Source organism: Saimiri boliviensis, chromosome 1 (genome assembly GCF_048565385.1).
Source record: "Saimiri boliviensis isolate mSaiBol1 chromosome 1, mSaiBol1.pri, whole genome shotgun sequence".
Taxonomy (NCBI): Eukaryota; Metazoa; Chordata; class Mammalia; order Primates; family Cebidae; genus Saimiri; species Saimiri boliviensis.
In genome coordinates this window covers 12151362-12220992 of record NC_133449.1, presented here as the reverse complement: position 1 = coordinate 12220992, position 69631 = coordinate 12151362, and the positions used below count along the sequence as shown (strand labels likewise).

Here is a 69631-nt window from a genome sequence, read left to right as displayed (position 1 = left end):
GAAAAACAGAGAGACTAACAAAACCCTGGCATATGAGAATTGATGGGCACTCAAGTAGGCATTTTTAAAAAAATATATAAAAACTTAATCTTCTCATGGTAGGGTCAAGCTTGACTCCACTGCAAAATGACTTTTGTCATTGTTAGATGCCATATGGCATTATATTAACAGCCTAACCTACATGAGAGATAGTATGACTCAGGGGCGCAGACATACCATCAACGATTATAGCTAGAACCAAGGTTTTTAACAGGTCAGGCTACTTTCAGGAAAGCTCTTTCCAAGTGTCATGTGTATAGTATGTTTGGAATTCTTATTTAATGAATTCCATTATTTAGAGGACCTACTTCTATTATGCAGGGGCTGAATAGTGCTTTGACTTAGCTATCTGCAAAATGCAACTTAAAATATGAAGGAGAGAGAGAAAGAGAGAGACTTTTGTCAGAGGTGTCCTCTGCAGTAACACCTTTGTATTTTACTTCCTAGAAGATCCCTGGAGCAGATCTTGATTGGAAGGATCCAGGGTCTTGACCCAGGCATGATCATGTGACAAAACAGAATATTAAAACAGTTGGGCATAATCACTGGAGAAAAATTCTGCTACTTTCTGCATGAGTTTGCTCCATCAAGTACAGCAGCTATATCCTATTCAGTTCTGAACATAAAAGTTTAAAAGTGAAATTGACAATTAAAATTTGTCTAGAAGAGAGCAACTAATATGCTAAGTGTCATAAAACCAGAAAACCACTTCAAATGAGGAGGTAACATTGAAAGAGAAGGAGACATTCAACTAAAGAAAGAAAACTGAATGGGAACCCTAATTCTGTTTTTAAGTGTAAGGAAGATAGATGCCAAGAGAAAGAAAAATCTGATGCCTTCTAGGTAGCTGCATTGGGTGGAATATTAAAAGAGGAAAATTTCAGTTGAATAATTATTTAACTGATCATTGAAATGACTTCTCTCATAAGTGATTTTTATTACTGGAAGTAATCAACAGTGATCCTTGATAATCCTGACAAGGAAGCTATAGATGACATTTACAATGGATGAGTGTGATCGGATTATTTCTATGGCTCTCTTTCTGCTCCAACCTTCTGCAATTTCATAAACCATCTGTTGTGGCTTTTTTTTATGGTCATTTGTTTGTTGTTAAGACAACCCTATTAAATTGATGTAAAAGAGCTGAGATTAAGAGACTGACCAGGTTTATGCTGAAAAAGACGTGTCAGTGGATTTGCTGACATGTAGATGTTATGTGATGTAAGCACACTAAGACTTTCTTCTTCTCATTAGTTCCTCATACTGATTGTGCCCAAGTTTCACTGAGTAGGTAGCCAAACCATCATGAGCCTGGGAGGTTTTCTCCTTCTCATGGATGTCTTATTAAAAGAAGATTGATTCACTAGCATCAAGCAGAAGAGTATCATTTTCCATATTTTATCACCTAAAGTGCCATATGACCCACACATTACATCACCCACTTGCACCTCACAAAAGACACTATCAGGTTGTTACCATTCCCTTTTTACAAGTGAGAAACTGAGTCTCAGTGAAGCTGGGGCTCATCTGCCAATAGATTTTTATGGAAGGTATTTTGGAATGGAGAGAAAAGTGAACTTTCTTGTGTTTCCAGGATGTTACTTCAACAAGTCCACTGGATACCTACTACGTGTCACCTGCTCAGTAGGTCTGGTGGAGAATTCCTTAATCTACTGGAAAAGCAACACTAAGCCGAGAACTCTGTGTGAGTATGACAAAAAAAGATTTATGTTTTTTTCTGAATAATTTTGCCTGTGTTATCTATACATTTAGGATATTATTTATCAGTAAATCATCTGTAATAAACCAACTGTGTAAAATTTTCTGTCACAATAATCTTGATGTATTAAAAATTAATATCTATATGGATTTACAAATTTAAAGACCTTTTCAGATGTAAAGTCTTATTTTTGAATTGTTTTAAATGCTCAAGAAATTTAAAACACTATTAAAATTATGAAATACTTGGGAATAAATCTGATGAGAAATGTATAAACCTTTAAAAATTGAGTAATTTTCAATACAATCATTGACAATTAGATTTTTTTCTTCTATGATTGCCTTTATTTATTCTTTGACTATATTTTTGACTATTTTTTATCATTTATAGAAATTCTTCCTTCTGTCTGATATAGCCATTTAATTTTTAATTTTTGGTATATGAATTTACATATTTCATGTTACTTTTTGCCATATGGCTTAATTTTAAATGTGGATGAACTGTTTTCTTTGTTTCTTCAGCATTCAGGCTTCAGGCCTTTATTACAATGTTCTTTCCACACTTAGATTACACTTACAGAGCTTTATTTTGTTGAGTTTCATAACGATTATTAATTTTTCTAGAATTTAATTCTTAAAAGGTAAGTTTTGAAATACCTTTTCAATGTGTTAAGTGTACAGTGTATTAAACAATCAATTTCAGTTTAATTAAAATTGTATCTGATATGAATTAGTTTATATTCTGGATTTTCTTTTCTTTTCACTGATTACTTACAGTCAAGTGCATAAATTGCAGTATTACAAATAACTTTTTAAAAGTTTGTATTATTTTAACACATCAAAAACACAAATCTTTTCACAGTAGTTTCTTTTATCACAGTTTTATTCACTCTTAGTTATTATCTCACTGGAATTTTAAGAACATTTCATAGAAATATTTTTCTCTTTCCTTCACCACTGAAAAAATAAAATTCTGATTGAAATCATATGCAAAATTTTATGTATGTTGTGTTAAAATGAATACTAAGATATCGAGATTTCTCATTCAAAAAGTATACATGTTTTCATTTGTTTATATCCTTCAAAAATGTTATATTTTTCTACATAGGTGTTATATCTTTCACATGAAATACATTCTTAAATATTTTATAGCTTCAGCAGATTTTTGTAAAAACAGTTTTTTGGCTGGATGCAGTGGGTCACACCTGTAATTCACGCCCCTGAGGCAGGCAGATCACTTTAGGTCAGGAGTTTGAGATCAGCCTGACTAACATGCTGAAACTTCATCTCTACTAAAAAATACAAAAATTAGCGGGGTCTAGGGGTTGGTGCCTGTAATCGCAGCTACTTGGGAAGCTGAAGCAGGAGAATTGCTTGAACCCAAGAGGTGGTGTTTGAAGTGAGCTGAGATTGCATCATCGCACTCCAGCCTGGGTGACAGAGAGATACTCTGTCTCAAAAAAAAAAAAAAAAAAAAAAAAAAAAGAAAGTTTTTAGTCTCTATTTATAGCTGGTTATTTCTAGAATTAGGGGAATCTATTGATATTTGAGTTCCTTTTTAATTCAGCCCCCACACCTAATTATTTTAATTAATTAACTTAATCTAACAGAAATTTAAAATTATTTTGCCAATCATTGGATTTTCAAGATACATAATGACATCGTTAGAAAAATGTTAATAAAAGGTATTTATGCTAATTATTTAATACTGTACAACAAATGTTGTACTTTACCAGAAATGTTGAATAATGTTAATGTAGACAATAGACATTCTAATTCTGGAATTTAATGGGAGCAGTTTTAGTACCTATTTTTAGAAATGTTTTTATTAGTGTCTCATAAGTAAACTTCGTTGTGTTAAATCATTTTCTTATATTTATATTTTAATAAGAGATCTTTTTATGGCTTTCCAATTTTATCTAGCATCCTTTTTAGGATCTATTAATATATTATAATATTATTTTATTCTTTAATTTGTTGAATTGTAGTATTTCTGATATTAAGCTATCCATGGTTTTTACAGTAAGCTATCCTGTAATAGTTTTGAAGCTCAACTTTCCAGGAGATAGTACCATTTAGGGGTTCTCAAAACCCAATATGATACTGTGTCTACTTCTCTGTAAGTTACATTTTTGTGGAACACTATATTTTTGAGGTTCCATTAAGTCCTTTAATTTTGCTATTGTACAGCAGTGCTTAAGTACCTAAAAGTTGATATGCCTATCCCCCTTTGGGTGAAAATATAAGGCATTGTTTTTCAAAATTGGATAAACATTGAAATGACCTACAAATATATATATTTCTGAAAGACAAAATCCCAGTTCCTAGACTTTATCACAGATCAATGACGTGAGAATATTGGAAGGAAGGACCCAACCACCAATATTTCTGCATCTTGTTTTATGTCCTTCCATATCCTCACCAATGTCTAGTGTTGCCGAGTTTGTTTTTTTTGTTTTTGTTTTTGACAATATGTTGGATATAAAGCTGCTTCTCATTGTGATTGTAATTTTTATTTACATGATTACCAGTAGGCTGAACATCTTTCCACATGTTCCTTGACCATCTGTTTATTCTCTTCTTTCAACTGCCTCTCATTTCCTTTGTGTATTTTTATTTTGAAGAGTTTTTCTCTTTCATAATAATTTGCAGAAATTTTATTTTGAAATACTCTGAATAATAAGCTTTTGTCATATATGTATGTTGATCACATATTTTCCAATTATTTTAGTTTTTGTTTTCCTTTTAGTAGTTTCTTTTTAACACCGAAATTTTAATATTCAACTAGATTAAAATTACCTCTCAGTTCTTTGTGGCTCTCATTTTGAATCTTATTTAAAGAACAAATTTCAAAATCTGAGCGTATAAATAAAGATGATCTCCAGTATTTAATCCTAAAGTTACACACTCTTTATTTTTTCATTTATGAATTAAGTAACTATGATGTAGAGTGGAGATTTCTGTGATTTTTTTCAATATGAATAACTTGTATTTCCCTGTTCATTTAATTTATATAAGATTTTCCATGTTTTAATGAAAACATGAACTTTTTTAGCAATCTCTATCGTGTTCAGATAAGCTACAGTAATATTTTGCTGTATGAATAAGTAATAATTTTTGTGTTTGGTAGATCAAATTCATTGACATTGTTATGTAGCTCAAAAATCGTTTTGTTTATTTTTGACTTTTTTATGTATATGTTTAAAACCAGCTTCTCCGCATTTGTGATATATTCTTAGGTTTTTTTTCCACTTGTTTTGAATTTATTGGTTATTTTAGAAATAATTACTGATTTTGTATTGAGGCTTCTTACAAAATTTTTTAAGTTCTCCATTTATTAAATTTTCTTTAATAAAAATAAAGTTTAAATTGAATTTGAAATAAAGTTACAATTTTTTCCAAAGGCTCACACACAACTGTTTATTTAAATTCGTTCCTTTTTAAAAAAAATAAACTGTTGTAAATGGAACTATTGTAAAAAATTGATTTTTTAAAAAATAAATTGCTATAAATGGGACTATTATAAAATTAAAGTTTTTCATTATATTATGGTGGTATAGAAAGGAAAATTATTTTGATTCCTAATCTACCAAAATTGCTGAACTTTCTTAAAATTTTAATAATTTATCTGAATTCTTTGAGTTTCTTTAGGCAGATAATCACATCAACTGCAAAAAATTGAGGTTTTGCTTTTTAATTTTCAATTCAGGTGTGTCCTATTTACTTGCTTTATTTCATTGTCTAAGAGTGTCTTGTCCAAAAGAAACATAAGTCACATTTAAATTTAAATTTTCTAGTAAGCATATAAATTAGCAAAAGAGAAACAAATAAAATTGAATTTAATAATATATTTTACTAGGCAATATACCTTAAATATTATAATGTTAATATGTAATCAATATGAAATTACAAATATGGTATTCTTATTTTTATTTTTTACTAATATTTGAAATCCAGAGTGCGTTTTACACTTAAAGTACAACTCCCTTGAGACTATCCTCATTTCAATTGTCAAAAGTCACATGTGACTGGAGCTACTGTATTACGCATTGTGATACAAAATTCTGCAACATTAGCTACAAGCAGTGATATTGGACATTTTCTCTCAGTTTCTGATTATAAGGAGACTGCTTGAAGAAGAACTGAGTTTCAAAGGCAATATATGTAGTGGACCTTTGGATCCGAATTTTTATCAAGTTAAAAGAAGTTGTTCCTATCCTCAGTTTCAGATTTTGGAAATCATGAATAAGTTTTACATTATACATAAATTATTTCTAAAACATATGCTAATCTCAATAGCTAACTATTGAGATTAGCATATGTTTTAGAAATAATTTATTAATATGATTGATTCCATTAATAAAATTCTCACATTAAAATATCCTTACTTTCTTAGGTTAAACCTAACTTGATTAGATATTTTTGTTGTTACATAACTGCACTTATTTTTATAATATTCATAAACTTTTACTTTAATTTTAGAGTGAGATTTGCCTTTAGTTTTTCTTTCTCATGTAATTCTTTTCTGTCTAGATTATAATGTATCATAAAATGTGTTGGGTATAATTCTTTATTTTTCAGTTTAATGGATCAATTTGCATAATAATGGAAATGATCTTTTGTGGAACTTATTTTTAAATGAGTCTGGACACTATGAAAACAGGTTCCAACAATTACATTTTGCTTTTAATTTGTATTTTGCTAAGCCAGTATTTGAATAAAACTATTTGAAATAATCTGTGGTTACTACATATTCTGAGGACTTTGATATTTAAAATCATCTTTATTTTGTTTTTATTTAGTCCATTTGTATTGAACAGATTACTAAAATTTTCCTTTCCTTTTTATGAGTAAGTTTTGCCTGGTCAATTGCTTTCTGAAAAACTGTTGGCAAAATTATTTGCAAAAACTATTCTTAGTATTTTACCATTTACTTTATTCACTATCATTTATTTTATTTCTGCAGCTATGTGCCTCTTTTCTCTCTCTTGCTCTTCTCTCTCTCTCTCTCTCTTTCTTCCTCCTTCCCTCTCTCATTAACAAGTTTGTTTGAGGCTGATTCATTCACCTGAACACATCGCCTTATCTGTATCTCACAGGTTTTGATAGGTAGCATTTTGTGTATTGACAGATAAATAGTTTTAAACTTCTAACTTAGTTTTTTATTTGATCTTCATATTTAAACCCATGTTCTCTCTAGCTTTTGTTTTTCAGTCAGATGAAGAGGTTTAAATTAAGTTTGTGCCCCCATTATCCCTGGGCAGCACAAGGGGTACATTGCCATCCTTCTTCCACTAGCAACAATTATTCTAATAGTTCGATTGGTCACCTTTTATTGATATGTGCCTTCCAAAACGCATATTGCTATTTCATGTTTGTACCTAAATGTATAGAAATGTTCATCTTCTTACATCTTCACATGCTTATCAGTGTTTAGCATTTTCTCTTCCATACATTGCCTATAACTGTTACACTACTGTCTTTGCCCCAGCACTCTGTCTTATATCAAGTATTTCTCTTTATTGAATGTAATTTTTATTTTGCTAGAGTCCAAATTTGAATAATACTATGAGAAATAGCCTGTAAGTTCTATGTATTCTGTAGCCTTGAATACTTAAAGCACTTTTATTTTGTTTTTACATGTATATGCTAGATGGATTTATTGGAAATAAAATTATAACTTTCTCATTACATTTCTCGGAATTTAAAAAATAAATCCTCATTATCTTCCAGCAACTTGGGTTGCCAGTGATGATCTTCCTATGAGAACCTTCATCATTGATTCGTAACTGAAATATTGTAATTCCTAGACTTGTTCTGAAATCACACCATGCTGGGACCAGTTGAATGATTGATGTTTTTTTATCCTGTTTGGCATTTCCTTGTTTTTTTTATATCTGAAGATTCTGGAAGATTTATTTCCTCTTACTTTGTTTCTCCTACTATGTTATATACATCTGGAATGCCTATTAGGAGGGTATTGTAGCTTCTGGATCTGGCCATGACGTCTCTAAAGTTTTCTATACTTTCATAGCTCTTGGTCCATTTGTACTGCACTCTAGAGAAATCCCGTGGTTCAAACTCCCAGTTTGTTAATACTCTCTTATGGCATCTCCTACCTGCTACTAAGCCCTGGTAGTTTTTGTTCAAGAATCACACTTTCTCACTCATAGGTGGGTGTTGAACAATGAGAACACATGGACACAGGGAGGGGAGCACTACACACTGGGGTCCGTTGGGGGGAAATGGGGGAGGGGCGGGGGGGTGGGGAGGTGGAAAGAGATAGCATGGGGAGAAATGACAGATACAGGTGAGGGGACGGAAGGCAGCAAACCACACTGCCAAGTGTGTACCTATGCAACAATCTTGCATGTTCATCACATGTACCCCAAAACCTAAAATGCAATAAAAAAAAAAAGAATCACACTTTCCATGTGTAAGATCTCAAATGACTCTTTTTCTTAACAGACTAGTTTTTTTTTTGCTTTTGTCTATCTGAAATAATTAATTACTGTAATTCTTTTTCTTCCTTTCCTTCATTATTTCTCATTTTTGAGTGTGATTTTTTGTTTGCATCTCAGTTTCATTTAGTTTATTTTCCTAAAATGTTTGTTTATTCTGACTTCTCTGTTCATCTTGTTTGTGAATTCCTGTCCAACTGTGAAAATTTGTATTTTAAGAAGTTTCTGTTTAGATTATGGCAATATTTCTTGACTTCCAGTATTGCTATGATTTATTTTTAGATGTTTCTTTTTTTTCTGCCATTCTCAGGGATTTAGGTCAAAAGGGCAAATGGTATGCGCACTTGGTCCAACATCTTGATTGAATCTCCTCTCCACTGTTTTATAATCGGGTACGTTTTAGTGTTTGTTATGCTATAATATGAGTTTCTGGCATTGTTTTTCTTCTTTGTTCTAGGACAGAGTTACTATTTAGAGGTAAGGGGTTGAGTCTGTCTGGTCCATCCATGTGAGAGTTACTAAAGTGAAAATCGTATCATGCAGGTTGAAGCAGTTCCAGAATGAGATTTGGGTGATTGGCCAGCTGGAGACTGGATGGTTAAGCCTCTTTAAAATGTCCCATTCATGACAACTTTACTAGTCCTCTTCTGGACTAATGGATGACCTTGCATCTCATAGCGTTTTACCAATATGATGAAAATCTCTAGAAGATTTATAGGGAAGACCAGCCATCTTTAACTGTTTAAAATTCTAATGTAATTCCAAAGCTTCTTACAGGTAAAAACAATGACAAGTTTGTAAATATGAAAGCTACATCAAATTATGGAAGAATTATTTTGAAAGAAGTTCATGTCATCAATATATATGCCACACAGTTATAAACAAAGACCCTCAAATAGAGATGTAATATCCTATTGGAAAGTTATCAAATTATGTACTAAGGTTTTATTTTGAGGCACGCATTTTCAGTGAAATGCCTGTTACATACTTGCTGTCAGTAGGGCAAAAAGAATAGTGTTCAAATTTTCTCTCTAAGAAAATTGATGTTTTATGCACTAACTTTCCTTGCAGCAAAAGCGTATCTTGATAAGTAAACATATTTTTCAAAAAACAACTTGCTTCTGCAAATGTGTCAAAATCAGATCAATAATCACTTTCAGATTCTACATCAAGTGCAAGGGGATATGATAATCATAAAATCTAGAAACCAAAGAATTGAATATTGAGTCAACGAAGTGTGAACTTCTTGTGGTTTTCTAAACTTATTTCCTGTTTACTTAAAAGCAGCCGAAAATGTTTCTGGTTTAAAACAAAATCAACATCTATTTTAATATGCAATGAAATTTAATTAACTACCAGCTAGTCAGCTAGACCTTGTATTTTTCTTGACATTATCTGTCACCCATGACTGACACTTGCCAGTGGTACCTAAGGATCTCCATGGTCTTTAAGCTTCTCTCTTCCAGCTTTTCTTCTGGTTTTGCTATGGCCCCAGAAATAGTATCTGAAGACACAGTAATATGTCAATTTCCTCTGACCCTTATTTCACATTGCACCATGACTTTTGGATAGCTATTTTCAAGTTTTCCTCCTTGTTAGTTCTTTAAAATCAAAAGAGATTTTTTTTTTTAATTCCACCAAAAGAAACTTAGTGACTGGTATTTGAATAAATATCTATCAATCTGGTTTTTTTGTTTGTTTGTTTATTCTGGGATAAACTTTTGCACCCATTACATACTGACACCAATAACATTTAGAAGCATCTTACAGTTGCCATATAGTTACATTTCTCCTGCTGGCAAGAAGTTGCTTAACATTCTAGTAGCATGATGAGAAAATGACAGGTCTTTGATGTTTCAGTCAACAACCAGTTAAGGACTACTTGAAGAATAAACATGAATTCTGGTTGCTGTCTCAATACTTTTTTTGACACCTTTTTGTAAGATCAAGAATCTGCCAGCATGAAATGTTGCAGAGTTGATATAATTGACTTGGAAACAAATCTTGAAGCAATTGTGGAAAGTCCTTGATGGCACAGAGGATAATAATTTGTGGGGAAAGAAATGGACATCAGTAACTAAGTCAAAAATTATCTCAGACAAGTGGTTTTGACTCTGAAATCGTTTGGGCATCACTAAACCAATGAACCTCAGTTATATTTTCTTTTTAATATTTGCTTAAGTGGTATGAGATTAAAAACAATGTCTCATATGTCTAAAAGAACTCTTTCCATAAATATAGAATAAAACTTCTCTGTTACGAAAAGCATTGTCTTAGAGTTCAATTGCTAGTAGATACAGTAGATCTAAAATTGCTTTTCCTTTTTAGACGTACATAAAAATGGTGTATTAGAGTCTTTGTATTGTAGTATTAATCTAAGAGCAGAGAATTTAATGATTTTTAAAATTTCAAAAGTATTTTTTAAACAAAATTTACTTAGCCCCTGTTATGTACATGTAAGTAACTATGTTAGGCCTGATGAAAGTGTGGGCAAATTGTCCACAAGTATGAACCTTATGATGTAATGGAGAAAGAACTGAGACTGTACATAAAGACTCTTAATAGCATAAAAATGATGAGTGCTTTTCAAAGAGCCATCTATGTGCTATGAAGACTCCAAAGACAAGAAAGATGATTTCCAACCTGAGCTGAGGAAAAAAGCCACCTTGCATGTCATTTGAGCTTGGTATGCCATATGGGCAGGATGTTGACAGCAATGATGGTGGAAGAGGTATCATGGGGGAGAAGATATCACCCTTGCAGGTGTATTGTTGAGTAATGAGTAGTTTGACCAACCTGCAACGTATGGTCCACAAGGGTAGGCAATGGGACAATGACAGAAGCAGAGCAAGCTTTCTCACAGGGTGTCTCCAACGCCAGGTCACCAGGACATGGCACTGGACTTCATTGCATAATCACTTCTAAACCACTGAATATACTTTACATAATAAAAAAAAAATCTGGCCATGATTTGATTATGTTCTAGGAATATACTTCTGGTATCACAGGTAGGGTGGATGTGTATTATGGCTGGGATAGGGCGATGCAGTGAGGTACACAATGGAAGAGTCTGGAAGGAGTAGGAGGGACCTTTGCCCATTTTACAATGATTTGTGGATAGTGCTGCAATAATACCTACAAGTGCTAATCAGTGGTAAAATCATATGCTATCTGATTGAAGTAAACATCAGGGCAATAAGTGCCAGTCATTGTTATAATTTACGTTTATTATTCAAGATAATTATCTCTTTTGAGATATGGACTAATTTCTGTAATTATACTGTGGGCACAGACCACTGCAATTGCTGATGAAATCAGGAAATTTTGGGAGTTGGGGAGTGAGGAGTTTATTCACAGATTTCTCTGCTGTGGCAGGCACCAGCGAAGACAGGAAACTGAATAAATCTCCACAGTCCCAGCTCTGAAACAGAATTATGATTCTCTAGTTTGGGAGAGAGAGAACTAGCAGGATGAAACACACACACACACACACACACACACACACACACACACACACACACAAACACACCCCTAATTATGCATATAAAAAACATGAGCATTAAGGTTTTTCTGTCTTTTAAGGTAAAGCAGTAGCTAGAAAAAGGTAGAAAGCACACAGATTTGTAACTTGCTGCAGTTCGGTTCCGTCCTGAACATGTGACCCTAGGCAAGTGATTTAACCAGGATCTCTGAGCCTCATTTTGTTTATAACTATATTGCAGGTCTGTCGTGCTCACTTATTTATTTATTTATTTATTTTTTTGGAGAGAGGAAAAGTTTCCTCACAGCAGACTTGAGATCGGTCCAGATGTCCTATCACGTGCCAGACACTCTACTGTATCCCTCACAGACCTTCCAGCAAACTCCTTCAAGCCAACACATCTAGGAGAGTGGGTCGGCCAAGGGTCACTGAGCACTGGGTGTTTTGGTGAAGCAAAAGGAAGAGGCTCCTGGTATGGGCAGATTCAGCCTGGACACTCGTAGGGTATGTTTGACCCGAGGCTACTCACTGGCTTTCTTTGATCTTCAGACAGCTCATGTGTAAATAATTACAGTAAAATTGTTATTGGGATTCAATCACACTGCGATTTCCACACATAGTAGGTTTTTAGCCCTGGTTGCCCTCTGCCCAGATACCCCAGCTGTGCTGAGAAGTTTCACTGTCAGCCTGTGGCATAAGCCAGCTCTAACACTTTCCCTCAGCTAGTCTGGTGTGTGCTAATGTTATCTCATTCAGCAGAGATAGCTGCTGGGAGCTGACCTTCATTTTTAACTGTCAGTTTCCTTTGAACAGTTATCCCTCAGAACACTGCAGTTTATTTAAAACCAAACAGAATAGACACCGCCCATCCAACTACACTCAGTGTGAGACCAGAGAACAAATGGAAAGTTCTGTCTCAGGATCACTTAAGCCTTTTAGGTGCTCTTGATAAATATTCTATTGCATGGTGCTTGAACACTTTCTAGCAAAATGATGGATTTAATTTAATCTCAAGCTAGGTTTCTTACCACCTCTTCATGCTGAGCAGCCCTAGAAAATTCAGCTTGGATGACAGATTCCCTCCATCATATGCCCTTGAGAAGAAACAGCACCTTCAGCCTGTCCACCTGCATGAATCTGGCTGAGATCAGAGTTCCTGTCTTATTTTTAGTTTTATTCTTTTAAGAAGCTGCATCTTCCCACCCTTATCTCTCTCCAGTGATTCCTTTCATGACACGGAGGATTAACAGTTCATCATCCATTTGAACTCAGCCTCTTCTTATTGGACTTAGTCTGTACAAAGTCAGATGCATTTTACAGAGATTTTTTTAATGGATTTGAACCCCATACATGCACTCCAGAATTCGTTACTGTGATGCCATATTACAGCGGTTTAAAAAAAGTTTCCACTCACTGAATTCTGGAAAATATAATAAGGGTTTAATGGGTATCAAGGTCTGTGCTAAGTGAATAGGTACAGTAGTGTATTGTTTAGGGTCCTCCCAAGAAATAGAATATATATACTTATATTTATATAAACCTATATATGTATGATATATATGATTATATATGACTATATGTAATTCTTTATAAATATACAGAGAATATATGTAGATACATATGGAATTATATGTAATTCTATATAAATTACCTATATACAGTTAGACTATATATACTTATATATAAACATAGGATATATATATAGTTATATTTATAAATATACAGGAGATATATAGAGACGAAGGGGAGAGAGGTTTACCATGACAAATTGACTCATGAGGTTATACAGGCTGATAAATCCCACTGCTTACAAACTTGAAACTCCCAAAACCTGGTGGTGTAATTCCAGGCCAAGTCTGAAGGCTGAGACGAGGGCGCAAACTCCAGTTCAAGAGCAGGAAGAGACCTACGTCCCAGCTCATGCAGGTAGGCAGGAAGCAAAAGGGGCAAAGTCTTTCTTCCTCTGCTTTTTTGTTCTCTTCGGGTTCACAGCAGATTTGATGAGCCCCACCCACACTGGAGAAAGCAATCTGGAAATGCAAATCAAGTTTCTAGCCTTATCATGAAGGAGAGCCTCAAACCAAGTTATGTTGTTTTGGACTGCATAGTATTTCTCCCGGCTGCACCAGGAAAAGTCCCAATTGTTAGACTCAGTGACCAAAGACAGATGAGCATGACATCTCTGTAGGAGTTTAACTATCTGCAGCAAATCATCTGCCCAGATATAATTGTCCCTGGGATTTTGTCTATGCGTGTGTAAGTCAACTTTGGTGTCTGTCCTCAGAACTATGGATCAGAATGATTATAGATCTAGTATAGAAAAACCAATATTGGGCCAGGCCTGGTGGCTCACACCTGTAATTCCAGCACTTTGGGAGGCCAAGGCGGGCAGATCACGAGGTCAGGAGTTCAAGATCATCCCCATCTCTACTAAAAATACAAAAGATCAGCCAGGCATGGTGGTGCATGCCTGTAGTCCCAGCTACTCAGGTGGCTGAGACAGGAGAATCGCTTGAACTAGGGAGGCAGAGGTTGCAATGAGCCAAGATTGCACCATGGCACTTTAGCCTGGGTGACAGAGCAAGACTCCATCTCAAAATATATACATATGTATATATGAACTGAACATATGGATTGATAAAAAGCCCCTGAAAACCTTGAAGTGCCTTCTAGGGAAGGGGTGAGCATTTCAGTATTCAAGACTTCAGGGAACTGAATTCCAGTTCTAATTCTGCTGCCTATCCACTATTCTAACTTCTTGGTTAAGATTCGCCCTCTTTAACTTATTTTCTTCTCTATAAACTGGAGTATTTGGCCAAATAGCATCAGAATACTTTTACCATTCTGAATGCCTATGTTTTAATTTTATAATTAACAAATGACACAAGAATAATAATTATTATGATGAATTTGACTGTGAAAGCTTTATTTGTATATTTACTTACACTGGAGGCTTTTGTTAATGTAAAGACACAAAACATTTAGCCAGAACATTCTCCAGAAAGCCAGTGGAATTATGACCAAAGAATACAGTCGATTAACCATAAAAACTCTAGAAGAAAACCTAGGCAATACTATTCAAGACATAGGCATGGGCAAAGACTTCATGACTAGAACACCAAAAGCAATTGCAACAAAAGCCAAAATTGACAAATGGGATCTAATTAAACTGAAGAGTTTCTGAACAGCAAAAGAAACTAACATCAGAGTGAACAGGCAAGCTACAGAATGGGAGAAAATTTTTGCAATCTAACCATCTGACAAAGGGCTAATATCCTGAATCTACGAGGAACTTAAACAATTTTACAAGAAAAAAAAAACAACCCTATTAAAAAGCAGGTGAAAAATATGAACAGATACTTTTCAAAAGAAGGCATTCATGAAGCCAACAAACATATGAAAAAAAAAGCTCATCATCACTGGTCATTAGAGAAATTCAAATCAAAACCACAATGAGATACTATTTCACACGTTAGAATGGCCATCATGAAAAAGTCAGGAAACAACAGATGTTCGAGAGGATGTGGAGAAATAATGCTTTTACACCGTTGGTGGGAGTATAAGCTAGTTCAACCATTGTGGTAGAAAGTGTGGCTCTTCCTCAAGTCTCTAGAACTAGAAATACCATTTGACCCAGCAATCCCATTACTGGGTTTATACCCAAAGGATTATAAATCATTCTACTATAAAGACACATGCACGTGTATGTTTATTGCAGCACTATTCACAATAGCAAAGACTTGGAACCAACCTAAATGCCCATCAATGTTAGACTAGATAAAGAAAATATGGCACATATGCACCATGGAATACCATGCAGCCATAAATAGGATGAGTTCATGTCCTTTGCAGGGATATGGATGAAGCTGGAAACCATCATTCTCAGCAAACTAACACAGGAACAGAAAACCAAACACCACATGTTCTCACTCATAAGTGGTAGTTGAACAATAAGAACACATGAGCACATGGAGGGGAACATCACACACCAGGGTGTGTTGGGATGGGGGGCAAAAGGAGGGATAGCATTAGGAGAAATACCTAGTGTAAATGATGGGTTGATGGGTGCAGCAAACCACTATGGCACATGTATACCTATGTAACAAACCTGCACATTATGCACATATATCATGTATCCCATGACTTAAAGTATAATAGCAATAATAAAAATATATAACCTATTTAGAAATTAATAATTAGAGGTTGTGGCTTCTGAGCTTAAGGACAAACATTAGGGGGAAGGAAAATTTCAAGAATAAAGTGGCTTATTATGATTTCTTGTTAATATAAGATGTAACTACGTATTCTGAACCAAAACTTGGAACAAAGTACTTAATAATGAAATAATTATTTTTTTATTTAGGCTATTCTCAAAAATCCAGAATATATCCCTACATTTTCAGAGTTGATAAAATTGTAATAAGAACCTACCCTAGGCCATGCAATATTCCAAATGCTGTAATAGTTTTCTTTAATCCATGAATCAAACATTATTTTCAGTATGTAGCCAAAGAAATGAAAATTCCTGGAGGTGTTGTGACTTGCCCAAGGTCACACAGCTATTTGTATCAGAACTGCTCTTTATAGCAGAATTTCCTTGAAATCAAAATCTCTCCTTATTCTGATTTAAGAATTTCCAGAATCTTAAAAGAATAATTTCATAAACAAAAACAAACAAAAAATAAATAAAGGGATGGGAAAGAAACTTTGCCTAATTGGGTAGTGATTTCAAAACAAACAGAGAATGAATTAAGAATGCTCTGATGTCAGAGAGCTACAGTGGAACCCAGAAAGGTCTATGGAGACACTCCAAAGAGCAATGTGGACAGGCTCTGGTTCCTTTGGTCCTGATGCAGCAGTTGTCTCAGTCTATTTCATGCTGTTTTGACACAATATCTGAGACTGAGTAATTTATAGAGAGCAGAGATTATTTCTTACAGTTTGGATGCTGGGAAGTTCAAGGTCAAGAGTCCCACATCTAGCAACAGCCTTCTTGCCATGTCATTCCATAGCAGTAGGCCAAAAAGCAAGAGAACATGCATGAGAGAGAGATTGGAAAGGAGGCTGAACTCATCTTCTTATAAGAAATTTACTCCTGAAACAACCAAACTTCTCCCTTGTAAACAGCATGAATTCATTTATGAGAGCAGAGCCCTCCCGATCAAATCACCTCTTAAAGGTCCCACCTCTCAATGCTGTTGTATTGAGTATTACATTTCCAACACATAAACTTTGGGGAACATTTCCAAACTATAGCAGCAATGTGGATATGGCCCAAGGAATAAAAAATCCTGGTGCAATTTACCAAGAGCAATGGTCTATGTGAGCAGTTCAAAGTAAAGAAATATCTCTCCTCAGCTACTTTCAGAAACTACAGTAATCTGAAAACAAATCTGTTACACTCTGTGTAACCTTGCCATCTTCATCTTCAAAAAGGGGATAATACACAATAATGATACATGAGGACAAATAAGCAATGCAACTTTGCTTAATGTAATGTATTATATGCATTCTAGTTGCTATTGCTTAGATTTAAATATTATTTCATTATCTAAGAAAGACTAATGGTCATTTTATAATGGAAAAATGCAATCGATTAAATTAAGAATCCTATGGATGAATTTGAAAAAAGATTAGACACAACAGAATACAAAATTAGTGAACCGAAGGACAAATCAACAGAAAAATTATTCAAACTGAAGAGTAGTGAGAAAAAAGAATGAAAATGACCAACCAGAGGAACAAACAAACAACAATGGATAAAGAACATGAGACACCATACATCAACAACCATCTGATCTTCGACAAACTTGACAAAAACAAGCAATAGAGAAAAGATTACTTATTTAACAAATGGTGCTGGGAGAACTAGCTAGTCATATGCAGAAAACTGAAATAAGACCCCTTCCTTACACCTTATACAAATATTAATTTTGGATGGATTAAATACTTAAATTTAAAACTCCAAACTGTAAAAACCCTAGAAGAAAATCTAGACAATACCGTTCAGGACATAGGAATGGACAAAAATTTTATGATGAAATCGCCAAAAGCAATTTCAAAAGAATCAAAAATTGACAAATCAGATTTTATTAAACTAAAGAGCTTCTGCACAGCAAAAGAAACTATCATCAGAGTGAACAGACAACCTACAGAATGGGAGAAAATTTTTGCAATCTATCCATCTGAAAAAAGGTCTAATATCCAGAATCCACAAGGAACTTAAGCAAATTTAAAAAAGAAAAGAAAAACTGAAAAGTAGGCAAAAAACGTGAACAGACACTTCTCAAAAGAAGACATACATGCAGCCAACAAATATGAAAATAAGCTCAACATACTGATCATTAGAGGACTGTAAATCAAAACCACAATGAGATACCATCTCATGCCAGCCAGAATGGTGATTATTAAAAAGTCAAGAAACAACAGATGTGAGGTTGCAGAGAAATAGGAATGCTTTTACACTGTTGGTGGAAATGTAAATTAGTTCAACCATTATGGAAGATAGTGTGGTGATTCCTCAAAGATTTAGAACCAGAAATACCATTTGACCCAACAACCCACTAATGGATATATACCCAAAGAAATACAAATTATTCTATTATAAAGATATGTACACATGTATGGTCATTGTAGAACTATTCACAATAGCAAAGACATGGAATCAACCCAAATACCCATTAATGATAGACTGGATAAAGAAAATGTGGTACATATATACCAGGAATACTGTGGAGCCATAGAAAGAAATAAGACCACGTCTTTTGCAAAGACATCATTGGTGCTGGAAGCCATCATCCTCAGGAAACTGATGCAGAAACAGAAAACCAATACCGCATGTTCTCAGTTATAAGTGGGAGCTGAACAATGAGAACACATGGAGGGGAACAACACATACTGGGGCCTGATAGGGAAGGGTGGGTGGGGGCAGGAGAGTGTCAGGAAAAATAGCTAATGCTTATGGGGCTTAATACCTAGGTAATGGTTGACAGGTGCAGCAAATCACCATGGCACACATTTACCTATGTCACAAACCTGCACATCCTGCACATGTACCCTGGAACTTAAAATAAATAAGAAAGAAAGAGAGAGAGAAAAAAAAAGAAAAAGAAAGAAAGAAAGAAAAAAGAAAGGGAAAGAAAGAAAAGAAAGGGAAGGAAAGAAAGAGGAAGAAACAGATTTTTTTTTAAAAAAAAGATAAAGACATGCAGGACATGCTCAAACATGTTTACATATGTGTAACTGGAGTCTTAGAAGGATGAGAGGAAATAGAACAGAGCAATATTCAAAGAGATGATGGCTAAGAATTTTCAAAATTTATAAAAGGTATCAATCAAAATATTCAGGAAGCTCATGACCTTTAATAAGCTGCATAATAGAAAGAAAAGTAATCATCATCTAGAATTTCATAGCCAATAAAAATATTCCTGAAACATACAGATAAAATAAAGATGCCTTTTGGTAAACAAAAGCTGGAAAAATATATCACCTTACAGAAGGAAAATAGTTATTGAGGGAAACATGAAAATGTATGAGGGAATGAAGAACATTGGAAAGGGTGACTATGGAGGTAGTGGAATTAATATTGGCTATAAAAAATGCAGTAACTGGAGTGTCCTGGGAAAAGGCCTAACTGTCATTATTATTCAAGGCAGGAGGGGGCAAAGGACATTAAAGTGCCCTAAGTTTCTAACAGGACTATGAAAGTGGTAAAAGTAATGATTTGTATTAGACAGCAATATCTCAAGATACATGGTATAATAGCTAGGTATCCACTAAAAGAATATCAAAATAATGTGTAATTAGCAAGTTAGCAAGAGTAATTTCCAAAAATTAAATGGACTAAAACTGTGGATAAATAAAAACTTTTATCAGAAATGAGATCAGGGAAATCCCATTCTGCTAAGTCAATGAGCACCCATGAAGAAAGGAGTTCACATTGTTTTATAAACCTGAACACACTAACAGAACCAACAAACACAGAAACTCAACTGGCCCCCGCTGATGCTCTGCTAAGCAAAGTAATTCTCCTTTCAATGATCCAGACTGACCTTATAATTCAAGGTGAAGATGCTATTACTCTCATGACAAGGATTTTTATTTCAGCGGTAATTAGAAGGATCAAGCCAGATAAAATCTGTGTTCTCTGAGGACAACTTGAAAAGTGAAAAAAGGAATATGGAGTGAATGAAAGATGCCCAAAATGAAAATTGAGGTTGAAAATTTGAGAGACTCTTCCCAGATCTGAAAACAGGTATTCTAACCCTTCTCCCTTTCCCCCAAAAGTCACATTTTGGGGAATGGTTGCCCAATATCTGTTCTCTGGAAATCCTTCAACTGGCTCATAAATTCATTGACGATTCAGTGAAGTTGAGCACAAGAAATCTCCTAAGGTCAGCCTCAGGGCTTCGTTTCAGGCTCATTAGCCTTTAATTGCAAAACCAATGCATCTGCTAACCACAAAGACATGGTTGGTGCATGTTGGAGACAGTAAAAGCTTAGTGCCATTGCTTCTGACAGGTGGCTATGCACCCGGGGCCACAGTTTATGTGGGAGGGTGCCAGATGATGAAGCATCACTTTTGTGACTTCTGAGCGTGTTGCTCCTGCAGAAAACATTGAGTCTTCCCACCAGGCCATTCTTCTGTATTTCTTTGGCCGGCAGTCAGGGTGAGGCTTTCCTGAAAGTAGTGCAACGTGTAGTTACCAGCTATTTAAAAGATACCGTAAAGACCCCGTGTCAAAAAGGGATACCTTCACTACCATACTGGAATGCCACAAATCCATTTCATTTGCCACTCCATTAACTCAGATCATTAAAAGGTTCTTGTATTAATGTAACCTGCACACTTGTTCTCTAGTGAGGCTGTGTAATCAGGACTTCAAAATAAGACCTTGCTACTGAGAAATTTAATGAAGCAAGACTCCTTAGAAGTTAAACCACACAAGCATAATCTCCTCATGTTCTCCCAGACCCAGGTCAGGGAGCAGTGTTCTCTCAGTAGCTATGAGTAATATTCTAGCAGCATACGCTGGGCTGCACTTGTCTATTTATTTGCCTTTCTTACTAGATTGTGAACTCCCTGAAGGTAGTGATTTTACACATCTCTGAATATGTAGGCTCAGGAACTGGCACTGAGTACTTTGAAAATAGCTAACAGCAGAAGACAGGGAGAAGGACTGGAGGAGAGAAAGAAAATTTGACTGGTTCAGTGTTTTAGTTATCTAACCAAAAAAAGCACTTTCACTTATTTTTTTTTTTTAGTAAAGAGGGCAGCAAGATCAGATGGGTGCAGTGACCAAAAAGCAAGTTTGGAAAACCAGTGTTTGAATTATTGCTCTGTTACTTCTCCTAAATGCTGCCAGGCAAGAATCTAAACTCCTTTCTATGATTTTTAAATTTGTTGTAGTCTGTGTCCAAACTCTGAATTCAAATGTATCTTTTACCCTTCCCCATCAACATACTCCTAAGCAACATCCAAGCTAAAATTGTCATTATTATCTGGTCCTTGTGATGGGTACAAAATTTTGCTTCTGTCTAAAATGTATTCTCATTGGGAATAATTATTTATCCTTCAAAATTTATCTGAAAAATTGTTTCTACTTTGAAGACATCCCCAGGTACAATTGCTTTGATTCTCCCTTTATTCCCATTACTCTGTGTGCTCACATTTATTACAACACTTGTCAGCCTCATTTTTAATCACTTGTCCTCTGGCTTCTCTACTAGACAGTGTGTGAGCTGCGAAAAGCAGGGCATTTCTGACACAAACCCTGTGTTTTATGTATTTCTAAATCTCTGGTCTCCTGACTCTCTGGGTCCCCTGACACAAAGGAAGCACTGGATGAAATGTTGAGCAAAGATAACCTTACAAAGACTAGAGGAATCTGAGGATGCTGAATAACTAGGAAGAGGTTAGGCTCAGAGATAGACACCACCACCACCATCCCACCACCATAATGTAAGAATTATTACCAGGACTTGGAAATCACCAACAATGGTCATAGCAGAACAGAAAAATCACAGGGTCCTACTTCACTGCTTGAAGGGAATACTTAGGATTCATACATCTTCAGCATGTAGTCCTAAGAAAGACCCCACACAAAGTCATTAGAATAATTGTGTTGAAATCACACACATTGTATGCTGTGAAATCAAGATGGTTATGACAGAAACTATCATATGTGCATCAAAATTACCAGTATTAGCTTGCCCTTCCTCCTGGGCACACAGTTAGGTGACCTGCCCCAGCTCCCTTGTAGTCAGGTGGGACTCTGTCTGAATTTTATTTAATGTACTTTGAGTGAAAATAACATACTCAACTTCCAAGCCTGAACCATTAAAACTTTCCATGTGATCCTTCATCTGCTGTTTCTCCCTTCATCTGCTGGATAGTCAAGGATGGTAGAGGACTCCAAGTAGACCACTGGATGGTAACTGGGTGATAAACTATTAGCTAGAAGGATCTTTGATCTCTGAGAGACTGTGTGGAAAAGAATCCTCCCACATCCGTGCTGCCAACTCACATCAGACTGTGATATGAGTGATAAAGACCCCATATCCCAGAGGCTACACGTATTAAAGATTTTTTTTCTTGTAGCAATTTGCCTATAACACTGACTAGTGCATTACTTTGTGAATTTCAGGTCTGTTAAATTTGTCTGACAAATAGAGATTAATTCTGCCTTGCCTTCTTTACAGGGTTAGTGTGAAGATCAGAATAAAGTATTGTCGATTGTACAACTCTTAGTAAATGTTGGTAGAGTTTATTGCCTTTTCTTACAGGGAATTGGGCAGGGACAGGAGCACCATTTCCGACCAATCATGTTCCTGTTTGAGAGAACAATCTGGAAAGTGTGGATCTTGCCCATGGTGAGTTGGAGACACCTTCTTCTATTTTAATGAATCTTTTCGGATGAATATTCTGTGATTTGGTAGTGTTCTCAGATCTTTTCAATGTGACCTTGGGTCTGGCGAAGCTGCTCTAGAAAACTGTCCTCCATCAGCTGACATGCACTCCTCAATGCACGGTCCTGGACAACTCTTAGCCCTTCTTTGGGCTTCGACACCAATTATCACATAGTGAGAGGTGGAATCAAAGGACCTCTGTGCCTCTCCCATCTGTTGGCCATTCCCAGATATAGTCAGCTCTCTCTGCCTGGACATGCTTAAGGGGAGTACAGAATGCTCTGTAGACACCACAGAGGTGACTCCACCATCAGGGAGGAGATGAAGAAGATTGCCTGACCTGTTATCATTCAAAGTTATCTTCAAGCCTGAGATTTTTGAGATGACTCTGTGGCCAGAAGGACTATGAGTCACACAGTTTTCTAATTCTATTTCAGGAAACTCATGGGAGGCAGGGCAGTGTTGAAGAAAAGAATAGGGTACTGGAGCCACCCAGACCTGGGTTTTAAACTTGACTCTGAAACTCACAGCTGCGTAAGACGGAAACATTTCTCTGACTTTCTGAACTTCACTTCCCTTCTCTGCAATTGGAAGAAATATCACCTCCCAAGTTTTGTGGAGCACTTAAAAGGAGTAGTATGGGAAAGCACTAGAGTGGTATCTGGCGTGCCAAGCTGGTACACGTATGCACTCTGGTACATACTGCTAAGGGATATTACAACTTTCCTGAATTTTCCTAGAATTCCAAAATAGGATGAATAGTATCTCTTTTCTAACTTAACAGTGAAACCTCCATTATCATTTCTAGATTATAACCATATATTCAGCTTTACAGTTCAAAGCTGTCAAATGTATTATTGAGAAAAATACATTTCAAATACACCAACACAGCTCGGTGTGGTGGCACACATCTATAATCCCAGCTACACTGGAGGCTGAGGTGGGAGGATGATTTGAGCCCAGGAATTCAAGGCTGTCGTGATCTATGATCTTGCTTGTGAATAGCCACAGCACTCCAGCCAAGGCAACACAGCAAGATCTCATCTCAGAAGGAAAAAAAGATATACCAATATAGACTCAGTTTTCTTACATGCACAATGGAAATAAGATCTATCATCACTGTTTTGAGAGAGTTAAATCATTACTAAGCTCATGGAATGTGTGTAGGATTCAAATGCATTTATTCTTTTAGAGATCACGCAGATATTATGTGCACACTGTACTGTACCCGTGACCCAGGCCGAATGATGTGATTCAGCGAGATATGAACCATAACTAGAATAAGCACAACTAGAATTTATTGAGTACTTAATATGTACCAGGCACTGTGCAAGGTATATTAGGCATACTTTCTTGTACTTATTCTTCAAAATATTGTAATGAATAGACATTAATGGTTTAATTTTAAAGATGAGAGATTTACTAAATAGGTAGTTGCAGTAACTTTCCTGGTTACTAATTGCTAGAACCTCCAGCAACATCTATTCCTTTAACAATGTATTTATTTACCTGACTCCTGTCTTTCATTCTGCATTGCATAGCTGGATGTGCAGGGATTCCTGTCCTTAAGATGGGGAACTTCATGGCTTGGGGGAGGTTAGTTTAGTTCACCCCTTGATGAGGTCACCGTGCAGGTGGGATATTCAGGCAGAGCTGTCCTCCTACTGTTAGAAGAGAGTTTCCTGGAACTCAGAGGGCTGAAGGCAGAGATCTCAATGTTAAATCTCTTCAATGTTTATAAAATAATTAATATACAGGAATGGTAACAACACATCACTAATAACAGAGAAGAGCCCTTAAGTTTGAAAGATAGGCTCTTACTGAGAGGCCTGAGAATTTATAGGGTAATTGTTTGATAAAAAGAGAATCATGGCTGCCACGGTGTCTATTTATATGGCACACTTATTGAAAACTATCATCTAGAGAGCACGATTAAAATATTTTAAACCCAAGTCATCTATTTCTTTTCCTTTTTCCTAGATTTTTGGGTGATTCTTTTGACAACTCTGGGTCCCACTGACTTAGACTTGTGGTTTTAAGCTATTATTGGTGAACCTCAAAACAGATGTTTCACGTGGGAGACAGGCAATGTGGGGAGGCATGGTGTCATTTACATGCAGAGGCAGAAAGATTGAATCAGCAAAGATGTCTTAGTTGTCTCATGCTCAGATATGACATGCAGAGTGGCAGAGTAAGTGCCACGCCACGAATCTGGGAACCTGATTTCCACAGCCAGCCCTGGTTCTGCCTTGCTGCTATGTGGCTTTCAAGGGGCCAGTCACTTCCTCTATCTTAGGCCCTGTGTCTTTTACTTGAAAACTTTCTGCCAGTTGCCAATTCTCTAATTCCCTTTTCAATTCCAAGTTGTCTGATTCAACTTTGTGTCCCATTTGCCCCCTTCCAGAATGTTTGGACATCCACTTCAGTCTGCTAACACATTTCTTGAATTCTTGAGTTCATAGATTTGTATACATTCATCTTCTCATCAACAGTGCCTTCCCCTGACTTCCTGAGTCCACACACTATTCAAGGTTCAGTTATTCCTTCCCTCAGGGAGAAACTTTGGATGACTTCTGGTCATGTTTTAATTCACCATGCTGAAATTTTGATTCCTGAAGAAATCTGAATTCACTAAATATGAAGCTTATGCAGGCTCCTCAGAAATCCACCGATTTTACACAGGGAGAAAATGAGGACTGCATGGACTTGACACATAATAGAGATTCCACAATTTTTCCAATTGTGCAGAATGTATTTCTAGAGCTTAATAGAAAGCATCTATTTAGGATTTCCCTCCATGACATAAGTTTTCTCTTCTTTTAGCATTATCTCCTTGCAATTAGAGTTCATGCTAACCTTGAGAAATTAAAATGTTGCAAAGCCCATGCCCTCACCTCCATGGAGACTCTCGTAGGGAGGTGGTATAAAGAATACTGAGATCAAGACCCAAGCTCTGTCTCTGACATTCACCCACTGTGTGGCCTTGGGAAAATCAATTATCTTATAAGGGTAGGCTCTCTGTTTCCTTTTCCCTACTTCCCTGTTCAACTCCTAAGTGTGAAACTACTGATTTATGAAGGCTCTGTGTACATTGCAAGGAGCTATACAAATACAAGGTACTTTTGATACACAGCGAGGCTGGATCCCTGCGTGTGATGTAGCAATTGTATATGTGTGTGTGAGCAGGGGGTTGTTATATATTTCACAACTGCTTGATTGAGACATAATTCACATGTCATATAGTTCTTCTACTTAAAATGTATTTTTAATCAGTGAGATGTGCACTTCGGTCAAATTTATGTGGTACTTAGGCATCTTCTTTTCTTTTTATTGGCTTTATTGTATAGTTGGTTTAACCCAGGCTCCTAAAAGCGAAAGCCCTGTCAGGTGACCTGGTTTGCAAGGCCCCAGGCCCCCCTGGCTTTCGGTATGAGTCGTCCTGATGTTCTGTTGCCTGTTCAGCCAGTGGAGGGGCAGGAAGGGGAAGGGTGGAGAAGAGCTCCCACCCTTTCCTGCGTAACAGCAGAGACCTCAAACCTCTACCAGCAAACAAAGGAGTAGGGGTTTCATGTATTTTGTGTTTCTTATTGCCTGACCCTAAACTTAAAACCATCTTTCATTTTCTTAAATTGTCAACTGTCCTTCTTTCTGTTTTTTTTCTTTTTTTTCTTTTTTCTTTTACGTTTTTATTTTTAACAAGTCAAAATTGCCTGATTACTTGCAAGGGTACATCAGTCATACAAAATCACTTCCAGAAAAGAAAGTTGCATCAATAAATATCTGCATCCTTTTCAGCTTTAGATAATGATTGCTCAAATTAACCATTGTCACTAATTTAACATGTAATTTATGACATGAAATACCTTTTCTCCCTATTAAGGCCAAAATTTAAAAAAGGGACTCCAATTGGTCTTGACAGCACATGAGCCATTTTTATTGGAACACGGCATTATTTTTCAAAACAAATCTTGTTCGTCACATTTAAATTGGCTCCAGACCAAACAATAAGAGAGCTGCCAATTGATAGATGATTGACATCTCTGGCTGCACTGTGGCAGATAAGACAGAGCCCCCAGGGAGCAGGGAGATGAAAGGCCCTGTTGAGAGCTGAAGCTTAAACTTGTAGACTCTTTGTTCCTCTAACTCTCTCTAGCCTGGACTCTTCAGTCCTTTCTCAGTAGCTCAGTTTCCTCCCTAAGCATTGGAAGAGAGTTAGGGTCTCCTCAATGCACTGTGAGTGGTGGGAGGATGCACTTCCACCATTCTGAGACCCAGTGGAACAAGAAGAAGCACAGCTCCCAAGTGTCTGCAGAAAAATGAGTTCCTGTAGGCATGAAAAGTCTGGCATGTCAACACTTACCTCATTCCTTTCACCTAATTTTATAAATTCAAGGAACTTTCCCACGTTTTCTGCATATACATAAAGAAAGCAGCAAAGCTTGTCATTAAGTTTGATTGCCTCTTCTTTCAGTGCCTGGTACTCTCTCCTTCCCACTCATATACCCTCAGATGTTACTTGGCATTAATGGAATTTTGACTCTATACTAGAAACAGGTGAGGCAAGTTCGCTGTGTGGTGTAAAGCCGACTCATGCTCTCTGACCTCAAACCACAAGTGAGGAAATATATATATATGCATTTTTTTCACAGTGAAGAGGGCATTTTTATATCAATTATTTCATTAGATCCATATTGCTACTTTATGAGGCTATGATATAAATGAGATGATGGAGGCTCTAAGATATTGGGCAGGCCTGGCGTGGTGGCTCATGCCTGTAATCCCAGCACTTGGGGAGGTCAAAGTGAGCTGATCACCTGAGGGCAGGAGTTGGAGACCAGTCTGGCCAGTGTGGTGAAACCCTGCTTCTACTGAAAATATAAAAGTTAGCCAGGCATGTTGGTGGGCACCTGTAATCCCAGGGACTCAGGAGGCTGAGACAGGAGAATTGCTTGAACCTGGGAGGTGGAGGCTGCAGTGAGCCAAGATTGTGCCATTGCACTCCAGCCTGGGTGACAGAGTGAGACTCCATCTCAGAAAAAAAGAAGGAAAGAAAGAAAGAGAGAAGGAAGGAAGGAAGGAAGAAAAGACATTGGACAACTGAAGGAAAGGCAGCAGCAGAGTGTGGAGTGACAGGTGCCCTGGCTCCTGAGTCCTGCCTTCTGTCCAAATCACATCCTTCCTTTGGACAAATGCCAAAGCAGCTAAAATGCAGAGTAGATGGTAGAAAAGTAAGTGCTCTAAAGGCACCAAGAAGGAAGCTTAAACCCAAAGGTTCCTCTCAAAGACAAAGCTTGTCCCTTAGTTATATATTTATCTATAGACCCTTGCATAGAACCTGAACAATGGTAGCATTGTGAATGCTTGTTGAGCGGATGATAAGCACATGACGGGCTACAGAAGGTCTTGTGAAGGAAGTGACATGGAGATAGGCAAATGATGCTGGTGCTTTGGAGGTAGGGAAAGCCTTCCCATTCTGCAGTGAAATGATGAATGAAAAATGGATACTCCAAGCATAAAAAGTTAATCCATTTAGCATTGGCTGAGAAACATAAGTGTCCAAACAAGAAATCTGAACACTATTCTCTAGACAATGAAGGCCCGAAATCTAATTGTTTCGAGTGAAATATTGACACTTTCATGTGAATAAATAAAAGACAAATTACAATAATCAGGCATTTAGTGGGCACATTGGCATTTGGGTGAGCACATAGACAATCATGCCCTGTTAGGGACAGGACTCCGTTGACTGTTAGTAAAGCTCCCCTTGTTTGCTGCCTCATTTTTGAGACTACCTCTGGAATATGTTCTTTCTCCTGGTCTCTTTCATATCCCTTCCTCACTAGCCATTTTCTTATGAGTAGAGTGGCCAATTTGTCTTGGTTTGTCAGGATGGTCTTGGTTTTAGCACTAAAAGCCTTGCTTCTCAGAAAACCCCTCAGTCCATGAATGCATTTACAGTTTATGTGCTAACATCTCCCAAATCCCTGGCTCTAGTCTGTCTTTCCTCCTGACATCCATACGCATGTATCCAGCAATGTTAAGGCAACTTCATTTAAGTGACTCAGAGTTAATTAGAAGCTGAGATGTCTCTGACTATCCCGTAACTTTCCTACTTTCCAAAACAACTCCCCAGCTATTGTCCCCACACAATCCACTCAGCTGCTCAAACTGGAACCACAGGAGTGTCTTGTGATTCCTTTCTCTGACTCATCCCACTTCCATCCAATCACCTCGTAAGAACTCTCAGACACATTACCTTTCCCCTGTCCCACCACCCGTATCCCAGACCAAGCCACTGTCACTTCTTCCTTAAATGTTGTAGCAGAATCTTAATTTTGTCTTTTGCTCTTCTGACAAATATTTGTTGCCACAAAGAGAATGATGATTTTAAAATGCACATCTGATCCTGCAACTATGCTGTTTAGAAATCTTCAGTGGTTTATATCCAAACTCCTTGACCAAACTCACAAGGTCTACCATATCTGAGGAGTGCCTACATTCCCAGGCCATCTGCAAATAGCATCTCACTCACTCCTGCATGAGAGGCTGGGGAAAGACACAGGCTGGAGGGTGATGCCTTTTCCCTTTCTCCACATTAGCAGTGTCAACTTAGTGAAAAATAATTCCTCCTTCTTCCTATTGGGGGAGTTAGTTTTAAAATACTCTACCAGCTCCCATTTCCCCAAAAAGAGACATTTATTAATTGAATTACTGAGAACTCCAATTTATTAAGCTATGTTTTGCTAGCAGGCAGAGTCTCTGTGTTAAATGCAGCTCTCACTTGGTATTCTGACACTTCCAAAGTTGTATATGGCTCTCAACTTCCTCTTTACTGCAAAATCATGAATTTGAACTAAGGTTCTCTCTCTCTTTCTCTCTCTCTCCCTCTTTCTTTCTTTATCTCCCATCCCATCCCTCCACCACCAATTTTTCTCTCAAGACCTCAGCATACCTGGGTATACAGTTCTAAAATTTTATTTTCAGAAATAGAAAGTCCCAATTGAACTTCAAGTCTAAACCATAATTTCTTTATTTTTTCCCTCAATTTTTTATTCTGAAAGTTTTCAGATATCCAGAAAAGTTGAAAGAATAGATTAAGAGTACCCATAAACCAACAACCTATATTTAAGTAATAGTAACATTCTTATCTAACTATATTTCTGAACCATTGAAAATAAATTGCCATTTCACCCCTAAATACTTCCTCATGCATGATTTAAAAACAAGGATAGTCTCCTTCACAGCCTCAATGTGATTGTCACACATAATACAATTAACAATAATGCCCTAATATTGAATATCTAGCTCAAATCCAAGTTTCCATAACTGTCCCAAGAATGTTCTTTATAGTTTTTTTTTTTTGAGGTCAAGATCTAATTAAGATTTACACATTGCATATGGTGATGTTGTCTTTGAATCTCATACTTATTGGGCATTTACTATATACCAGAATATACAGCTCATTTATTTAACTTTTGCAAGAAACTTTGAGATAGCTTTTGTTATTATATAAAATGATGATAAAATACTTACCTTTGAATACTCTGATGCATTTTAGTTACTCAATATTACAATCACAGAATCTATCACAGAGCTTTAGATGTACTAGGTACTAATATGGAACCACAATTTCTAGTCTATGATTTACCAAAGCTGTGTTCTGAAGTATCAAATGCCTGCTGTGATGGTTAATACTGAGTGTCAACTTGATTGGATTGAAGGGTACGAAGTATTGATCCTGGGTGTGTCTGTGAGGATGTTTTCAAAGGAGATTCACATTTGAGTCAGTGGTCTGGGAAAGGCAGACCCATCCTTAATCTGGGTACCATCTAATCAGCTGCCAGTGTTGCTAGAATATAAGCAGGCAGAAAAACATGAAAAGACTAGGCTGGCTGAGCCTCCCAGCCTACATCTTTCTCCCATGCTGGATGCTTCCCACCCTCAAACATCAGACTCCAAGTTCTTCAGTTTTGGGACTCAGACTGGCTTTTCTTGCTCCTCAACTTGCAGAAGGCCTGTTGTGGGACCTTGTAGTCGTATGAACTAATACTTAACAAACTTTCCTATCTATCTATCTGAGTGAGTATCATGACTTCCTTTCTACACATTGAAACTTTGGAACACTGCTTGTGCATCAGCATAAGACCTCGCCAGGTCTCCTCTGTGGTACAGAAATCATTTATCTTTTACCCAACCTTTATCTCACAGGTCGTATCTTGGAGCTCCTGTGACACAAAAATTTGGGTTGTGCTTGATGGAATGTTTCCTGTAACTATAGAGATCATATATTAATATTCTGACCCCAGATTAGCTCTAGTTTCAATGGAATATGAAAGTCTCTCTTTTTTTCCTCTCTCTCTTTTAACAGGATAAAAGTGTATTCAATCAAATTATTTATTTATCCAATCATATCCATTATTAGTGAGTTTTTTAAATGGCCACAGGATTGGAGAGATGAAGTAACCATTATCTGTAAGATTAGGCTAATGACAAGAGCAAGCAACAGCCCTCCCACTGACATGCCTTTCTTCTTAGAGAGCTGTTGTGGACGGAAGTGCTGGTCTAGGGTATAAGTCCCCTTCAAGTACAAAAATAATTTGGAGCTCTATTGGAAAAATTCATCACTCATATAATCTGGCTGTAAGTAAACTCAGGAAACTGAGGAAACAATGTTGCTTTTGGTTTCATTGCAAAAAATTCCAGTGAGTCACATATGTACCCATTGCTTCCTGTTATACATGCACACATGCACACATGCACACCCCTGTACAAAAACACGTAGTGGAACCACATAACACACAAAGACAATATTCTTAAATTGTGCAGATGAAATAAGTGTCACATAGAGTCGAAATGACCCTAGGTTAGTCCTTCTTTAGTTGAACCATCAATGAAGCAGTTACATTGTCTCCAAGATCCAGGTTGTGAGAAAGCAATGGACCTGGAGGGTTGGTGGTGCAGTGATGGGCTTGCCTTCCCCAGACATCAGCCACTCAGACCCACAGAGAGAACTGCAGATTCCCACGTCCCACGTAGGACACGTGCTTACTGAGTGAAACAGTGTGGGTGGGTGTCTCCGACTGCTCCCTCTTCCTTTCTCCCTTTCTCTCTGTCTTTCTCTTTCTCCCTCTCCCTCTCTTCCTTTCTCTCTTTGTTGTTCAAAAAATAGAACTACTATTACATATAAAGTATATATCCTAATAGTAATACTATTCTCTCTATATATACCATTAGTAGTCATATTCTATATACTAGTGGATATATATAAAAATATATATCTCATTAGTAATAGTATATAGAATACTATAGAATATATATATTATGGATATATATTTCCATTATATATATGTATTATGGATATATATTTCCATTATATATATATAGCGTATATGTATATATATATAATGTATATGTATATGTGTGTATATATATATATAATGTATATGTATATATATATAGGATATGTATTTCCATTTTATATATATTATATGTAGCATATAGTATATAATATATAGTATAATCTATAGTATTCTATATACTGATTATATATCTGTTATATATTATATATGGATATATAGAGAATATATACTCATATATTATATGCATGTATCTATTAGTATATAGAATACTATATATGTATATATAGTGTTTGTATAGTATATTTTTCTATCTATCTATCCATCTGTCTATGGAGCCTTCCCAAATGCAGAGTTACGTTGTTGTATATATTATGTAATGGATATATATTACACATATATAATAGATTTAATTTACATATTATATATGTGTGTATATATATATATCCTATTAGCAATAGTATCCTATATACTAAGAGATAGATGTCTCCGGACCCAGGAAAGCCAGTGGCATAATTCCAGTCTGAGTCCAAATGCCTGAGAAGCAGGAGAGCCAACAGTGTAAGTTCCAGTCTGAGTCAGAGTCCAAAGGCAGAAGAAGACCAATGTGCCAACTCAAAGAAAGTCAGACAGAGAGACGTGATCTTTCCTAGTCCACCTTCATGTTCTGTCCAGGCCTTTAGCTGATTGTGTGTCACTGACTCACATTAAGAAGGGCATTGTGCTTTTCTCAGTCTATGAATTCATCTCCCCCAGAAATGCCCTCACAGACACACCCAGAATGATATTTCACCGAATCATATCTGGGTCCTGTGTTGCCTAATCATGCTGACACATAACATTAACACACTCTCTCTCTTTCTCCCACCTACTGTCTCTCGTTTTTAGAAGACAGAACATACTTAAATAAACATTAAAAACCATAGTGCAAAATGCATGCAACTCGTTTGAGGAGCTGAGAGGAGGAAGCCATGAACTTTGCCTCAATTCAGGGCAGTGTCAGGGAAGATATCACAGAAGAATTCACTGTCAAGTTCTCCTTGAAGGCTGAGTCTGTCAAGTGGGGAGGTTTGGTGGATGAGGGTGGCAGCCTGACCGGTGCTGGGAGACTCTCGTATATGTGATCTGAATGAAATAATGGCTCGAACTGAAAGAACCTTCTCTCAGAGCGGTTGACATTTTCTTCAGTTATATTTTCTCCTCCTCTTACACACTCCAGTTTCTCTCCAGGAAAGGCCATGTGACCTCAAGAATAAAGTCCTGCTTTATGGATGAAGAGGTGCTGGTTTAGCAGCCAGACAATCTGGGTCTCACTGGATCACCTTGCCCAAATTACATGACCTCAACAAGTCTCTGTCTCTTTGTTTGTTTAAAAAAGAAATACAGCCGGGCGCAGTGGCTCAAGCCTGTAATCCCAGCACTTTGGGAGGCTGAGGCAGGTGGACCACGAGGTCAAGAGATCGAGACCATCCTGGTCAACATGGTGAACCCCTGTCTCTACCAAAAATACAAAACATTAGCTGGGCATGGTGGCACCTGCCTGTAATCCCAGCTACTCAGGAGGCTGAGGCAGGAGAATTGTCTGAACCCAGAAGGCAGAGGTTGCAGTGAGCTGAGATCGCGCCATTGCACTCCAGCCTGGGTAACAAGAGTGAAACTCTGTCTCAAACAAACAAACAAACAAACAAACAAACAAAAAACCATAAATAAACCTCTCTACTGTTTGGGATTGATGTGATTTAATAAGAAGCCTTTGAGATAGACTGTAGCTCTGTACCCCACACAGAAGGATGCTCAGAAACATTTAGTCCCTCTCCCTCTCGGTGCATGGTTGTGCCGTCCCTGCAAGGAGAAGGGAGCAGAGTCTCCGAGCCAATGCTAGAACTATCGAGCAGTGCATAGGAGGAGGCAGCCCGACTCACACCTAGGGTGACAGGGAAGGAGGCCAAGAGTAGAGTGAAGAGCCTATCAGCCAAATCCCTCAGAGAGGAAGGGTCCCAGGCACTGGAGAGGAAAGTCAAAACACCTTCTGTCCCCACCCTGACTTCCCTGTGTTGCCTTGGTCCTGTTACTCATCAGAAGCTTAATAGGAGAGCACACCCATCTCCTGGTACAGCATAACACTGGGCAAGGGAGAAAGCAGAGGCCTCAAAGAGCCTGTTCTCCCTGGTCCACAAGGGTGGGTTCCAGCCTGGCAAGGCAGCTGGTACAACGTGTCTTAGGGCAGGGAGCTCTTGTCTTCCTCTTCTTTTTTTTTTTTTCTTAAATTGTACTTTAGGTTCTGTGGTACATGTGCAGATCATGCAGGATTGTTGCATAGGTACACACATGGTAATGTGGTTTGCTGCCCCTGTTCCCCCGTCGCCTACATCTGGCATTTCTCCCCATGTTATCCCTCCCTGACCTCCCCACACCCCTGCTGTCCCTCCCTTGGCCTTCCAAAACAGACCCCAGTGTGTGATGCTCCCCTCCCTGTGTCCGTGTATTCTCATTGTTCAACGCTCGCCTATGAGTGAGAACATGTGGTGTTTGTTTCTCTGTTCTTGTGTCAGTTTGCTGAGAATGATGGTTTCCAGATTCATCCAAGTCCCTACAAAGGACACAAACTCGTCATTTTTTTATGGCTGCATAGTATTCCATGGTGTATATGTGCCACATTTTCCTGGTCCAGTCTATCGTCGATGGACATTTGGGTTGGTTCCAGGTCTTTGCTATTGTAAACAGTGCTGCTATGAACATACATGTGCATATGTCATTATAATAGAATGATTTATAATCCTTTGGGTAAATACCCAGTAGTGGAATTGCTGGGTCAAATGGAATTTCTATTTCTAGGTCCTTGAGGAATCACCACACTGCCTTCCACAGTGGTTGAAGAACTAAGTTTACACTTCCACCAACAGTGTAAAAGTGTCCCTATCTCTATCTCTCCACATCCTCTGCAGCATCTTGTCTTCTTATAACTGCCATCTCTTCACATTCTGGTTTCCCCAGAAGGCCATCCAAAGGCCCATTCTTTAGGCAGCTCCATTCCTGTAGTAGCATCCTGAGAAAAGAACTCTCCTTGTCCTGAGTTTGCTGCCTGGGGTCTGATAAGCAACTTCTGATCACAGAAGGGGCTCCCAGGAGACGGAGGTGCCAGCATGGTGGGGAGTGCCACCACTTGGGGCCTGCAGAGAGGCAGCTGTGCAGAGCTTAGAGGGAAGCCTGCTCATTTCCTGATGAGGACCCACATCCAACAGAACCAGCACTGGGCTGTGGAGTCTCTCCAAGGAACCTGGGCCCTGCCTCTCCATCCAGGCTGGGCCAGCCCTGGCAACTGCCAACCAAGCAAAGCGCCCTTGTCCTGCACACTCTCCACACTTATGAAAGAAAGCCTTTCCAGACCCTGCACTCACAGAAATGTTTTTCTCTCACTAAGCGTTTTTCTCTCTTTTTAAAAATCTCTTATTAAGGTATGGTTGCCATATACAAAGCTGTACATATTTAACGTTTCCATCTTGATACGTTTGGGGATAAACATATAACCGTACAACAATAAAACCATCGCCATCATCCAGGCCATGACCCTATCCATCACCTCCCAAAGTTTCATCCCATCCCCTCTATCATTATTATTATTGGATTTTGTCTGTTTTGTTTTCTGATCTAAGAACAGTTAATAAAAGATCTACCTTCTTAGCACAGAGTAAGTATACAAAACAGTATCGTTAACTATAGGCACTGCCGTACAGACCTCCAGAACTGACTTATTTGTGCAACAGAAACTTGGTATTCTTTGACCAACTCTCATCAACCCCATCAGCCTCAAGCAATCACCATTCTGCCCTGCTCCTGTGAATCTGAGTGTTTTTGATTCCACATTTCAGTGAGACCATGCAATATTTTTCTTTCTGTGTCTGGCTTATTTCACTTAACACAATGCCTCTAAACTTGTGTTCATCTGCGGCCTCTGCTCAGAATGCATTTTACACTTCTGTATTTATTGAAAATCTACTTATCTTTCAGGGCCCATACCAATGCCTCATTCTGCTTCCAGTCTTCCCAAATGTATAGTCGTGTTTAATTCTGCCCTGCTCAGCTTACACCTGCACTTCAGTTATGCCTGTTTCGTTGGACTCATTCCTCTTACCCTGGGATATAATCAAGCTGAGTGTTGATGTGTTCACCTCCTCATGGACTGGATGCCCTTTGAGGAGAGAGAGCTCAGAGGAGGAGGAGAGAAGTGGGAGGAGTTCCCTTTGAAGTCCTTTAAGGGCAGGAATGGGATTAGAGTGAGACAAACAGAACATTTGTCTTGCAGGTGAATTTTAAGTGTGCCCCAAACTCAGAAATCAAGATAAATATTTGAATGCGGCATGCTTAAAAAAAAAAAAACTTAAAGTTATGGTGAGGCACAGTGGCTCACACTTGTAATCTTAGCATGTTGGATCACTTAAAGTCAGGAGTTTGAGACCAGCCTGGCCAATATGGCAAGGCCCCATCTCTACTAAGAAAATAAAAATAAAAAGTAGTTGGGCATGGTGGCACACACGTGTAATCTCAGCCACTCAGGAGGCTAAAGAAGAAGAATTGCTTGAACCTGGGAGGCGGAAGTTGCAATGAGCCAAGATCGTGCCATTGCACTCCAGCCTGGGCGACAGAGCAAGACTCTGTCTCAAAAAAAAAAAAAAAAAAAAGATAAAATAAAATAAAATAAAATAAAATAAAATGTATTCAAAACTCCAGGATAAATATCATATTAAAGTTTTTGTTTTGTTTTTCTTTTTTTAAAAAACAGGCTGTTGTCATCCTTTGTAACCCTGTCTCATCAGGCAGTGTGAACAATCGTTTCCCTTTGGTCCATGGTTCCAAAGCTTCGTGGCCCTCACAGTCCCTCCTGGGTGAGCTTACAAGGAGGGTTAAGCATGGCGCAGGAACGGACTGGACAGTACAGCACTTCTGTGTAGTTATTTTCGTAAACTTTTACATCTTTCAAAGTTTTTTTTCTGTAAGAATCAAAATGTGGTAGAATATTTTGATAAGCCTGTATGGGGCACACATTTTTCCATAGTTTCTTTTGGCTCAGGCACCGACCCAACCATGCAGCTAAGCTACAGAAGGTGGCACTTGCTCTAGGATTTACCACACAGAGAAGATTTATGTCAGCAGAAAAGGACCCTGAGGACTCCACTCCCCGCCCACTAGTCAGAGAGTCTCCATCCAGGAAGTCTGGCTAGACAAACATTTTTCAAATATTTTGTTGAGAATTTGTTCTGAACCATGCACTCTGCTACATAGTTCAGAAATTGATGAACAAATGCCCTTCCCTCCCAGTGCTTGCAGTTTCCCATCCTTTTCTGTGAGTCACTGGGAGGGGTTGAGGCAGGGGATGGGGAGATGGAGAGTCAAAGACAATCATACTAAGGTGTCACAAGTGTGATGGCGACAATAGGAATGCAGAGGAGTCAGGAGCCGCACATTCTGCCTTCTCAGGCTGAGGCAATGTGACTAGAAAGGGCACTGAGACAGGACAGGCAGGGGAGCAGGTGTCACTAGCACCTGGATAAGCAGGTAGGCAGTAGTGGTTCCCCTGATGCACTCTGGTGTCCCCAGTGGCATACAGAGACTCTCAAAAGCAAGAGGACCTATCAAAAGCACTGAGGTCCCTCTGTGAGTTCAGGAACTTCAATGTGGCTGGCCCTAAAGGTACGAGAGCAGAGTTTGGGGCTCTCTGATTCCCACCAAGGAAACTGGATCTGAGTTGCTGGGGTATAACTCGTCCAAGGAGCTCAGACCAAAAAAATGACATTGTCAGTTGTACATTCCCGTTGCCTCCAGTCCTGCTGAGGGTGTGAAGCAGGGTGGGGCCGGCTGGAGAGGAGGGAGAGCAGCAGGCTGGCCTGTTGGAGACATCCTCCCTGGTAATGAGAGGAAATAGAAAATGTAATTAACATGTCTGCCACCAGAAACGAGAGCTAAATCTATTACTCTCCTCCTCCGGTCTCCATCATGAATTATTGTGTTTCACTTATAATTTCAAAAGTATTTCCTTAAGGAAATATGTCAGGGTTCCGCAATGGGAAAAGAGGGAATGGAGCCATGAAAGTTTAATTTATTGCAGCACCTGCCTTTAGAAAAGGAAGAAGAAAATGAAAGAGAGCAGAAAGGCAGGCAAATTGAGAGGAGTCGGACTGGGTCACCTGCGCTAGGCAGAGAGCAGCTGGACAAAAGATGCTGGAGGTGCCTGAATACTTACAGAGTAAGTTCACAACGCCTGATGAAGGAAGAGACAAGCATACCATTTCATCTCTGGCTCCTTTTAGTCTGCTCTCTTGTCCTTCTGGAACAATTTAAAGCTGAGAGTAAGCTTGGTCTGAAGAAGAGCCATGTCCTGCTCTGTCATCAGGCTGGACGCTGGGATGCAAGGATGTGAATGAGTAGGATGTGTCCCCGCCCTCAAAAAGCTCACAGTCTAGCAGTGGGGGAAGGAAGCTAAAACAGCAAGAAAGGAAATGTGGCCAAAAGAGCTTCTACATGGGGCTGCAAGAGCAAGCCCACACCATTCGGTAGGTAGGATGCCAGGCATGTGAAATAAATGTTTTGTCAGACTCTGATTCACACATTGGTCAAGAATTCTCTCAGGGGAGAGATGCCTCCAATGTCTTTGGAAAGGATGCAGGCATTCAAATGCATTCACTCACTCCTTCACACGTTAACATGTAGCTGGGAACGCAACCAAGAATAAGCCTCAGCCTTCTCCTTGAGGATGACGGGCTACTGGGGGAGACACATCAGGAAGTAATTACGAAACCGGGAGGTTGGAGCCAAGATGGTGATATGTGTAAGGTGTTACAGGATCTCAGACGAAGAGCAGTGAATTCTGTCTGGGAGGAAGTCAAGTTTCCAGGAGAAAGAGAGCCTTGAAGTGAGACTCCAAGGAAACTAGAAGTTTTCTTGGTCAATGAGTAAGAAAAAGGCAAAGAAGGTGTCCTCACTAAAGCTGCAGTCCAGGCCCCAGGCTGAGGCAGAAAGATAAAAGCACCCTGGTGATTCCAGGGAGCCCAGATTGAAGTGGGGAGAGAAAGGTGGAGAATCCGGAGGGCACAGGGCCATGCCTGGGAGCTTAGATTTCATTTTGATGACACTGGAAAACTCCTGGGTGTTTTTCAGCATAAGCATGGCATGTGGGTTCTAGAAAGACTACAGGGGTGGCTCATTGGAGGGTGGCCAGGAGAGGAGGGAGACTGGAGTTCTAGAGCCTGTGGGAATCCACAGCAGTCACACTAGAGAGACAGTAAGGCCTGGGCAAGGCAGAGAGAGCACAGCTCCAGAGGGGAAATCCCGGCGGCTCTGCCCAGAGCGAGTAGAGAGCCAGCCTGCAGGTGCTGAATGCAAATTGCTGGAGAATTCTGTCTGGAGACACATTCTCTCCACAGTCCACGCGAGGGGCAAAAGCTTGGGAAACAACCAAATTTAGAGAGGCAGGAGAAAAACACATTGTTTATTTCTTAATTAGGAGCTGATTCATAATTACTTCCACCCCATTTCTTTTTATTTTCACCCATTGATTTTGTTTGATCCCCAAATCAACCCTGCAAGACAATTGGCATGTGGCGTGCTCCCCTTTTAGAGATGAAGAAGCTAAATCTTGGAGAAGCAAGTTTGTTCAAGGCTTTGTATAGAGTCAGTTGTGGAGATGGAACCAGAACTCATGCCTTTCTCACTTCAGAAGCCGGCCTTGTTTTTCTCCTTCCCTGCTATCCTTTCTACCTTCCTTTCTTCTTTCCTTCTTTCCTTCCCTCCTTCCTCCCTCCCTTCCTTCCTCTCTTGCTCAATCTCAGAACTTTGGGAGGTTGAGACGGGTGGATCACCTGAGATCAGGAGTTCTGGACCAGCCTGGTCAACATTGCAAAACCCCATCTCTACTACAAATACAAAAAAAAATAGCCAGGAATGGTGGCAGGGGCCTGTAATCTCAGCTACTCGGGAGGCTGAGGCAGGAGAATTGCTTGAAGTCAGGAGGTGGAGGTTGCAGTGAGCTGTGATCATGCCACTGCACTCCAACCTAAGCAAAAGAGCAAGACTCTGTCTCAAAACACACACACACACACACACACACACACACACACACACACACACACACAGAGAGAGAGAGAGAGAGAGAAAGGAAAGAAATTAAGGTGTCTGATAAGGCATACAACCACTGCCTAATGGGAAGACAGACATCTGAATAAGCTCCCAGGAGAGGAAGGCTGGATAGAGATAGCGCTATGTCCTGGTGTTCATGCAAGACAGAGGAAGCAACATCTCCCTCTGTCTAGGGGTTCAAATATCACTTCCTTTGGGAAGGAGTTGATATTTGCTTTGAGGATGAATAGGAATTATCCAGCTGCAAAACACTTTTTTAAGCACAGAAATTCACCGCAGGCTTTACTTCGTGAATAATCTACCCTGACCCCGTGATGAGTCAGATTGAGACTCCCTTTCATTTGCAGCTAATTCACTGGTTTGCTGCTGAGGCTTTTCATGGTGACTTTCTCTGCTTCATTCTCAGATATGCTTCATTCTGGCCACTTGGCCTTGCCTAAAAAGCCCATGCCAAGTCCCCATGAGAATCCTGCACAAGGCCACCAAAAACAAGAGTGTATGCCTGAGTGGTGTGGCCTAAAATCTGTGAGCTTCTCTGCACCCACCTTCAGGGACTGGAGACAGTGCCCTCAAAAAGAGCAGTCAGCCAAGTCAGTTCCAGTACCTCTAAGCAGCAGCCAGAGAGGCAACTCCCTGAGCACAGGGAGAAGCAGCCCAATGTTGTAAAAGGATGCAGGCAAATAATTAAGTCACTGTTTACAAGAAATTCTAATCTTAGGGCAGTTCAAGGTAAAGACAGACACCAGCCAGGGACAGCCAAGAGCAACATTGCCAGAACACTTGGAGACAGGGCCTTCAGCCAGACACTGTTTTTTCTCTAAATATTGTCACCAAAAACTCAGTCAGAAAGTTTCTCTGTCCCCTGAGCAACCCCAGCATATCAGCAATAAAATAGTAAAAATAATTACTGGGATATAGGATCGCCTCCTATATGCTAGTCATTTTGTTTATATTATTTAATTTTATGCCTCACCCACTGTCTCCCAAACATTTCTAAGTAGATATTATTACAGAAAAGGAAACAGAGAGGTTGGGAAATTGGCTGAAGCCACACAGTTAATAAAGAACAGAATTAACTTATGTCTAGAATATGAACTCAAGACCACCTGTTTTTCAGATTTTTATTGTGTTTTGCCAAGCAGAGAAACTGTTTCGACAGACCAAGGTTTTATTTACTTTTGAATTATCTACATCTAGACGAATGCATCACAAATATTTGGGGCTATCAAGATTTTTATTAAAATGTGGTGAAAAATATAGTCAGAGTTTGTCCCCCAAAACTGCACATGTGCACATGGGAAATTTTCTGTAAAATGTCAGGGTATTCACGGAGTTTTTTGGAAAACAATCTGTGAACTTCAGGTTAAGAAACCCCAATGAAAATCTTTCTTGTGAATTGATTTAGAATTATAGTTTACAACCCTAAGTGGTCATCCCCAGCAGGGCTTCATGATCTGCCTGGGGCCACGCTTTCACTCTCTCTCCAGTTCACGCTGGTACAGAAGGAGGACCTGCTGGGCAACCAGATTCAGAAGGGATATGGCCAGCTGTCACAGAGAGTTCTAGGTTGCGCTAATCTCATGTTTCACTGAGAGCTGGGACATTTTACCTCTGCTATCACCTGTGGCTTATCTAACTGTCCAGAGGCTGGGAAACCCCTGCCAGTTCCACAACCTGTTTTCACATTACTGATGGTGGAGAAGAGATGACAATATATTTCCAACTTCTCACTGTTTCCCAAACACGCCTTGCTCTTTCATGGCTCCAGGCTTTTTTACTTGTGTTTCCCTCTGCCAAAAGCATGTGTTCCTCTCCTAGCAAAGCTTACTCCTCATTCGGAGGAGCAGAACATCACATCTTTCTTGACATCACCTTCTCTTGGCTGCCCTCCTTGACTCTTCTGCACACCACATGCACCATCAGTCATAGCCTTTCGTCTCCCTTTGTGAACCCTGCACCTGCCCACACCCCGCCCATCACTGGTATGGTACTGCCCCAACAGTGAGAATGATATCTCTATCTCCTGCGGGTGCCACAGAGCCTGGACTGTCAGAAGTGGTGAACAAATGTTTGTTAAACAGCAGAATGAACAGTTGAAGGGAACTGGTGGAAATTCCCCTGAGGCAAAGTACTGACGGAGCTAGATACTTCCTTAAAGTGATACTCCCTTAAAGCATTTTGGTGGATGTTAGCCATTGTCATCTTAGCCTCAATTAATGTGATTTAAATGAGTTTTTTGTTTGTTTGGTTTCTGTTTGTTTGGTGTTTGGCAATGTAGGACTTTTTGACCTCAAGTCCTGAGATAGTTTTCCCCTCAAATTCCTGGGAATTTGTCATCAGGATGTTCACCAGGAAAGGCTGTTTTTGAATCAAATATACCCTTTGAGACCTTCTCAAATTGGAAACACTATTTAAGACAGGAAATTCTTATTTGAGCACACATGCATGTGTTTGTGTTTGTGTGTGTGTGTGTGTGTGTGTGTGTGTGTGCATTTAAATAAGAATTTGGGGTTGTCTGTCTTTGATATTTAAAACTATCTTTCAAGTATTTTCCCAGGCCTTTGCTACTACTGTGTTATCAGCAATCCCTTCTATCCTTTATTTTATGGTTTCCAGAACAGAAGACAAAATAAATGAAAGGCTACATTGTATGTTAAGTTTTGTATGATATAACAAAAAAAGGCTTTAAGCAGCTTGTTTTGCTTGGTTTCTTTTGCAAACAATCTTATTCTCTCTCTTTCCTCTGCCCTCACATTGTCTCAAGTTAATGAAAGCCTCTAGGTTTGGTGAGATTATAAGACAAGTCATCAGAACACCTGTGGGCAGTGTAATGAAGCCTGTCAGTTATAAGAACTATCACTGCTTTAAAATATTAAGTACGATGCACAGTAGCATCAATTTTTAAAGTGTAGTCCTGGTACTTCTGGTAAGTCCTGAGATTTTTGTAGGAAGCCAAAGATGTAAAACACATTTTTACAATAATGTGGGTATGTTAATTACCATTTTCACTGTGTTGACATTCACAGTGATGGTGTAAAAGCAATGGTGGGTAAAACTGGGCACTTCAGCACAAATCAAGGAAGTGGCACAAAACTGAAATAGTAGAGGCCACTGTATTCTTTAATATCATATATTCACAGTAAAACAAAACAAACAAGCAAAAAACAAACAATACCCCAGCTTTACCTAAAAATGTCCTTATGGAAGCAATGAAAATTATTAACTTAATTCAATTTCAACCCGTAGATCTTCTTACTATTCTGTGTGATGAAATGGAAGACACTCCCACTGACCCCAGTGGTGATCTCAAGGAAAAGTATGTGTGCGTTTGCTTGAGTTGCAAGCTAAACTAGCAGCTCTTCTCCTTGAATGCATTTTTACTGAAAAGAATAAACAACTGTCAGAAAAGAAGGTTTATTCAGATTTGGATATTTGAAAGACATCAAAAACAATCTAAGTGAGACTGCCACTTCAAAGAACACAGTCAACAAATTGTTGCCAATAATACTTGTCACATTTTTAAGCAAAAATCAGTTTAGAAAGCTTCTATCTACCACAACCTTGACTTTTACTTAATGCATATTAAAAAACATCCAGCCTCATATACATATGTCATAGGACAAGGTGGAAGTTTTTAATAATATTTTCAGATAATTAGATAGTTAAGATAATTAATAATTTAGGAGATAATAAATATTATCCTTTGATACTACACAAAAAACTTGTCATGTGTTAGTTTCTTAAATAGTTGTTGTAATGTGGAATTTGAAGCCACATAAGTGATTTTTTTTTTTTTTTCAGATGGAACCTCACTCTCTCACCCAGGCTGGAGTGCGGTGGTGCGATCTCAGCTCACTGCAACCTCTGTCTCCCAAGTTCAAGCCATTCTCCTGCCTCAGCCTCCCGAGTAGCTGGGATTACAGTATACTACCACATCTGGCTAATTTTTGTATTTTTAGTAAATACGGGGTTTCACCACGTTGGCTAAGCTGGTACTGAGCTGACCTCACGTGACCTGCCCTCCTCATCTTCCCAAAGTGCTGGGATTCTGGGTGAGCGACTGCACCTGGCCATAAGTGATATTTTTCATACTTTATTACATTATTTCATATACTTTAACCAAACAACGTATCACAACAAACTGAAGGCAAAAGCAGATATAAACTTCAGTCATTTTATATTAAAGCTGACCTTAATTTATAAATTTATAGAAATATAATATAATATATATCTTCTCACTCATTTTTATTTTAAAAAGTTACTTTATTAAAATATGTTAATATGTAACAGGCTTATATTGTCATATTTTCATGCATTCATATGTATTCTTAACTGTCTCAGTTTTAATTGCTCACATAGGACAGAATTAATAGATATAACCCATACAAACAGAAGCTCTTTATGCTCCTCAATAGTTTTAAAGAGAGTAAAAGAATTATGTGATCAAAAAGTTCAAAAACCACTGCAGTCTTAACAATCTTGAGCTTGCAAAAATTACCTCAAAAAAACCATTTTTAGTATGGAATGAATGGGTGTGATGGCCCAGTTTCCAATACCTACCATCATTTAGCCCCATTTCTTTTGTGCTAGCCCAGAGAGGTGTGGTGGTCGGCAGAGAGTCGAGGCCTACAGAGCTCTGGTCATATATCTAGAATATAATTCTAATTCTAAAATGGACAAAGGCTAATAGCTGCACATTTGTCCTGTAAGCCTGGAGCCTCATTATTAGGTGGTTATGTGTATTTCTTTTCCATCACATCAGCCCTATATCTCAGTGCAGGTGGCATGTTGTCTTCTAGAAATATAACTTGATACAGACCCAGGCTTGAAGATAAGAGCACTGGATTCTCTTCTCAGAGTCACCATTAACCAGTCTGTGACCTGAGCAGTCTCTCTCTCTCTCTCTCTCTCGGGACTTCAATGTCCTTATTCACAAAAGGCAGATGTTTGATACTTGGACCATACTCTCTCTAAGGTATTTTTCGACTTGGAAATTCCATGAATAAGTTTGGATAAATATTTGGAAGACAATAAGAATAACAATTGACTTTTATATGGTATTTTATACTTGCCAAATTGCCTTTCCATCCAAATTCTTTCCTGGTGTTAATTTTACAGCAAATTCATGCCTGGTGGTAATTTCATCACAATTCAGATTAAGGCTTCCAGAGGAGATTGACTGGTATTGAGTTTTGATGTGTCACTAACCAGCTGTGTGGCCTTGAGTAGGTTATTTAATCCATCTACAGCTTAGAGAGCTGATAAGGTGATCAAATGAGGTAAGGCATGCACAGTATTTAGAATAGATTCCAGCCTATGTAACACACTCAGTAACTATTATTAACACCTGATTCAATGTATTGTAATTGTATGCTCACATGTCTAGCTCCCATCCTAGATTATGAAACTCCTTATAGATGAAGACCCAATCCAGTTCATCACTGCATTCCTAGCATAGTGCCTGGATCATAATCAGTACTCAGTAAATGCTCATTAAATGGACGAGTGGATGACTTATGTGATAGTTTACATCACTGTGCAGCATATATTCAGTTCTCAATCCCTCTTTCTTTGTTCAGAATTTAATTTTGCATGTAATTTGGGTTGATACATGACATTTCAGAGGTCTTAAATGCAAATGTATGGTTTGGCTTGAGTCTTGTGCTCTGATGATGATAATGGTGATGATGATAATCCATTAGAATTGTCATCCAGGAAGCCAGTGCTTCTTTAGCATGGACCCCAGAATGACAGAGACAATGCAGTAGACAACCATACTCTGAAGCAGAGCCTTCCAGCCAGTGCTGTCCCTAATCACAGACAGCTCTCCCAGGCAGTGCCATATTTTCTTCATAGAATCATGTGAGATAGAGCTGCCAGAATGTTGCTGATTTGTGGTGAACAGAATTGCTTATATATAGACAGGGCTTCAGACAAAATATTCCTGTTGTCCTTACACTCCAAAGACAGCCCTCCCATGAGTCAAGGCCATCCTAGACCACCTGATATTGACCTGCAGAATCATGAGTTCAATAATACATGTCTGTTGCTAAATGACTGGTATTTGGGGATGGTTTTTAAAATGACGGTCATGTGGCAGCCACAGATAGATTGATACAAACCTATAGTCTACGAGATAATTGTTATTGTTCTTCCCATTTTAAATGTGAGAAAATTAACAAAGGGGATATCATCTAGAATGCACTTGTTTGCTAATAATAGAAAACAGCTCAAATTGTTATATAGGGTAATGAAACCCAAAAAGGCAGAGGTGGGGCAGGGAGAGCTCCTGATGAAGCTGATTCAGTGGGTCCCCAGGTTCACCAGGGACCCCGTTTCTATGTATCTATTCATACTGCCTTTTGCCATAACAGTTACATCTTCAAGCTGCTATGGGTTCATCTGTGCACATCTGCAGAGGCAGAGTTCCTAGAGATTGCAGCAACTCTATAAGGTCCTCAAGAGTCACTCTGATCAGATCCTCTAGGATCAACACCAGTCCTAATCCATTCCCAGTTCTATCCTGTGTGTGAATGTGTGTTTTCAATCATCACTCACTTATTTAACACATATTTACTGAGTGCCTTCTCCGTCAGGCAATTTTCTATGTGCTGGGAATACACTATTGAATGAGGCAGAAATAGTCACTTTGCATGCGGAAGTTGCATACGATATACTGTATATAATAATATACACAAATAGGTGAGGGAGAGAGGGAGCTAGATAATTATATATACAGAAACCTAATGATGGCTATCATTGACCAAGACCAAAACCAGGCCTTACACCAGAGGTTTGTAATTCAATCTTCAAAATAATGTTATAAGATTTATTATTCACATATTATCATTAACAAAATGGTACACAGCAAAAATGAGTAATTTACTAGGCTGACACAACAAGTAAGTGCAGAAGGCTAAATTGATCACTTTCGGTTACTCATCTGCCATGCACATTGCCTGACATACAAGAAAAATCCTGTTTCTCTTTGGATGAACTGCGATTCCCATGCCAACTGACGTTAGAATAAACTATCTTTTATTGCTTTTATTATAGGAATTTAGTTAAATCCCTTAGAATGCTTTGGCTAAATACAAAGTGCTGAGAACCTCACATATTAATCAATTTTTCAAAGATAAAACATTGTTTGGGAGGCCGAGGTGGGTGGATCACCTGAGGTCAGGAGTTCAAGACCAACCCGGCCAACATCACGAAACCCCATCTCTATTAGAAGTGCAAAAATTAGCTGGGCCTGGTGGTACATGCCTGTAATTCCAGCTACTCAGGGGGCAGAGACAGGAGAAGTGCTTAAACTAGGAAGTGGAGGTTGCAATGAGCTGGCATCACGCCATTGCACTCCAGTCTGGCCACAGAGTGAGACTTTGTCTCTAAATAAACAAACAAACAAACAAACATTATCCATATCCATAGATACTACATGTATATCATTGATCATACTACTACCCAGACAATTTTAAACTCTTCCCATATATTATTGTAGTTATCCTTACCTTCTTTAACTTACTTTTTAAGATTAATTCATTTATATTACATAAATTTTGAAAAGAACGAGAAATTAGGACAGTGTAGAAAAAAGGTATCCAGAGACTAACAACTCATAAGAAACAACTAGAGCCTTAGTTTTTCCAAGTTATTTCCTCCATATTGTATTTTCACAAAAGTAAGATTATATACTACATACCATCTTGCATTATACTCTTTAGGTTTATTATTATACCACCTAATTTTATATGTTATTATAACATTGCTAACCTTATTTTCTATGTCATAATTCTAGTGTATAAAAGATGCCATAATTTTATTAGTCATTCTTTCCCTGTTGGACACTTAGAGTGGATGACTAATAGATCTATTTTAACTTCTTCCTATGAGGATACGTTTTTATTTATTTATTCAATCTCAATTTATTTTAGAATGGCAAATTAGAGAAGAAAAGACAAATTGTGTTGAAATATGGCTAGGTTTTTCTCTGCTTACATATCTAAATCAAAACTCATCAGCTTACTCCAGAAATAAATATATGTACATATATGTTATATATTAATATAGTATATTAATATATAATATATTATATATTGTAATATATTATATATTGTAATATATTATATATTATATATAATTAATATATTACTATATATTTATGTATTATTAATATAAATATATAATATATAAAATTTATATATTTATATAATATATAAATATAATTAATATATTAATATATTAATATATAATATATTAAATATATAATATACAATATAATACATAATATATAATATAATATGTAATATAGTAAATATATAATACATATTATATAATATATTATATCATATATATTTAATATTATATAATATTAAATATATGTTTTATATATTATATAATATATAATATTACATATATTATATATAATAGTGTAATATATGGTTATATATAAATATATAAATATATAGTTTTTACATATAGTTATATATTATTTATAATATATACTTTTTGGACATAGTTTTATATATATCATATATAAATATATATAATATATAAATATGTATATTATATATAAATTATATAAATACAGATAAATATATATTATATATAAATTATATAATATATATAAATATATATTTACATATATATAAAAATATATATATATAGTTTCTCCTACAACTCCTTCCTTGGTTATTGTTGCCTAGTTTCCAGAAATGCCCAGTCAGTCTGACTTTTTACTCCTTAAACATTTAAATCTAATTGGTCTCCAAGGCCACTCAGCCCTTCTGTCAGAGCAGAGTAACATATCCTCCACTCCTCTGATTTTTTGAGTGAATATGTAAAGTTGGGCTTTTTTATCTCATGCTTTCTTTACTATGAGGCAGGGCAATGACTGAAATAACTCTGTATTTGAATGTAGTAAACTCTTGATAGATAGTGAACACATGAACGCTGAATGATCATCACCTCTACCTTTTATTAATTCTAAACATAAATCCTACCCCATTCCTCCTCTAAAAACTTGCTGAGTACAAAAATCATGAATTAATAATCAAAACAACTAATAACTTTTAAAAGGCCTACTATGTGCCAGGAACTATTCTGAGTGTTGCACATAGTTTTTCTTTAGTTATTTAACTGCCCTACCTATAAAATCACCATTCACTTCATAAGTGAGGATATAGAAAAGTAGTATGAATTGCAAAAGGTTCCATAATAACTATGGGAGCAGAACTTTTAGCTACAGGTTATCTGGCTAAGCATAGCTCTGTCACCATCCCTGGCCCCATGCATTGATTGTTAGATTAAATCATAAAGAATGTGACCTACAAGGTGAGCCCCAATCATGTCATGGTTATGCTGAAGAAAGTGTAAGAGCAGTGTAGTTGGGAATGTCAAGGGTTTCAAATATAAGAGAAATATATTTTCCAGTTTTCTAAAAAATGTTTCCTAATAGTGTGTCATCATGGTTTTATTTTCTGGCATTGTTGTAAAAGCCTCAGTCTCTGGTGGAGATGTTTGCTTGGGTCATAAGAGAATGCATACTCTCCATGCACTGTTAGGTATAAAAGAGTAAGTATGTTCTATGTCTTTATACTTTAACCTAGATATTTGTGCTAGACATGCTCACGGACACATTATACATCCTATGTCATTGTGCTTTAATCAAGATATTTATGGTATTAGTTTTCTAAATCCTTTCACAAGCAACTTCCTATCCCTTCTGTATTTTGACTTCCTCTTTTCCTTTGTTCTTCATTGTCTTTACCTATTTAGAAAATTTTAAGTTGTTAGCCAATCAACTTCAGTTTAGATTGTAATGTCTAGCTCCAACCAATAAAACATCAGACACAGCAGTAAAAACCCAATGCTTAAGAAATAAATATGCCTATGCTTTCCTTTGTTCATTGTACTCTTGTAGCAAGACAGCTAACAAGAGTACTCTTTCTGCAAAAAGTAAAATTGCCTTGCTGAGAAAAGTTTTTGTCTGAATGCTAATTTTTCCTTGTAGCACCTAAGAACAAGCATTCTGTCTCTAACAGTCTAGGTCTCAGATCTCTTGAGCTCCATTCTACAATCCTACTGATCAACATCAAGGTAGCATAATTGAATCACTTATTTTTTAAAATGAAAGAAAACTGAATCCATACCAGAAGTTGTAGCAAATGCAGAAGTAATGAATCTTTCCTGTCCTCAATATGCTTATAAGTAATTCCTGTAGCTAAAGAATGTGATGAAGAATGTAAAAGTAGTTCAAATCGTGAAACATGGTCACGACATGGCCTCTGACTGATTTTCCAAGAAAAAAACTTATGATGAAGATGGAACTTACTATGCATCTTCAAGTAAAAATGCACCATCTATATGAGACAACAAGAAACTAATTTTAAATATAATAATAGGTAGTTTCAAGGCAAAAGTGTGTAAAAGATACACCGCACAAACGCAAATATAAAGAAAGCTGGCCAGGCACAGTGGCTCATTCCTATAATCCCAAAACTTTGAAAGGATGAGGCAGGTGGATCACCTGATGTAAGGTGTTCAAAACAAGCTTGACCAACATGGTGAAACTCCATCTCTACTAAAAATACAAAAATTAGATTGGCATGGTGGCATGTGCCTGTGGTCCCAATGACACCGAAGGCTGAGGCAGGAGAATCACGTGAATCCAGGAAGTGGAGGTTGCAGTGAGCCAAGATCATGCCATTGCACTCCAGCCAGGCTAGGCAATAAGAGCAAAACTCCATCTCAAAAAAAAAAAAAAAAAAAAAAAAAGGAAAAAGAAAAAAGAAAAGAAAAGGAAGCTGGAGTGATGATACCAACATACACAAAACAGACTTTAGCACAAAGAAAAATAGCAAGGATAATGTGGAATATTACAAAAATGAGAAAAAGTCACAATAATCCTAAATGGATTTGTATCTGATAATAAAGCATCAAAACTAAAACAAGACTTGAACAAATAGAGAATAATAGCTTGTGACTACAACAATCTTTCCTCAATAATTGATAAAACAAATTATTAGAAAATTATACAAGATGTAGAAGAATGAACAACATGAACCAACTGGATATAATTAACAATTATAGAACATTTCAACCAAGCAACAGCAAAGTACGCATATTTTTCTAGTTTGAAGCTAGAGAGACCATATCTTGGGTCATAAAGCAAACTTTAACAAATAATTAAATAATACAAAGTATATTCTTGGACCATACATTCATTTGCTAGTGCTGCCATAACAAAATGACAAACAGGCTGACAAAAATCAGAGACTGGGTAGCTTAAACAACTGATTGATATTTTCTCACAATTCTGGTGGCTTGAAGTTCAAGATCAAGGTGGTGGCAGGTGCAATTTCTTCTTACTTCTCTCTCCTTGGTTTGACGATGGCCTCCTTCTCTGTGTGTCCGATGGTCATACCATTGTGTATGTTGTCTGTGTGTAAATCTCCTCTTATTATAAGAACTCCAGTCATGTTAGATTGGGGTCCATCCTAATTACCCCATTTTAACTTAATTACTTCTTTAAAAACTATGTCTCCAAAAATAACCATATTCTATGGCAATGGGGGGTTAGGCCTTCAACATATGAATGTTGGGGGTACACAATTCAAACCACTGCAGGCCATATAGAATTAAACCAGGAAAAAATAACGGAAAGATAATAAAATCTCCAAACATGTGGAAATTAAACAAGACACAGAGGAGGTTACAAGGTAAATAAGAAAAATGAATAAAAATGAAAATGAAACCTCATAATATTGTGGGATATAGTTAAAACAATGCTTAGAGGAATATTGATAACATTAAATGCTTATGTAATAAAGAAAGAAAAGATGCAAATCAATCATATAAGTTTACTATAAAAAACTAAAAAGGAACAAAATAATGGTAAGGCAAGCAAAAGGAAGGGAATAAAGTTAAGAAGAGAAATCAATATAATTTTACATGGAAAAAATGATAAAGAGAAACAATGAAACCAAAATCTTGGTTTTCTGGATAGAAGATTTAAAAAGTTATACCTCTAGAAGACAGAAAAATGACAGAGAGAGAGAGAGAGAGAGAGAGAGAGAGGAGAGAGGAAGACAGAAACAGAGACAGAAAGATGACCGAAGAGAATGAGAGAAGACATGCATTGTCAGTATCAGAAATAGAAGAAGGTGTACCACTAAAAAGCCCACAAATATTAAAACGATAATAAGGAAATACTACAAATACTTCTGAGTGCATACAATTGGCAGTTTAGATGAAGCAGAACAATTTCTCAAAAACAACTAAAACAATTGTAATACAACCAAGATTAAGTTGGTAATTTGAATAATCCAATAATTCTGAAGAGAGTTGAATTATTAGTTTGAAAAAAATACAAAAAAATGTAGATTCCATGGACCCAATAGTATCAATTCTATAAAATCTCTTTCAGGTAATAGAATATACAAGAAGACTTCCCAACTAATGTTATAGGGTCTACATTACCTTGATGCCAAAACTAGAAATAGACAGCATGAATAAGAAAAATTCAGACCAATAACCCTCAAAAATGTAGATACCAAAATTATAAAAATATATTTGTAAAAATAATCCAACAGTATATTTAAAAATCATGTACCACAACCAATAAGTGTTTATCTTAGGAATTCGAAGCTGTATTACTATTTGAATAATTTACAATATAGCAACATAAAGGAGAAAGTCACTTTATTGTATTATTTGATACAAAAAGATTGAAGAAACTTCAGCAAATATTCATGAGAAAAACTCTTTGAAAACTAACATTGAAAAGGAATTTCCTTGATTAGATAGCAAGCATGTAAAATAAACTATAGGTACCATCATATTCCATGACAAAAAAAAACTAATGTTTTCCCCTACAATGGAAAAAAATGCTAGATGTTCATTCTCACCACTCATATCTATGCTATTCTGAAAGACCTCCTATTCAGTACAATAAGGCAAGAAAAGAAAGATACATATATTGGAAATAAATAAATTAAAATGTCTGTACTTTCAGACTACGTGATTTTCTGCATAGAAAAATCCCAAGTAATTTATAGAAAAACTCCTAGAACTAATAAATCCATTTAGCAAACTCATCGAATATATGGTCTTCACACAAATAAAGACTACTCTACACTACCAACAAATGACTGAACCAAAATTAAAAGAGCAATTTTAATTTTAAAAGAGTAATTTTCCAAAGTGCCAATTAATAAAATAGATATAAGCCTAGCAAAACTTGCACAGGATTCATATTCTTCTACATACTGAAAAATATTGATTAAAAACCCATAGAAAACACAAATAATTGGAAAGACATACACCATTTGTAGATGGAAATTCTCAATGTAGTAAAAAATATCCATTCACTTTAACTAATATATGGTCTTAATGTAATACCAATCAAATTCAAAATCCCTGCAGGATTTTTTTTGTCAGTATCAAAAGGATAATTTTTAATTTATGTAGAAATACAAAGATACTGACAACAACAGTTTTGGGAAAGAATAAAGTTGGAAGAATTTTAGTAACCAACTTTAAGACTTACTAAAAAGCTACAGTAATCAAGGCACTGTAATATTGGTAAAGGGATGCACTAATGAGTTGCATATACAACAGAATCCAAAAATAAGACTTCAGATATGCAAAAGCAATTTAATTTAAAAAAAATATATTTCCAGGGGGGTACTAAGATGGCCGAATAAGAGGCAGCTCCAGAATACAGCTTCCAGCAAGAGAGACACAGAAGCCTAGTGGTCTCCACAATTCCAAAGAAGGTACCAGGTTGATTTTGTGGGTCTGGTTGGACAGTGGATATAAACTAAATAGAGCAAGTTGAGGCAAGGCGTGACACTGCCCCACCCAGAAGGTGCATGCAACCAACTGGAGGACATGCGGATGTCCCACTCTGGAACTTCAGTTTGGAGACAACACTCCACCCAAGCCCTCTACAGCCCACAGAACAGGAGATCTTTGCCAGACTGAAAAAGCTCAGCGAGCTGCCTGAACAGGGCAGAGCAGCAACTTTGGCCAGTGCCAGGGCTATGAGCATAGACCTAGGTAGAAACACTGGCTGACACCAAGAAAACCAGAAATCCAGCTAGATGGAGCTACCCACCACCCCAGAAAGAAGGGGAACTGAAAATAGGGAAACAGGCCAGATGGCAGGATGGGTCTCCCCCGCACAAAGCCTAGCAGGCTAAAAAACTCTCACTTCAGAATTTCACACCCAGAACATCAGTTAGAGAGCTACCAGGACTGATCAAGCTCAGCGGGGGAAGGTCAGCCACCATTGACAGTCTAATTTTTCTGAGAAATAAGAGACACAGGAGCCTCACTGAATCCATGGCAGCCCAGCAGCCCCTCTGCAGGCAGACAAAGGAAAGGCTGCCTCCCCAAGCAGCTACATGAGATCAAAGCTATATAAATGTTTCCAAGATGGGAAAAAAACAGCACGAAAAGAATGAAACCATCAAAAACCAGAACATCTCTCCCCTACTATGAGATCACAACTCCTCACAAGCAAGGGAACAAAGCTGGATGGAGAACAAATTTGACGAATTGACAAAAGCAGGCTTCAGAAGGTGGGTAATAATAAACTTCTCTAAGTTAAAGGAACATGTTCTAACCCAATGCAAAGAAACTAAGAATCTTGTAAAAGGTTAGACGAGATGCTAACTAGAATAACCAACTTAGAGAAGAACATAAACGACTTGATGGAGCTAAAAAACACAGCACAAGAACTTTCATGAAGCATACACGAATTTCAATAGCCAAATAGATCAAGCAGAAGAAAGGATATCAGAGATTGAAGATCAACTCAATGAAATACAACAAGAAACCAAGAAAAGAGAGCAAAGAGTGAAAAGAAATGAACAAAGCTTCCAGGAATATGGAATTATGTGAAAAGACCTAATCTACGCTTGACCAGTGTACTGGAAGATGACGGGGAGAATGACTCCAAGCTGGAAAACACTCTTCAGGATATTATCCAGGAGAACTTCCCCAACCTAGCAAGACAGGGCAACATTCAAATACAGGAAATACAGAGAACACCACAATGATACTCCTCTAGAAGAGCAACCCCAAGGCACATAATCGTCAGATTCACTAGGGTTGAAACAAAGGAAAAAATACTAAGGGCAGCCAGAGAGAAAAGTCAGGTCACCCATAAAGGGAAGGCTATCGGACTCACAGTGATATCTTGGCAGAAACTCTACAAGCCAGAAGAGATTAGGAGCCAATATTCAACATTATTAAAGAAAAGAACTTTCAACCCAGAGTTTCAAAACCAGCCAAACTAAGCTTCATAAGTGAAGGAAAAATAAAATCCTTTATGGACAAGCAATTGCTGAGAGATTTCATCACTACCAGACCTGTCCTATAAGAGCTCCTGAAGGAAGCACTAAACACAGAAAGGAAAAACCAGTACCAGCCACTGCAAAAAAGAACCAAATGGTAAAGACCAATGATGCAATGAAGGAATTATGCCAACCAAAGGGCAAACAACCAACCATTAACAAAATGGCAGGATCAAATTCACACATAAAAATACCAACATTAAATGTAAACAGACTAAATGCCCCAGTCAAAAGACCCAGACTGGCAAATTGCATAAAAGCCAAGAACCATCAGTGTGCTGTATTCAGGAGACCCATCTCATGTGCAAAGACTCACATAGACTCGAAATAAAGGGATGGAAGAAGATTTACCAAGCAAATGGAGAACAAACCAAAGCAGGGTTGGCAAACCTAGTCTCTGATAAAATGGATTTTAAACCAACAAAAATCAAAAGAGACAAGGAAGGGCATTACATAATGGTAAAAGGATCAATACACCAAGAAGAGCTAACTATTCTAAATATATATGCACCCAATACAGGAGCACTCAGATACATAAGCAAGTCCTTAACATCCTACAAAGAGACTTAGAGTCCTGCACAATAATTGTGGGAGACTTTAACACTCCACTGTCAATATTAGACAGATCAATGAGACAGAAAATCAACAAGGAAATTCAGGACTTGAACGCAGACCTGAACCAGGTGAATTTAATAAACATTTACAGAACCCTCAACTCCAAATCCACAGAATATACTTTCTTTTCAGCACCACATCACACTTAGTGCAAAATCGACCACATAATTGGAAGAAAATCACTCCTCAGCAAATGCAAAAGAACAAAAATCATAACAGTCTCTCAGACCACATTGTAATCAAATTAGAACTCAGGATTAAGAAAGTAACTCAAAACCACACTACTTCATGGAAACTGAACAACTGGCTCCTGAATGTCAACTAGTTAAACAATGAAATGAAGGCAAAACTAAAGATATTCTTTGAAACTAATGAGAACAAAGACACAATGTACCAGAATCTCTGGGACACATTTAAAGCAGTGTCTAGAGGGAAATTCATAGCAATAAATGCCCACATGAGGAGCAAGAAAAGGTCTAAAATTGACACCCTATTATCAAAATTGAAAAAGTTAGAGGAGCAAGGTCAAAAAAACTCAGAAGATAGGAGAAGACAAGAAATAACTAAGATCAGAGCAGAACTGAAGGAGATAGAGACACACACACACACAAAAAAAAAAACCTTCAAAAAATCAACAAATCCAGGAGCTGGTTTTTTGAAAAGATCAAGAAAATAGATAAGACCACTAGCCAGACTAAGAAAAAAGAAAAGAGAGAAGAATCAAACAGATGCAATAAAAAATGATGAAGGGGACATCACCACCGATTCCACAGAAAAACAAACTACCATCAGAGATTACTACAAACAACTCTATGCACACAAAGCAGTAAATCTGGAAGAAATGGATAAATTCCTAGTCACTTGCACTCTTCCAAGACTAAACCAGGAAGAAGTTGAAACACTGAATAGATCAATAACAAGGGCTGAAGTTGAGGCAGAAATTAATAGCCTACCAACCAAAAAAAGTCCAGGCCTAGACAGGTTTACAGCCGAATTCTACCAGATGCACAAAGAGGAGCTGGTAGCACTTCTTCTGAAACTATTCCAAACAATACAAAAAGAGAGAATCCTCCCCAAATCATTTTATGAGACCAATATCATCCTGATACCAAAATCCGGCAGACTCAACAAAGAAAGAAAACTTCAGGCCAATATCCATGATGAACACTAACACCAAAAACGTCAATAAAATGCCGGCAAACCGAACACAACAGCACATCAAAAAACTTACTCATTACGATCAAGTAGGCTTCATCCCAGGAATGCAAGTCTGGTTCAACATACACAAGTCTATAAACGTAATTCACCATATAAACAGAACCAAAGACAAAAACCACGTTATTATCTCAATAAATGCAGAGAAGGCCTTTGACAAAATTCAACAGCCCTTTATGCTAAAAACCCTCAATAAACTAGGTATATATGGAATGTATTACAAAATAATGAAAGCTGTTTATGACCAGTATCTTACTGCCAATATCACACTGAACAGGCAAAAGCTGAAAGCATTCCCTTTGAAATCTGGCACAAGACAAGGATGCCCTCTCTCACCACTCCTATTTAATATAGTATTGGAAGTTCTAGCCAGAGGAATCAGGCAAAAAAAAAAAAAAAGAAATAAATGGTACTCAGTTAGGAGAGGAGGAAGCCAAATTGTCTCTATTTGCAGATAACATAATTGTATATTTAGAAGACCCCATTGTCTTAGCCCAAAATCTCCTGAAACTGATAAGCAACTTTAGCAAAGTCTCAGGATACAAAATCAATGTGCAGAAATCACAAGCATTCCTATACAACAATAACAAACAAACAGAGAGCCAAATCAAAAGTGAACTCCCATTCACAATTGCTGCAAAGACAAAAAAATACCTAGGAATACAACTAACAAAGGATGTAAAGGACTTCTTCAAGGAGAACTCCAAACCACTGCTCAGGGAAATAAGAGAGAACACAAACAGATGGAAAAACATTCCATGCTCATGGTTGGGAATAATCAATGTCGTGAAAATAGCCATACTGCCCAAAGTAATTTAGAGATTCAATGCTATCCCAATCAAGCTACCAATGACCTTCTTCACAGATCTGGAAAAAACCACTTCAAACTTCATATGGAACCAAAAGAGAGCCCACATAGCCAAAACAATCCTAAGCAACAATAACAAAGCTGGAGACATCATGCTGCCTGACTTCAAACTATAGTACAAGGCTACAGTAATCAAAACAGCATAGTACTAGTACCAAAACAGAGATATAGACCAATGGAACAGAACAGAGGCCTCAGAATGAACACCACACATCTACAATAATCTGATCTTTGACAAACCTGACAAAAACAAGTAATGGGGAAAGGATTCCCTGCTTAATAAATGATGTTGGGCTAGTAATGTGCAGAAAGCAGAAACTAGATCTTTTCCTGATACACTAAAACTAAATCCTGATTGATTAAAGATCTAAACATAAGACCTAACACCATAAAAACCCTAGAAGAAAACCTAGGCAAAACCATTCAGGACATAGGCATAGGCAAGGACTTTATGGCTAAAACACCAAAAGCAATAGCAACAAAAGCCAAAATAGACAAATGGGATCTAATTGAACTCCAGAGCTTCTGTACAACAAAGGAAATGATCATTAGAGCAAATGGGCAACCAATACAATGGGAAAAATTTTTTGCAATCTACCCATCTGACAAAGAACTAATATCCAGAATCTACAAAGAACTAAAATAGATTTACAAGAAAAAAATAAACCCATTCAAAAGTGGGTGAAGGATTTTAACAGCCACTTTTCAAAAGAAGACATCTATGAGACCAACAAACGTGAAAAAATGCTAATCACTGGTCATTAGAGAAATGCAAATCAAAATCACATTGAGATACCACCTCATGCCAGTTAGAATGGTGATCATTAAAAATCTGGAGACAACAGATGCTGGAGAGGATATGGAGTAATAGGAACACTTTTACACTGTTGGTGGGAGTGTAAATTAGTGTAAGCATTGTGGAAGACAGTGTGGTGATTCCTTAAGGACCTAGAAATAATAGAAATACCATTTGACCCAGCAATCCCATTACTGGGTATGCACCCAAAGTATTATAAATTGTTCTATTATAAAGACGCATGCGCAAGTATGTTCATTGTGGAACTGTTTACAATAGCAAAGACTTGAAACCAACCCAAATGTCCATCAACAATAGACTGGATAAAGAAAATGTGGCACATATACACCATGTAATATTATGCAGTCATAAAAAATATGAGTTTCTGTCCTTCATTGGGACATGGATGAATCTGTAAACCATCATTCTCAGCAAACTGAGAGAAGAACAGAAAACCAAACACCACATGTTCTCACTCATAGGTGGATGTTGAACAATGAGAACATGTGGACACAGGGAGGGGAGCATCACATACTGCAGACAGTTGAGGGGGCTAGGGAAGGGACAGCATGGGGTGGGGAGGGTGGGGAGGGATAATGTGGGGAGAAATGTAAAATATAGGTAATGGGGGGACAAAGGCAGCAAAACACCTTGCCATGTATGTATCTATGTAACAATCCTGCATGATCAGTACATGTACCCCAGAACCTAAAGTACAATTAAAAAAAAGAAAAAAAAATTAGCAAAAAAAAAGACACTGTATTTTCAAAAGGTGTTAGAAAATTTAAAAATCCTCTTACAGAGTAATAAACCAAGATCTACTAGTCCCATCATATTAAACACTTAATTCAAAGTGGATCATAGATCTAAATGTAAAAATAAAACTGCAATCTATTTAGAATAAAAAATGGAAGAAAATCTCATATGGACAGATATGGTTTGGCTATGTCCCCACCCAAATCTCATCTTGAATTGTAGCTCCCATAATTCCCCAGAATTGTGGGAGAGAACTGGTGGGAGGTAACTGAATCATGAGGGTAGGTCTTTCCTGTGCTGTTCTTATGGGTGAATACATCTCACAAGATCTGATGGTTTTACAAAAGGGAGTTCCCCTGCACAAGCTCTCTTGCCTGCTGCCATGTGAGACATGCCTTTGCTTCTCCTTTGCCTTCCACCATGATTGTGAGGCCTCCCTGGCCATGATGAACTGTGAGCCCATTAAACCTCTTTCCTCTATATATTTCCCAGTCTCAGGTGTGTCTCCATTAGTAGCATGAGAACTGACTAATATATGGCTTTGGCAAAATAAAAGTATAATCCACTAAAGAAAATATAATAAATTAGATTTTATCAAAAATAAAAACTTTCGCTCTGTAAAAGATAACTTTTTAAATAACAAGAAAGTTAAGCTACATGCTAAGACAAAATATTTATAGATCACAAATCTAGAACAAAAGACTATCTACAATTTTAAGTAATTCTCAAAAACTCAACAATAAGAAAACAATGGGCCTGGTGCAGTGGCTCATGCCTGTAATACCAGCTCTTTGGGAGGTGAGGCAGGTGGCTGACATAACCTCAGGGGTTCAAGACCAGCCGGGCCAACAAAGTGAGAACCTGTCCCTACAAAAAATAAAAAATTAGCTGGATGTGGTGGTGCATGCCTCTAGTCCCAGCTACTCGAACTACAAAATCCTGAGTAGGAGGATTTTGAGCCTGGAAGACAGAGGTTGCAAGGTTGTAGTGAGCCAAGATTGCACCACTGCACTCCAGTCTGGGAGACACAGCCAGACTCTGTCTCAAAAAACAAAAACAAAAACAGAAACAAACACTCCCCCCCAAAACAAACAAGAAACAACATTTAATTTTAAAACACAGGCAAAAGACTTCAGCAAACATGTTAACAAAAATCTAAGGATAGCAAGTAAGTATGAGATGCTGAATGTTGTTAGCTATTAGGGAAATGCAAAATAAAGCCACATTTATGTATCACTGATACGCCAACTAGAATTACAACAATCAATACATACACACACTTACACACACAATGCCATGTGCTGCCAAGTATAAAAAGGAAATGAAACTCTCATTTGTTATTACTGGGTGTGAAAAATAGTGCAGCCACTCTAAAAAAACATTTCTGACAGTTTCTTATAAACATGCACTTAATAGAGGACCCAGTACCCCAGAGAATTAGAAACGTGTTCACACAAAAACTTCCATATAAATTTCCATAGAAGTCCTATTTAGAAAAATACAAAACTTGAAATAGTCCATGTATCCTTCAACGGATTAATGAACAAACAAACTGCAGCCCATCCTTCCAACCTCCAGAGGCTTCCAGCATCCCTTGGCACTCAGCTCCTTCCTCTTCCTTCAAAGCACATCACTCCAACCTCTGTTTCTGTTGTCACAGCCATTTTTCTAATTAATCATCTTGCTTCTCTCTCACAAGGACCCATGCGATTACACTGGGCTCACCTGGTTAATCCAGAAAAAACTTCCCATGTCAAAATCCTTAATTATTACCTTTTGTTATGTATGGTAATATATTCTCTGGTTTTTAGGATTAGTATTAGGACATCTTTGGGGCAACTATTTCTACCACACATGCATACAATGGAATACTACTGAGTAACAAAAAGGAACACACTATTAGTACGGGCAACAATTTGCATGACTCTTGAAGGCATTAGGCTGCATGAACAAAGTCAGGCTCAAAAGGTCATATACTGCATAGTTCCATTTATATGACTTTTTTTTTTTTTTTTTTTTTTTTTTTTTATGGAGTTTCACTCTTGTTGCTCAGGCTGGAGTGCAACGGCATGATCTCAGCTGACTGCAACCTCCACTTCCCAGGTTCAAGTGATTCTCCTGCCTTAGCCTCCTGAGTAGCTGGTATTACAGGCATGCACCACCATGCCTGGTTAATTTTGTATTTTTAGTAGATACGGTGTTTTTCCATGTTGGTCAGGCTGGTCTCGAGCTCCCCACCTCAGGTGATCTGCCCACCTCAGCCTCCCAAAGTGCTGGGGTTAGAAGTGTGAGCCACTATGCCCAGATGTATATGACTTTCTTACCAATATAAATCTGTAGCAAATGGAGTAAATATCAGGGGTTGCCAGGGCTTAGAAGTAATGGAAGATGTGACTACAGAGGGGTGGCATAAAGGAGTTTGTTGAGGTAATGAAAGCATTTTATGTTCCTATTGTGGTGGTAACATGAGTGGATACCTGTGTCAAATATCATAGAACTGTACTCCAAAAAAGAAGTTTTAAGTTAATTTAATTCTGTGGTTTTTTTAAAGCATACACTTAGTAATAAATAAAAAATGGATCATTGTCTTTTAGTCTGTTCTATCTATCTATTTATCCATCATCTTTCTATCTACCTACCTTTACTGATCTATGTACCTGTCTATCTACTTATCTATCATAATCTATATATGTATCTATAATTATATCATTTACCCCATCTCTATCTCCATTCATATATCTATCCTTCCATCTATTTATCTATCCATCCACCCATATCTATCTATCATCTATATAATCTATCTATCTCTTTCTTTCTTTCTTTCCTTCCTACCTATTTACATCTAAAGAAGGATAATTGTAATACAGAAGCCTGGAGGTCCCCCACATTTGCCTGCTGGAGCATTTTGCCAACAGCTCACGTGATTTACCCACCTGTCATGTCTCCAAACACACGTCAGTAAGGATACAGAACACCCTTCATTCTAGATGTCTGGAGCCCCAGGAAACCTGAAGGAAGAACATTCCTGGTGCTAAGATGGGTCCTCTGTTTGGCACTGGTGGCTGAAATACCTCCCTGCAACAGTGGCTTCTAACACCTTTTATTTAGTGCTTTAAAAAAATATTTATATCTTTGGTCTTGTTTAACATTTTTTACCAAGTTCCCTTTTCCTTTCAGGAGGCAGAGGCAAAAAAAAAAAAAAAAAAAAAACAAAACAAAAAAAAAAAAACAGAAAATGAGTTACAGGAGACTCAGCAAGAAGTCTCCTGGGATGCCACCATCTCCTGGAAAATTCTCCTCAAGAGCTTACCAGACAAATATAAGTATCTGCTGGATGAAGTTTTCAGCGACCTTTAAACTGTTTGCATTTCAGGAAGATTCCAAGAAGCGTTTCTGCTGCTGGCAGATCCTTGGGATTCTAGGCTTACATTGAAAAAATCTAAACCAGATCACACTTCAGGCAAATCATCCCAGAAACATCATCACTGTGGAATCTGAGTGTCAAAGAACCACTCCTCCTTAGTGCCTACTGGGTTTTAGGAAATACGTTCAGTGCTGCTTCTGTGTGGTTCACTTAATCCCTACAGCTTTAGGAGGAAGGGAGTGTTATTCTCATTATACAGAGGGGGAAATGGAATCTCAGATTACAAAGCCCATTGGTACTTACCCTGTAAGAGTCTCAGATTCTTTGGATATAAAATGGATTTATGTTGCCTATCTTGCAGGGTTGTTACAGGTTTAGCACTGAAGAAAATAACATAGTAGGTGCTTTCATTAGTCTGTACTAATGCTACAATAAAGACAAGCTGAGAACTGGTAATTTATAAAGGAAAGTGGTTTAATTGACTCACAGTTCAGCATGGCTGGGAAGGCCTCACAATCATGGCAGAAGGTGAATGAGGAACACAGTCACGTCTTACATGGCAGCAGGCAAGAGAGCTTGTGCAGGGGAACTCCCCTTTATAAAACCATTGGATCTCATGGGACTTATTAAATACCACAAGAACAGTATGGGGGAAACTGATCCTATGATTTCATTACCTCCACCTGGCCCTGCCCATGACTCATGGGGATTATTACAATTCAAGATGAGATTTGGGTGGGGACACAGCCAAATCTTATCGGCGCTCAATAAATGGCAAATGTTACTACATGTGGGTAAGCCAAAATCCAAACCCAGGCTCCACTGGCTCAGAATGGCAAGTTCTTTCCATTTCTGCAGGCAGGCTTCTCTGATACCCGGACAGGCAGGCTGCTCCTGCTGCCCCTTGTTTCCCATCACCAGTGGCTGTTTCCTGGCCTTTCATGAGAGCAGCCCTCACCTCTCTGTGCCTGAGTTCCCTTCCCAACAACTGTGAACTGAGGGCCCCTGTCACGGAGCTCCTCTTCCTCTCTACCTGCAAAGACAAAGTGCTCATCCTTTTCAGGACTTTACTGTCATTCACCTTGGTGGAAGGTGAGAAAAATAGCCAATAAGAAGAATCAGCCACGAATGTGTTATTCTAAAATGCCCTCATGTATGACGATCAGGAACATCAGTCTCTTGTTCCTAGTGCCTTTTATATATAAGGTGACTGCAGTGGATCTGTTTCTTCAGTCTTTCTTCTGTAAAGACGTGACTCAGTGCTCATCAAGATTTTCCAGGTGGCTTTCAGACAAAGAAGATGAGGGACATTCTTCCTACTGTCAAAAAGGTACAGTTCAGGCTGGACACTGTGGATCATCCCAGTGCTTTGGGACTCAGAAGATCACTTGAAGCCAGGAATTTAAGACCAGCCTGAGCAACAGAGCAGGACCCTGATTCAACAAATATAAACAGCCAGGTGCAGTTGTAGTCCCACTTACTCAGGAGGCTGAGATGGGAGGATTACTTGAGCCTAGGAGTTAGAACTGCACTGAGCTGATTGTGCCATTGCTCTCCAGCCTGGGTGACAGACTGAGACTCCATCTCTAAAAGAAAAGAAAAGAAGACCAAGAACGTGCAGTTCAGATGGATTCTTAATTGTCTTCAGGGAGATTTGCATTTCTGATACTCTCTAGATGAGGTGACATTCCATGTGTTATGCTTCTAAGCCACTCATATTTGGGTAGTGCCTGCTTGGAACACATATTTATTTATTTTTATTATTTTTTTTTTCAGGATGGTATCTTTCTATGTTGACCAGAATAATCTTGAGCTCCTGGACTCAAGCGATTCTCCTCCTCATTTACTTGGTATATTTAGATGTTGGCAAGAAAGAAGAAAAAAAAAAAGATAGAAAGGAAGGAAGAGAGGGAGGGAGGGAGAGAGGGAAGGAGAGGAGAGAAATAATGAAAAAAGAAGAAAAAAGAAAGAGGTTAGGAAAGGAGGAAGGAAGGAAGGAAAGAAGGAAGGGAGGAAAGAAGAGAGAAAGACAGAAAAAAATTGACAATATATGAGTGAATAAGACAGGAGTAGAGGCAAGAGGGAATTATATGTATACCTACAACACAGTGAGACAACAGATTAAATGGGAGAATAAACCCTGGCTTAAAATGCTCTGGCTTAGAGAATTTTGCCTTATATTATATATTTTTCTCTCTGGCTTTAAATGTTAGATGAACATTTTTGTAATATAGTTTTTAAACAGAGAAAGTAACAGAAGCAGGAAAATAATTGCCTGAGATCCTTCATCTAAAGATAAGAACTCTTAACATTTTGGGTCCTCTTGATGTTTTTATAGTTAGCTCTCTCTTTATGTAGTTGATGGCGTGTGTGTGTGTGTGTGTGTGTGTGTGTGTGTGTGTGTGTGTGTGTGTCCTGTTCTGTGTTCTGCTTTCCTAAAACGTTTTGCCTTATCATAAAAGATAAGAAAAGCCTAAGGAACTTGTACTAATTGGAAAAGACTAAGAAGATACAACAGGTTTTTGCAATGCAGGATTCTGGACAGGATCCTGGAACAGAAAAAGGATGTTTATGGAAAAAAAAAAAGTGAATCTATTAAACTTTGAGGTTTAGTGAATAGTATTATAGCAACATTCATTTCCTGATTTTGTTGATTGTGCGGTGGTTATGTAACATGGTAACATTAGGGGACACTGCTTGACAGGTATGTGGGAACTCTGTGTACTGTCTTTGCAACTTTTCTGTAAATCTAAATTTAGCTCAAAATACAAAGCTTTAATAATTCATCATTGTATAACAACATATTCTAGAAACAATTTGTATCTATTGTTTCATGCACTTCATGGAAAAACTGCTATGATATTGTTGCAATAAATATCATTTCTTTTATAACTCTTCTGCAACTTTGAGATCTTTCTTAAAATTAAGCCCCATAATGAAATTACTGGATCAAAAGGTTTGAATAGATTTTTGCTGCATATTATCAAAAATTTGAAAAATTTTTACCAATTGACATTTTCATCATCATTTTGTGTGTGCCTTTTATAATTAAAAATTCTTTACTAATATGTTAGGTGAAAATGAATTCGATATATTTTTAGATTGCTTTTTTTGTATGAAAATTCAATACTGTAGTTTTGATCTTGAGGTTTGAGGTTTTTCTTATTGATTTGAATGTAGTATACATAAATACATAGTGACAATTTTCTCTCTACATTATCTGTTACAAATTTGGTTTGGTTTGGAAATGTAGGAGAAAATATTTTAATTAGATCAAAGTGCAGACTTTAATGGAAACAGGACTTTAAATATTTCTTTAGTAATATCAGTGCTATGAATTGCATTAATGACTTAAAACATTCCTTGTAAGGCAGATATTCCAGACACATTAGCAGAGCACTCCTGAGACATCTAAAGCGGAAATGGTACAAAGCAGGAGTACTCCCTTCATAGCTGATGGTGAACATTCCACCTTCCTTCTAGCCCTTCAAAGGTGCTGCCAGTGTTCGCCCTGGAGTTGTTACAATGCCAGTGTCGAAACCCAACGGGTTCTTTGCATCTTCCCAGCTGTGCTCATTCCAGCTGACAGCAAGATGCAAGCAAATTCTCAGCCCTCCTTACCCTGAAGGAGTCTCCCTGGAACAGAAGTCCCCCTGGCATGGCCAGTCCCAGGCCCAAGACTCAAGTGTGTACAGACCCCTGTGTTCTGTGGAAGGACTGCCCCCTAACCAGACTGGAAAGCCCAGAAAGACGGGCCTCCCATGAATGCTTCATTCCAGAGGGACCAGAGGGCCCCCCTGTGCAAGGGACCAAGCATATCTGGCCTGGGATTTCAAAGAAAGATTCTTATGGTCTGGTGGTCTATGGCCTGGGTCAAAGCCATTGGTTCAAGGGCATAATAAATACTTGAGTATTCAGAAAAAAAATTATTAAAATCTTAAAACAGTTTATTAGATTTAGTATGAAAAGGGTGGGCCCCACTATTCTTATCCCAGGGACAAAGCAAATATTTGTTTTAGCAGAACTGCTGTAAATTTCTAAACTAAGTGAGTGAATAAATGATTCTAAAACTGCTGTAGTCCAAAAGATAGTGTCTTAGATACATGATGCATGGATTGGTATTTAGCCCACATATCACACAAGCTATCTGACCTTGGGTAGGTCACCTAACCTTTCCTGGCCTTTGTTTATTTTTTCTGCAGAATGACACTTAGACCTATTTTGCATCATTCAGTGTTATAAAAATCTAATATTATGAAATGATATTTTCAACCACAAATCTATCTACTCCTATATTCATTCAACAATTACAGAAAGGTTAGATAGCACAGAACATTAGGTCCCTGCAAACAGCTATTGATAATGATAATTAAGATTGCCCTTGAAGCTAGCTTAAAACTTTAAGTATTCTATTTGAAAATATTCTGGTGTTTTGTGTGTTCTGGGAATACAAAGGTTAGCTGTCCAAAGTGGTGTTTACTGTTGTTGTTGTTTGTTTGTTCATTTTCCACTTTCTACTTTATCCCCCATTAACAAAACTTCAGGAATAATTAACACCTGAGTTTTCTGGTGAATAATGTATACATAATTGAGGAATTTGTCAATTCAACCTAAGTTTCCCAAACTTAGTGTGATAACAATGTTCATAGTATCTTATTAAAGTCTGCATTATTTAGAGTTAATTCTTCTTTCCCATTTCTAATACTATTTATGTATACTTTCTCTTTCATTTTTTATCTTCAAAAGAGGTGTATCTCTTTCATTGTGTTTTTTTTTTCAAAGAACCAACTTGTGTTCTCTTGAATCATCTTTTGACTGTGTTTTGTAAAAAATGGTAACATCATTATTTTGAGTTCCCATTATTCTCTCCTTTCCAACATATTTTGTTCTATTTTTCCCAATATCTTAAGAAAGATGATTACTGCATTATTTGTATCACTATTTTTTCTATTATTTAAAGGTAGTTTTCACTCTGAAAACTGCTTTTGCTTCATTCCACTGTTTTATGGTGTAATATTTTCATTTTCAGTTATAAATAATTTCTAATTTTCATTATGATTTTTATCTGGATTATGCATTATCTAAAAGTATCTTTTTTCGTAAACCCACATCTTCTCTTTCTAGCAACTTAATTGCATTGCAGTAAGATAACATTGTCTGTATAAAGGTTGTGCTTTGAAATGGCTTTGAGACTTGTTTATATCTTGTCAAATGGTTAGCTTTGTTAAACATTCTATGTGTGCATGGAATTTATACTATGCACCTACTGGATGTAGTGTTGTGCATATAACCATTAGATCAAGTGTGTTAGTTGTGTTGAATTTTCTACAAAAGTCTTATTTTTCAACTCTCAGTTACTGAGAGAAGTCTATAAAAATCTGAAACAATGGGAGATTTGCTGATTTCTTCATGTAGTAGTGTCAGTTAAAATATTTAAGAACATTTTTGAAGATTAGTTGTAAACAAGTTCAAAAGTAGATATTTGAATATTTATGATATGGTTTGGCTCTGTGTCTGCCCTCAAATCTTACTTTGAATTGTAATCTCTATGTGTTGGGGGAAGGACATTTTGGGATGTGACTGGGTGATGGAGACTGTCTTTTCTATGCTGTTATAATAATAGTGAGTGCCTCCTCATGACAGCTGATGGTTTTAGAGTGTGACACTTCCTTGCCCTCTCTCTCTCTCTCTCCTGCTGCCTTGTGAAGAAGGTGCCTGCTTACCCTTTGCCTTCAGCAATGATTGTAATTTTCCTGAAGCCTCCCCAGCATGAGGAACTGTGAGTGAATTAAACCTCTTTTGTTTACAAATTATCTAGTCTCATATTGCATATTTATAGCCACGTAAGAATGGATTAGTACAATATATTACTGCCTTTATCTTTAGTGACTTTTATCTTAAAGTCAATTTTGTTTGATATTATTGTAGTTATCACAGTTATTCTTTGGTTTTCATTGGGCTGTTACAGCTTTCTTTTCCTATTGTTCTAATTTCAACATTTATTTAACCTATTACCTTTTATATTCTCCTGTGAAAAAATATACCCCTGGACTCTTTTAACCCTGTTTAACAATCTTTATCTTAATTTGAGCACTTAGCCCATTTGTCATAATCACTGAGGTGTTTAGAATTATTTCTACCATTTAGTTGTACTGTTCGTTTGTACCAGATTTTCAATGTTTCTTGTCCACTTCTTTTTTGTGCTCTTTTGAGTGTCTCCTAAGACACATGATGTATGTATTTTTTTTTTCTTTAGTGGTTTTTCTGCCTATTATAATTAACATCTTAATTTGAAACAATCCAGTATGGATTAATACCAACTTAATTTTTTAAAGCATAATACTCGATCCAATAGAGCTCTGTTTCTTCCAACCTTCTTTGTACCATTATTGTCATATAAATTATGTCTTAGACATAAAATATATCAACACAGTTTTATAATTATTGCTTTATACTGTTGTTTTTTAAATTAAAAAAATCTCAAATAAAATATTCTTACTCTCTTTTACATTTATCTTTCCAAGTTATTTTTAACTGTGTACTTTATGTCTTCAGAGAGAC

The 69631-nt window shown here is 37.5% G+C and overlaps 1 long non-coding RNA gene across 1 annotated transcript; it reads right to left on the bottom strand.

The window, feature by feature from the left end:
* Positions 1–20126: 20126 nt before the first annotated feature.
* On the bottom strand, positions 20127–38415 carry LOC141580003 (uncharacterized). The gene is made up of 3 exons (XR_012511996.1): positions 38203–38415; positions 21676–21785; positions 20127–20380 (listed from the first exon to the last, which is right to left on the bottom strand). It is a non-coding gene; the product is annotated as an uncharacterized LOC141580003 (long non-coding RNA).
* Positions 38416–69631: the final 31216 nt, after the last annotated feature.